Below are 72,089 nucleotides of genomic sequence, written 5' to 3'. Positions count from 1 at the left end.
AGAATGTAAAACCTTGTTCTGTGCCCTTTTTTGCCTTCCAAACATCGACTAAACCGAACTCGTGAATCATATTGATCATAGCCCGATGGGTACGGGGGACAGCAGCATATTGGCTATAGTTAGACCTGTGCTGGAGGGGGTTGAGAAGAACATTGAAATCACCTCCGATTATTACCGGGGTGGTGACTTCTATTAATTTGGTCTGTACTCTGTGTAGGTAGGCTTGGTCATCAACATTGGGACCATAAAATGAAACTATAGTGAGATCGACCCCCCCGATAGCCAACTGTGCTATTATCCATCTTCCTGATTGATCAGTTGAGACTGATTTAATAATGCCTCCAATACCTGATCTAATTAAATTCGCTACCCCCTTACTATGCGATGTCTGCTCAGAGGAGCAATAATGCTCAGCCCATCGATATTTCGCAAAGACGGCCTTACACTCCAAGCAGCTCAGGTGAGTCTTTTGCAGGAGACAGACCTGAGCTGAATATTGTTCAAGAAATTTCATGACTAATCCTTCTCTACGTGGACATCGGAGCCCATTGATATTCCACGAGACAAATCTGATCTTGGTACTCATCATGATTTGCAGACCTTTCCAACAACCCGGATCTTAATCAAACACTCTGGAAATAGCTTACATCTTAAGACGCAATTGAGAGTGACGACAACTTTTATATTTTTTCCCACTGCAGCCCCACCAGTGCTCCCCTCTCCCCCTCCTCCCCCTCCCCCCCAAGTGATCCCAACAGCCCCTCTCTACCCTGGGGAACCCTATCTTCTCCTCTGAGCATAAGCCCTTTGGACGAGGACCCCTGGGCATGACCATAACAGACAACACAATATAAAAGGGGCCCAATCCCGCCAGGGCACCAGCGGCTCTTTAACTATACACTTACTAAGAAAAAAAATATATACATATATAAAAAAAAAGAAGAGAAAAAAAAGATTCAGATAAATGCCTTTACCCCCCTATTTTTCAGTTATACTCCACTTCCACTTTTTATTTTGTTAATTAGAACATTTTTCCTCTATTTGGTGCAAATTGTACATGTGATTGTTCCACATAATCTGGAGGGATGCAGGGAACCTCAACAGAGTCTTAGCCCCTAATGAGTTTGAAATAACCATTCTTTTGCCCGGCTCCCATTGTTTTGTTGCCGTAATATGAGAGACATCAGACCAGATGGAAAATGAAAATGGACTGGAAAAGGAATTGCTCTTAACCTGACCGGCTTTCAAGGCCAAGGATAAAATCTTTTCCTTAATGGCATATGTAAGGAAATCTACTAAAATTTTCCTTGGCCGCTGCTGTTCTGGGTTTCTCCTGTATGGATCACGGTGAACCCTTTGAATATCAGAGACCAAGTCTATTTCCGGCAAATCTTTTAGAATGGTTACCTTTAAAAGGGAGATCACAAAGTTTTTATTATCATCCCCCTCCAGATCTTCAGGAACATTTAATATTTTCACGTTGTTTTTTCTTGATTGGCTTTCCAAGCGCTCTATATCATCCTTAAGTTCCCTGTTCTGTTGTACCAGCTTGTCCATCAAGACTGAGGAGGAGTGTAAGGTATCTTTAATCTTAGGGATCTCTAACTCAAGAACGTTTGTTCTCTGCGAGACATCTTTGATTTTCTGTGCCAATACCTCACAAGAGGCCTGTATAGCGGCTTGATTTGTCTCTGAAGTTGAAAATCTTCTCCCGATATCCTCCTTTAGACTTAACAAAATATCAGCCAATGACCCGGGGGGAATCATAGTTGGAGGTAGGGGAGGAGTAGATGGTCCAGCTAACAGGGTCCCAGGTATGGGAAGAAAAGCATCCACTTTCTCCTTAGCTGAGAGAGTACCAGAGACATTTTCATGGTTGTCTAATACAGAGAAACTATTAGATAACTCCACTGATGGGTGGACAACCACCTGCTGGCCCAAGAGTGTATCGATCTCAGCTATTGCGCTGGTAGCGAGGCTAATAGAAGGTTGACGATTTTCTGTAGATGCACAGGGGCTAGGTGGAGTAGTAGTAGGAGATGAAGCCATAGTGGGGTTTTTATTCTGCCCCCTATCGGAGGTGGTGGTAGATAACACCTTATAGTACGTCTTCAATGAATGTGTTATTCTAAGTTTAGAAGACAGACCCCCTTTGGCTTTTCTCCTCCCCCCTTCCCTTACCAGGGGGGGTACTCTGTAGAATAACTCTTCCTTTATCCTGTCTAACGGTAGCCTTTACTTCTGTAATTAGGGGGAAACTGAAGAAGGTTTAGGCATATCCGAGATAAGGTTAGGAGCCCTTTTGCGCAAGGTATAGCGACAGTTGATAGGCTCTTACATTTGTTTTGCAGTCGCACAGTGGGGGGTGCTATAGGGGACACTGCTCCCACACTTCTCCATACAGTTCTTATAACCCTCATGCAAAAATGCTGTCCCAACCAAACCCTCAACCCCATTCGGCGTTGCAAGAGACTCATAGAGGGCTCGCAGGATGGCACCTTCAGCGTCAGCTGTATTCACCTTCTGAATTAATACATCCTCGTTGGGCACATCGAGGGGAGAGGTAGGCAAAACAACTAGGGGATCTAATAAGTCCCCGGGAAAAGATTCCGAGACCTTACCTCTTCCCTTGCTCACAAAAATGCCGGTAGGACTCTCCCAGCTGCTCCCCCGGCCGACTATTCGCGTCAGCCTGCCACACCTCTTACTTGGAGCGTACTGGAGGGCACAGGCTCCGCAAGAAAAGACCCGGAACTGCAGGCCGGGAATCCGCCACCTCCACTCCCTTGCCGTGTCCACGGATCGGAGCCACGAAGGCTCCAGGACCGCTCCTCCCTTATCGTCGCACACCATCAGACCTCAGGAGAGGTGCCGCACAAAGCCGTCGATATATCCGGACTCAAGGTAATAATAATGAAGTGGGGGGTATGGGGGGTACGGTACTCGTTTATTCTGAAAAAATAATCTCAAAAATGCACGCCAGAAGAGCTCGGCCGTGGCCGTTAGCTTCCGGCCGCCATTCAATACCAGATTGAGCACCAAAGGGCACTGAACAACTATATAAAGCAAAAGAAAGGTGATTCACTTGCCAAAGTTATGTCATGTCATTACAGGTCACTCATGGGGGCTAATAGAGATTACCCAGACATCATTATGTAAGGGGTTTGCCAAAATCATCCTCCACTTTCTGGGCTATAAACAGGTTCAAAAGACAATATGATGTGGAGGAACAGATATCCAAAATAATTACACTCAAGTACATTTAGTTACTTTTATGCATAGGATCTTAATCTCATCGAATTTAATTGTATTTTTTAAAATATAACACATTCATATTTCATTCCAGGTCAAAACCATATTTTATTTCTTATTTCATATCTGGTTGAGACCAATGATCTTTTTGCTTTTTTTCATCAAACAATTATAAATACACTAAACGTCGAGCGTACTCCACCCACCACTCATCGATATTCCACAAGGACTGGAGCACGCACCACCAATTCAGTGCTGGTAAAGTTTCTTTATTTTCCGCTTAACAAACAGCCGCCATTACGTGTTTCAACCTCAAAGGGCCTTGATCACATGACGCGCTCCACAGCCTCAATTTGCTTTTTCTACCATTTCTTTAAATATTTCTTAAAGTGACAAGTGCATCATATTTTTCTAGTCATAGACATAGACAAACTATTTGATGTTTACAAACATTGTATCATTGTATACCCCACATTTAGAAACCAAATTGATTTTCCTAGCACAAATTTAATCATGGGGTACAGTGTTTGCCCATTAGTTTCCATCCAGGTATAAATACCTATAAACACGTTGGGCTCATCAAGCTTCTAATAGCTGTCAACCACTGCTCAGATGCATTGCTATTGCTAATTACAAATAAAATCTAATTCCTCATGGTAACGCAAAACTGTTAAATCCTATCACCTAGTTCATGTATAGTACATCTAGTGCAAAATGTTGTCAGTTGCGTTTACCAGAAATTTTCCTTATTGTAGACTGCCGGCCTACATAAAGTGCTAGTGCAAATGCAATTTTATATTTAGAATTGTAAACATTAGTATTGTAAACTAACTGACTACATATTATATGTATGAATACTTTATTACATTGTTAGCCGGCCGCCGTATTATTGTGTACTGCCTACCCCCATCATCTAACTTATAAACATGTGTAAAGATCTTCCATGGAGTTCAGTCCCCCGGGTTGTTTCGAATCTAAAACTAGAATGTAACGAGTCTCTAGTTTGCAGAGGGCCGCCCTTTTCCCGATTCCCTCCTCTTTTATTGGGTAGAATGGCATCTATTAAATAATATTTAAGATATTTCAGGTCTTCGTTGTGTGTTTCCCCAAAGTGCCGTGCCACGGGGTAAGACTGTTCTTGATTCTTGATGGCCCGTCTGTGCTGGAGTACCCTCTTGTGACCTTGAAGCTTGGTACTTCCCACATATAGTAAGCCACACGGGCACTCCAGCACATAGATGACATGATCTGTCTTATAAAGTTAGGGCTTTGCTAATTGCTCGTTCCTGGTCACCAAATGGTGTCATACACAATGGTTTGTTTACGCCATACTGGCATGCTTTGCATAATTTGCATTTATAGAATCTTTTGCGCTGTGCTAGCCAGGTGACCAAAATCTGACTAACGGGGTTGTTCTTTACCAAGCTGTCTCTCATTGAGGGTGCTCTGCTGTAGGTTATGGCAAGTTTGTTTGGCAGCATGTGGCCTATAATAGGATCATTGATGACTAATGGCCAGTTTCTTCCAATGATTTACTTAATGGCCTTTTCCTGCTTTCTGTAGCCTAAAATCATTCTGACGGAATCCCCTTCCTCTCCTGGTGCCATACCTGTGCTGATGGTTGCATGTGTAAGTTCTGTTGGCTTGGGGCTCCTGAGTAGGTCCTCCCTGGCTACTGCCTTACTCTTATTTATGGCTGCATTCATACATTTATTGGAGTACTCTCTTGCTAGGAACCTAGTTTTACTTGCAAGTTATGCTGCCTTTAGGTCTTCCTCATTGCTACAGATCCTTTTGAGCCAAAGCATTTCCCCATAGGGGATGCTTTGAATTAGATGTTGAGTGTGGGAGCTGGTTGCATGCAACACAGAATTGCCATCAGTCAGCTTCCAATGTATTTTTGTTTCTATCTTGCCCTCGTTGATGTATATCTGGACGTCCAGGAAATTAACTGATTGAGCATTAATGGTTGCCGTGAACTGCAGATTTAAATCATTTGTGTTGAGACCCTCAATAAAGTCCTCTGCCTCTGACAAGGTCCCTTGCCAAATTATAAAAAGGTTGTCAATAAACCGCAGCCACAGTTTGACATTGTTGTAAAAATGTACCTCATGCGATTTTTGTAGAACCAGCTCCTCCCACCATCCCATGTGGAGACAGGCATAACTGGGAGATAAGCTGGCCCCCATTGCTACAACTCATAATTGCTGATAAAGTGCACTCTGAAACATAAAGATGTTATTGTGTAGACAAAACTCAACCATGCTAACTCGCATCTTACTGTGATGTATACACTGGGTCAGTCTTCTTTCTAGATAAAATTGTAAGGCCCTCAAACCATCTTGGTGGTTAATACTCGTATAGAGTGATGTTACATCTAAGGTTATTAGTAGGAAATCCTCCTGCCACCCAAAATCATGTAGTTTAGACAAAAAGTCCCTGGTGTCCCTGATGTAAGATGGGAGCTGTTGCACGTGTTCTTGTAAAAAATAGTCCACATACTGGGATGACTTTTCCAGTAGACTATTGCGGGCAGATATTATGGGTCGTCCTGGGGGCTTCAATGGGTTTTTGTTAATTTTTGGGATGAAGTAAATAATGGGTATTTTTGGGTTATCGTTTCTCAAAAATGTGTATTCTTGCATAGTTATTATACTGCACTTTTCCACATGAATAATTTTGTGTAGTATTCATTATACGTGGCTTTGAGAGAGAGTATGTCACTTTTGCGATAACAGTTCCTGTCAGACAACTTCCCCATTGCTTCATCAACATAGTCCTCTTTCACCCAAATTACTAGGTTACCCCCTTTGTCCAAAATACGTATGACAATCTGGGTGTTGTTCCCTAGTTTAGTCATTAGTAGATTGTAATGAAGTTCTTGTTTGTTGATTTTGTCTCTTTTGGTTCTTTATACTCTGTGGTTCAGTTGTTTGATACCTGTCACTGTTTGCTCGTGGAATATATCAATGGCATCCCTAGATGCTATAGAGTTAAAGGTTGACCGGGGTTTGAAGGGTGTGGTGACCATGCCCTGCACAATTCCCCTAGTAGTAGGCTCAGTTTCCTGGTTGTCGTATGTAGATGTTATATTTTCATCCATTAGTTCCTGTAAGTCCCTCAATGTTGGTGGGTCAGATGCTGTGAGACTGAGCGAGGGGGATGTTTGTGAGGATTTACTATGCTGACTGGTCTGGGAGCTGCCCGTTATCTTGTTTCGTAGTAGATGGTATTTATTTAATTTGAGCTTGCCCACACTTTTAAAGATATCCATTCTTGTTGTGGTGTAATTAAAGGTGCTCTCCAGGCAGTATGACAGGCCAAGGGATAAAAGTTGTTCCTCCGCGTTGTTTAAGTCCACATTTTCCAGATTTACTATGGTGGGGTTAGTGGTCTGCTTGGTGGTTACTTTGGTTTCCACTTGCACACTGTTTGTCTCTTGGGTTCTTCTTCGTTGCTCTTTTCACCTCTCCTGGCGCCTCGTGGATCATTTTTTCCCTGTTTGTTTGCCTGAGTTTATGGACGTAATGTCTGTCTCTGCTCTAGGCATAAAAAATCGAATTTTTCAGCAAGCAAAAGTTTTGATGGTATTTGCATTGCTCTTGGATTGCGGGGATCTAGTTCGGTTTCGCTTTCAATCGCTGAGCTCAAGTCCGAGTTCGATGTGTTTACTGGTCTTGCTCTATTGCTCGCTGAGCTGGATTTTGCAGCGTTTGCTCTGCTGTACTTAGAAATTTTGAGCAACTCATATTTCTAGGCAAATGGGAATATCCGGCCACACTCATAGTCCAACTTGTCTCTGTGGAATTTGAAAGTTTTTCTCTCTCTGATTTTTTCCTCCTCCTTGCGGAGTCTCTTAGTAATTTCCTCTTTTAATTTAGTCAGTTCCTCAGTTTGTCCCAACTGGCTCAACTCTTCATTGATTGATTGTGGCGACCGCGGCCAGGGCGACTGACTCCGGAATCTGGGGATCACGGTTTGATCCCCGGCACCGGCGGCAGATTAGCCCAGCACCATGTGACTCTGGGCAATAGCTTGCTTAATCTTCCCGACGGGTCCGAATTTTCATAGCTGACAACTATGAGTATTCTCAGTCCCTGAGGAATTCTTCCCACATCTAGATATCGCTGTAGGGATTTCCCTTCCCACCATTTACTTTTCTCTTGTTTCATAAGCTTCTCCAAATTCTTGAGATTATCTTTCAGGCTGCTGTTTCTGTCGCCTAATGTTGCATTGTGGGTAAGTGAGTTCACTTTCGGCATGCGTGCATCATCGAACATTTCAGCCGCTGCTGATTCCAGGTCTCTCAGCGCCTCAGCTAACATTTTGTTAAGCAATGCAGAAATATTTGCAGATAGTCGTGGAAGTGGAATTGCCGAGGGCAATCACTGCATACGTATCCAAGCACACCTCTCTACCCAGTTATGCGAAAGCAGCCCTCCCTCCACTCGCTGTAGGCGTACCTTGCGTCCTCTGACCCGTGTCTGCCTACCTTGAAATGGATGAGGGTCGCAGATGTCGCTGCTGGGGGGCTTGCTCGTAGATAATTCTCCTGGATTCTTTTTTGAAATCCGTTGCCACACTGTGGCTCCTTTGAAAGCTGCATTGGCTTGTAGCCATGTGTAGCCGAAGGGGTCCAAACTGGCTATATAAATCGAGCGTACTTTACCCACCATTCGTCGATATTCCACAAGGACTGGAGCACGGACCACCAATTCAGTGCTGGTGAGGCTTCTTTATTTTCCGCATAGCAAACAGCCACCATTACACGTTTCAACCCCGAAGGGCCTTGATCACATGGCGTGCTCCACAGCAAAGTGACAGGTGCAACATATTTTTGTAGTCATAGACATAGACAAACTATTTGATGTTTACAAACATTGTATCATTGTATACCCAACATTTTGAAACCAAATTGATTTTCCTAGCACAAATTTGCGTTGCGGTGGAGCTAATACCTCACTTGTGCATTAGGGTTACCTCACAGTGGACGGCAAATACTTTTATGAACGGACACCTGCTGTACATAAAAATTTGGGGTCTAGGAAATTATTATTATTTTTGATTGTTTGTAATTTTGTATGTATTGTATATGTTTAGTGTATATATAATTGTTTGATGAAAAAGCGGAAAGATCATTGGTCTCAACCAGATATGAAATAAGAAATAAAATATGGTTTTAACCTGGAATGAATTATGAATGTGATTTCTTTAAAAAAATACAATTATATTCGATGGGATTAAGATCCAATGCATAAGAGTAATTAAATGTACTCTAGTGTAATTAATTTGGATATCTGTTCCTCCACCTCATATTATCTTTTGAACATAATAGAGATTATCATCAAAATTCTTGTACGCTTTTAAGTTTTTACACTGGTGGTCAGCAGGTACAATGCTACCATGAGCCAAGCTATCTCACTGCTGAACTTGTAACATTCCGCTCATCACTTTTTGTTTCCCTCTACTATGTAAGCACTGCTATACGTTTCTCACAATTCATGACACTAAATATGTTATTGATCACAATCAACAGACTACAATGCGTAACAATGTTAGAGAACCTTACTCGTCCTGCTAACAAGTGCTTGAGAGAGATCACAATGCACAATACAAGTGATACAATACAAAACATAAAAGAGTCAAAAACTGTTTCATAAACTACATTTATTAGAAAAACACACACAAATTTCCAACAGATAACACCCGCAGCACCTGCCGCAAGACACATACCACATGCCTAACCCCAATAAAACCCACCATTTATCCTACACTTAGCAAGCAAACATCAACTACTTTGCCCAGAATAACACCTAACCCCAAACCTAAAACACCCCACCCAGTTGTATATGAGAATATGGTTGAAAGAATATTGCCTGAAATAAATATTATATACGAAATATTAATTACACAAATATTATGTTAATCACTAAGGATTTTCTATTATGAATTATAAGTGTACAATATTTTTCAAAAAAATTTAGGACACAACATTTTTGTCAACAACACACTCAACCACCCCCTAAAAAACAAGTAGTCCTACTCTCTCCCTAAACAAAAGAAATCATAGCAACCCTCTCTCAACAATATCTCCCACAAAAACAACAAAAACACACAAACCCCACATTAAAAATAAAAATAAATGATTGATAAAATGTTATCAGTTTTTGCTCAAATGTCTACTGAGTTTCCCCTGATTAAAAAGGAGTGCTAAACGTGAATAATTTTATCAAGAAATACATGACGGTGATGGGGGCACTGGCTACCGCAGATGCTGCAGCTGTTGCTTTTGTGGCTGCAGCAGTGATCTATTGAAAAGATTATGTGAGTCACTGATTTATGTTGCCATTGTTGCTACCTTATTCTCCTCCTTTTGTTCCTCCACAAGCCAGCTGAAGGCCACAACAATCGCCTTGATTTTTTCCAGTTGATGGTTGTTTCCTTTTGCACATAGTGCCAACCTGCTGCTGCCTCAAATTCCTATGGTTAGCCCTCAACAGCAACAGACTCTCTTGTTTCTAAGTAGTTAAGGATTCTTTTTCAGATTAGTGGAACCTACCACAGTAAAGTCATGTATTTGTAAAGTCACATACATCTACTGGATGAACACAATCTTACTGTCTGTCCCACACTCCTCCCCTATTTACTGTTCTACCAATAATTCCCAAAATACGATTCCTTGTTTGTGGTGAGCTTAACTTTAGATCTTCATTTAATATTAGATAAATAATGGTGTGAGGGAAGGGAAGATGTTACATATTCTTTAGTTTGGTTTGTGTGGGTTAGGTTTAGCTTTGATTTGAAGGAGGAAGTCAATTTTAATAAAATCATGGTGTAAGGGATGTGCTAAAAACTTTAAGAAGAAAATGTGGGAGAAAGGTGACATGGGAAATGGTTTAGGAGTGAGAATCCATAGAACGAGGACTTTTTCTTCCTGGCCTCCTGCAATAGAAGGTTCTAGGTGCCTGAGGAATAAAAGGAGCTAGGATCAACTACAATTTACCAATTACAGTGCAACCCATTTGGTCACAGAGTAAAACTCAGAGTCAATTGACGGGATAAAGTATAGATTCATTAAAAAATCAAAGCCAAGATGATATTAATCAGTCACAGAAAATTGTATGAAAATAGAGGATCACTAAAGGACATCCGAAGTGGCATATAATAATGGTCCTCAATAACAGAAAATAAATAAGGAATTTGGTAGCTGTCATACACAGAATAAGAAATAAAGTCTGTTGTGCAGATTGAAAGTTTCCACCCTCTTGCCAATACATGAGGTTTGTTTAAGGAAACCTACGAGACCCTATTCTAACTAGTAATCAAGGAAACCCCATTAATTCAGGGAAAAAGAGAAAGGTGTCAGCATAGCAGAATGTCTAAGGGGAATCTTAATAAGGCTATAGTACAATGGCCAATTATACCTACAGCAGAATCTTCGAGAACTATGGGTCACATGTCTCACTAATTTTCATCTGCAAGCAACAAAAAGTTAGAAACTCCACTCAAGATGTCTTTCCTTTGGTCCACACGGTAAAATGTCCTTGAACTCCTCCTTTCTCCGTATTCTGCTCAAACAGTAGTCCTTCCTTAGTTCGTTAGATCTTCTTATCCTTGCCAAAAGATAATCCTTTCGAGTCTCACTATCTCTTTCACACTTTGTTTCTTTCTTTGACCATGAGCTCATTTAACTGCACCTGCAGAGGTGACAAAAACATTGCATCCAAAGCAAACAGTAATGTTAAAGTTAAACGTTGCAAAATCCAATAGCTTAAGGCCTCTGGTCAAATTTACTATGGCACACAATTTAGAAACACGTTTTAAATGCATGGTTACAGATACATTTATAGTTACGATATAGATATAAAGCACTGTTAAATGTATGTATTTTCAGTAATAAATGAGTACGCAGATATATAAGAATTGACAATATTAGTCAAACCACATAAATGTAAATATATATGAGAACTGCAACTCATTGTTACTGTAAAGCAAATCGTTAATATACACTCATAAATGTTGAGATTACACAGTAGATGCACTTTCTGTAACTGTTCAAGTGCACTATGTTATATCAATAAGGTTACATCACACGAGTACATAAGGCCATACATAAACATATATGTGGCCTAATTAAACATGAAAGGGTGGAGCCAAAATTAATCTGCTCAAGGAGTAAACCGTTTACTCATGAAAAAAGGCAGATACACAATCTACTGTAACAGAAAAGATTCAGGGCTCAGGCTTAAAGACAAGAAAGAATAACAGGTGACAATATGCCTATTGACAATTCAGTAGTAAAAATAATGTATTTTACCTTTACATTTTTGTATTTCCATGGGCGTGTTTTAATCACATACCATTTACATTTACACTTCGAATTTTTTACATGCAATCCCCCTGTCATTTATATCCTGACTGGGAGCATGTGTAACAAGCATTCACAACTGAATAGGTCTAACATTTGTTAAAGTTAGAGCTCTGCAGGTTAAAGGAATAATAAACAAAATATATCCTGCACGTGTGATCCAAGTGAAATGGCAGTAGACATAAAATTTATTTAGAATAAGTAAGTAGGTAAGTCTTTATTTGGTTGATTCATTAAAACCATTGCAACAACATTCACATTATAAAAGTGGAATAACAATCAAAAGTGCTATATAGACAGTGATACTTAAAACATGCATTCAATTATTCCAGTACTAAAATCACAGCCTTCCATTCATTAGGAACATGTAAAGTGAAACAGTTAAGAGTGATTCAATTGGCGAGAAGACCTGCATTTTTCTGCTGACAATGTCTAGAATGTTCTTTCACTTCTCCACCTATACCAAGTTTAGAATAATGAATCTTGCCAAATATTACGCTCCATGATGGCCAACACAATTATCAAAAATCTTCAACCCGAGCAGGGTTCCAATGTCATCATCAGGACGGGAAGAGTGTCCAGAGCACAAAGTAGATCCCAACCTTCCAACTTGCGCACAACGGAATGTCAAAACTTTAGTCAAAGATGGAATCAATCTGGTCATGTCCAACTTTGGTCTGTATCCACATGAATCAGGAGGAACAGAACAGGTAAGTTGCCCAAGGAGCCTTGAATGCAGGCGCAGCCCATGCAAGTAAGAGCGGTGGGGCGGGGAGGCTGGGTGGAGGGCGAGTTGACGGATGACGACAAGGTAAAATTAAATTCAAAAAACAAAAACCACTTACCTTGCGCATAACGCATCGCCAAGTCAGGAGTGAGGCGAGCGCAAGGTAAGTGCTTCTAGTTTTTTTTATTTAAGTTTACCTTGTTGTCATCTGTTGACTCCCCCCGACAGGCCCCCCCCCCCCCCACCACAGAACTCTTACCTGCACAGGCCACGCCTGCTCAAATGTAGCATCTAAAAATATAGGGTGTAGGTCAAAAGGCCACCATAGGAATTGTGAGGTCATCTAGGTGTCAGTAATTGCACCAAATGCAAATTGTACCCACTTGAAGAGCGCACTAGCTGAGACTCGTAAGTCAGGCAATGTAAAAAGACAGCTCAGTCAAAGAGCACAAGTATTTGGGCATGGAAACACTCGAACAGTGAGCCGACTGGAGTACTGAATCCTGGAGCAACAGCTACCCAGGACAAGTTGGATCCGATTTCACTAAATCGGCTCCAGTAGGAGCCCAAGAATAGAAACAAGGTTTAAATTCTCTTATGTTTCTATTGTCGTATGTTCAATTTCAAGCAAGACCTATTGGCTTTGGTTGTTTTTAAAAAGTGAGAACTATTGATTTTTCCAATGATTCTTTTAAATTGTTTGAGTTTTATGCTAAGCAAAGCTATCAAAATGTTTTAATAAAATATACATGAAGTCACAAGCCATCAGGCGTCGCAATTTCACTCCACCATAGTGAACATCCTCAGCTTATAGGTGTACAAAGCTCAAATAAATTTGAGAAAATTACTCAAGATTACGCATAATTATGCAAAATAAAAATCCATCAGCTCTATATTTTAGTCTGAAATGTGCCCTCACATCAATTATTGATGAGGATGCATTCCTTAAATAAAATAGCGTAAAAGAGACAATTGCTACAAACAACAGCTGCTAACGTTATAGTTGTTCATATTTTTCCCATGTTCCCACACTCTCATTTAACAGCAAACTGCAGCATAATAAATGTGACGTGGCAGAATTTTCGGAATTTTGCATAACATGCATAACGTGAAAATTCCAAAATTGCACCGGTGGAATCTTTATTTCCCCCATTCCTAATATACATCAACAATTTTCAAACTAATTCCTGCTCTAAAAAATACTTGTAAATGCACTTCTGTCAAGAGAAGAACATTAATTTTCAAGACAGAATGAAGAAGGGACACCCCCAAAATGGGGACCTGTGGAAAAAGTTATGCAAGTGTAGACAAAAAAAGTACTCCGTCATTTGGTATTGTCAAAAACCTGCGAAATTTCCAACAAACGCAGTAGTAATTCCACTTCCTTCAACAGTTTTTCAACCGCCTCAAATTAATCCCAATTAGAAAGTTGATAATTCATCAGACACTCCCTGTATTGCATCTTTACAGGAAAATTTGTAATAGTTGAAAATTGTTAGGAAATTGAACTTGAAAGCTAAGGACAATTATCTTTGTTTGTGCAATGCAACACATTTCTGCATACTAAGTTATTCGCGGCTATTAGTAGGGGTGGGCGGAATTTGTGAAATTCACTTTCGCAAATTATCGCGAAATTGTTAAAAATCTCCGCAAACACGCGGAAATATCGCAAAGATGCGGAAGTTTTCTTCCCGCCCGTTCGCGGTATTTTCTGCATGGTCGAGGCTCGCCAACTTACCCATGCGGTTGCTCACGGGCGTGGCCATCTTGTTTTCACTTGTCTCGCGGTGCATGATTGCGAGAAGAAAGACGTGATCGCGCGACGCATGACGTTACTGCGGGCGCGAACTGTCACAAGACAGCGCAAATGGCTACCAACAATCCAACATCTCGTGGAGAACGCGACCGGATCGGGAAAACTTTTCAGCGAACGCGGGGATTCAGGTAAGGCGATCGCACGCACGCAAGAATGTATTATTTTACAGCGCGAGCAAGAAATAAATTATCGCTAAGCTGCGGAATGCGGAAATTTTGACATTTTCGCGCTTTCCGCGGAACGCGAAAATGCCAAATTATCGCAGTTTCCGCGAACGGAACGGAATTTTGGCCTAGCTATTAGTGCTTTGAATCGGAAAAATATTTGTATACAAACTGAGATATAATATCACCCACTTTGCATGTGCCATATCTGTTTACATAAAAACCTTGTAAACATCAAGGCTGATAGAATACCAGTTTTATGATTTAATTTCGATGCTGCTGTCCTCACCTAATGTGAAAAGAATTCTTACTAAATTTGCATTCATAAACATTTACAGGAGCAAATCAGACAAAGAAAGAAAAGACTATTCCTTTCAGTATTTATTATGGCTTCATATTGTAAAGAAATAACACCTCCTTCGTTGCCGAAACCCTGGCTTTGACAAGGCAAGCCCTAAGACATTCCAATGGTATATTGCACACTTTTTCCGTCCCGTATTTTTAAAAGCTGTGTGCCTGGCAACGATGAAAGACACCTCACAGCCAAAGATGAAAGGCTGTTCTTTTTTAATTCTTCCATCAGAGTGCAGAGGTCAGCATGGCGGTTTTTCTACATTATTACATCGCTTTGCAGTTTTTAAGAAGGGTGTAACATGCGCGGCTTTCTTAGTCACATATCTGAAGGCTCTTTGAACTGATTGCACTATTTATAAAGTTCATCCAGGCTGATAGGCGTGCCAATAAAGGGATTTAAGCGTTAAAACAAGGGAACGAAGAAAAGCAAATGGGTGGAACACAATCTTCAAGCAATCTTGAGGCTCCTGAAATAGCGAAAGTAGGAGAAGGGCAGCGAGGAGGCGTGTATGTCTTACATGTTTTTAAAAAGAAACCGTAAACAATCCTTAAGTCATGCTGCTAGAGATGGAACTGAATAATGGCTCGTTACGAGTGTTGCATAAACATCGCCTGTATCAACAAATATCAAAACAAGCATTGGGAAAATCGGTAGGTCTGGGCCTGGCAGGCTGATACAATGCTAGATAATTTTGTTATCTTATTTAAGGATGTGCCACAAAAATAAAATAAAATGGGAAAACACGTGGTATTTATTTGAAAAGTTTTATATGGCACTGGCTAAACCCGGAGGTATCAGAGCGCTTTACATGGAGAGGTACAATTGCATTAAAACATAGTTACATAGTTACAACAGTTTCAGGTGCGTGGTTACTGGAGATACAAGAGTTACAAAGGGATGGCTCAGGTATGGGGAGGGAAAGGCCGGCAGGGGAGAGAGATTCGGTGAAGAGAGGGAGGGAATAGAAGAGGAAGATAAGAAGTGAGGGAGGACAGAGGAGAGGGCGGGGTAGGAAAACACAAGGGAGCGACAAGAGAAGAAACATTGTCTGACGATCGGATGGGTAGGTGATGGCCAAGGGGGAACCAGACCCAACTCCTCAATAGCTGCGTAGGGCAACTCCACCGGTCAGCAGCTCAAGTTTGCTCGGTTGCCGAGGTACATCAGAGGGTTAAAGTATCAGCCTGGAGGAGATTATCAAAATGTTTCAAGGAGAGCACCTTTAACGGTGTGAGGTGCTGTGTTCCCAGTGATAATGGGAACATTCCCAGACCTCCGCTATGTGAAGAATCCCTTAACACTGTGGACTCTCAGAGGGGTGTCTGAAACTCCAGGGCATGAATGCTAGGATCCCTCCCCAACAAGGGGAGAAGGAGTGCTTTGTTAAGGGGCACATTCAAGGAGGCCAATTTAGGCCTTTTATCGCTATGTGTGAATCCCTTAACACTGTGGACTCTCTCACATCATATGCTTGCCTAAAACAATTTACATTTAAAAACATTACTATGGCCCTTTTACAGGTGATTTGTTTTTATGGAAAAGCCTTTTAGTTTGCCAAGCTCTTTAGTTTTATTGTGCAACGGATAAGAATAAATCGTCAGCGTACGAAGCACTCAAATCTCAACTATCTACAATGCTACAATGTCACCTAAACTCTTTAACAGTTTAAAAAGGAGATAGACAGAAATTCACCAACTTAACTGGGCACCTGAAGCACCTGCTAAATAAAAAGCTGCTATTTTAAGCTGATGTAAAACAAGCATTGATTGACAAAGCCAATAGGTCTGACTTGGGCTGCTGATCGATTGGCTTTGCCACTGCTTGCTTCCCTTCAGTGGTTTTCAGAAAATGAAACCAAAAACCATTAAAACAAAGAATCCCAATGCTTCTGCATGTAAGCGCAAGGGCACCCATCCCCAAGACCACCAGTGCTTAAATGTCGTCAGGCCGCCATTTCTAAGTGATTTTGGAAAAAATATAAAACAAAGGCCATTCAAAGATGACCACCGGTGCATTTGTACGCACAGGGTTATAAAGACGCTTACTGGCTGCGCCCACCTGGGAATGCTGCACACTGCAAGGAGCAGGGAGAACTCAGCTGCAGTGATTGTGGAGCTCCCTTACTAATAAATAAATAAACTAATAAAACCCTGCAAAAATGTTTCCTTTAAAAAAACAGCCCTCACTAAGCCAAAATATGTGGCCTTTTTAGATAAAAAACTAATTTCTTATTTTCTCTGTGTTGTTGATCTATTCAGTCACCCAGCGATGTCGCCCCTCATCCATACATTTATATTCATTCCTAATAACTGATTATTAACACATGCTCAAATGTACCCATTCAAAGTCAAGATCTTCCATACATTTAGAAGTAAAATAAAAAAAGCTTGTGGATATTTTCACTGTGCATGCTGCCAAAAACCAGTCCTTCTGTGCCATTGCAAAAGACTGCAGTTCTGCAATATTTAACACAAAGTTCTGGGATTCAGATTGGTCTAGCATTCCTCCAGCAGCCTTTATGTGCTAACAAACAACTGCATGTCTAAAATATGTGCATGGATGACAACTTTATTTTTGTTAAAAAACTAAAAATGAACTTGGGTCATTTTTTGAAAATTGCACTTTGTGAGTTTCTTCTTTTTTGAGTTCAAGGAAATTAAGATCACTGTTGTGACTATTTAATTAATTAATCTCAACTGAATAAATCCTCAAGGTATTTATTGTTATTTGGATGACAACTGGACACTCGCAGGCGCCTAATTTATGTCTACCCTCACCACACATTATTACATATAAGTGATTAATAGTTAATAAACAGAAGGCTTCACCAGCTGGCATTCTGTAAATCACAATGGCATCACTCACACGTTTAGGAGCTCCATCTAGATGCTGTTGTGCAAAGGAAGGACATGTCATTTGGAAGGCTGATCTCCACCACTCCTATCGGGGGTCTGACTTACGTCTCACACCAATATATAATTCGTGTTCCTTTACAACCTAGTGGCTTTTATGCACATTTATGAAAGCCATGCTGTAAGGTGCAGAATTTGGCAATGTTGAACGTTTTGGTAAATACTGTACAACATTAGAATTTCCAGCGATCTAGTTCTTTTTTGTAGGCTGACAGAAAGACCTAGGTATGCTGTTGCCTTCCCATCTCTACTGTCCTGCTACCAATGTATTTTGATTTTGGGAAATCACTGGTATCACTACTTATAGATAAAATATTTCTTTGGGCTTTCAAAAGTTGGACAAATCGCAATAATTTAATTATGTACACGGAACGCCTAATAAACCAATTGTAGAAACAGAACGGAGTTTTAATCATTTTTTGTATTTACTGCACAGCCAAGCAAATCCAGAAATCTGTTAAACAACGGTGGGGGGAGACCTGAAAAAAGGAAGGTTCTGAATGATTCTCAGGTAGAAGGCATTAGAGGAACCTACGCCTATTGATGTACACATAACTGCTTTGTGAATCAGTAGAAAATACTGTATCCAGATACTGCAATATTTTCTGTGCAAAAATCTGACATGCTCATTACATCCCTGTGTTACAGTTCACATAAGTCCCCAAACATTAAAGCACTTGAAAACAGCACCACTGCTGAGCACTTAAAAAAAGAGACATTTCCGTTTCCTGTTAAGTGGGTTATTTCCAAATATAATTTCAGCTCTTATACAGTTTGCACAAAAAATAAATGTGTATTAGCATAAAATGATTGTTAAATGCATGTGCTTTGTGTCATCCAGTAGAATTGCAATTCTCTTTTGCTTTTTCCCATTTCCAGCATTATTGGAAGTTTAACTAATAATAGGATGCTAATCTTGAGAGACACGTTTCCAACTTTAACCCCTGGTAAGATTTTAAGAGAGACAGAAACAACTCACTACTGCCTTTCAAGCTTTTAATTTAATGCTCTTTGCTATGAAGGGCCTGGTTTAATCTATTACATTTAAACATACATGGAAGCAGAGGGAAGGTTCTGACACTCATCTCTGCTGGTCCTCTAGTTTTAAGAACTTATGGAGTTCTTAAACTGACAGAACATTAATGATTCTGAGGTTAAAATTAATAGTGACTTTTTATGACTGTACAAAACCTACCCTTAGGCATTCTTTAACAATGCATTTCTCACGATTTTCACTGAACTTCTGGAAATGCATTTCTGCAATTATAAATCTCAAGGGTATGTAGAAATGGTTATTAGCATTACATGACATATGTTTAACGTCCGGATGTACACAAAAATCTACAGGTAAACTATGCATTTTACGGTAAAACTTTTATTTTCCTCACATATATTTGGCAATATACATTTGATTTAAGCAGCAACCTATTTGTAATGCACATCGGCAACTGGCAATAGTGATCTAACCCTCTGCCTTGTTTTATTAAATTGCTATTTGCATTTAAAATGTAACTTGTAATCAAACTGCGCACCATATAACTTTCACCATAGTTAATCAGTCTTGTCTCCTATACCAGACTATTTGTATTTTGTACAAGCACACATGTACAAATAGTTGATATACAGTGCATGTTTGTGGGCCCTTTACAACCTAAAATGCTTTTTGAAATGATCTACCAGTAATTTGAGAAGCTGTAGCTTGGACGATGTCATCAGTGATGTTGTCAGTGATATCCATAATGTCATTTGAGATGTCAGTGATGTAATTAATGTCCTATTACTTACCGGTAATCTTCATTACTCCGGGTCCTGTAGTCCTCGACACCGTCATGGACAAGTGAGATGTAACTATCTCACTGACAGAAAAAGAACGAAGGAATGCTGGACCTACCCTTCCCCCTCCCACTGGGAGTACATAAGGAGTACCGTCACAGCATTCCTCCTGAAATACCAAGCCCCAATGAAGGCCGGCAGACAGGGAGGGAGGGAGGGAAGTCATGACGGTGTCGAGGACTACGGGACCCGGAGTAATGAAGATTACCGGTAAGTAATAGGACATTACCCCCAGGTCCCTCCGTCCTCGACACTGTCATGGACAAGTGAGAAATACCAAAGCAAACCCCGGCATTCATACCAGAAAACACAACAAACCACCAGGATAGCAAACAAACCCAGAGATTTATTGGAAATAAAGCAGAAAAAAAAAAACATTTAGGAGCGAACAGAGCTCAACACCCCCAATGCAAAACCTCCATCATCCCCCAACAGATTGAGGAGGCGATAATGCCTGATGAAAGTATTGGAAGAGGCCCACGTGGCAGCCCTACAAATCTCAGAGAGAGGAACACCCTGAACCTCCGCCCAAGAAGCAGCCACCCCTCTCGTAGAACGACCCTGAACCCCCAAAGGAGGAGGAGAACCAGACAGAGAGTAGGCCAAGGAAATGACTTGCTTCAGCCAACGGCCGATGGACACAGAAGAAGCCTTACTCCCAAGCGAAGCCGCACCAAAGGAGACAAAAAGGGAGTCCGACTTGCGAAAAACCGCCGTACGGTCCAGATAAATGCGCAAAGCCCTGCACACATCCAACAAAGACCACTGGGGGCCACCAGGAGAATCCAAAACAGAGCCCAGGGCAGGTAAAACCAACTCCTGACACCTGTGAAATTGCGAAGAAACCTTCGGCACAAAAGAAGAATCCAGTCGGAGCACCACACCCCCCTCCGTGAAGGAAAGAAAAGGAGGCCGCGCCATCAAGGCTCCCAACTCCCCAAGACGACGAGCAGAGGTGACAGCCACCAGGAAAACCACCTTGAGAGTGAGAAATTTTAAATCCACCACATCCAAAGGCTCAAAAGGAGGACCGATCAAAACCCGCAGGACCAAAGGTAAATCCCACAGGGGAAAAGAAGGACGAGGAACAGGCCGAGAAACAGTAAAACTGCGTAGAAGACGAGAAACCAAGTCTTCAATATCTGAAAGATTCCCCCACGGGGAACGAAAAGCCCGAACAGCGGCCCACTGGGCCCGCAGAGTAGACACAGCCAAACCCTTCTCGAAACCTTCCCACAAAAATTGAAGGACAACCTGCAAGGAACAGAACAAAGGGGAGACCCCCAACGCCGAACACCAACGATCAAAATTACCCCAATGCCTATCATAAGCCTTAAGGGTAGAAGGCCACCGGGAACGTTGAAGAGCCACCGCTAAATGTTCCGGGAAACCGCGCCGTCTCCAACCCTGCCTCTCAACCTCCACACCGACAACCGCAACCGGAGAAGCGACAGGCACGGGGAAGACCGAAGCGGAGACGGAGACAGGGGAAGAAACCAGGGACCCTGCACCACCAAAAGACGCACCGTTGGAAACCAAGACCTCCGAGGCCAAAACGGCAGGACCGCCACCACCTCCCGATCCTCCTGACACAAACGGGCCAGAAACCTGGGAACCAGAGCCAGGGGGGGGAAGGCATAGAGGAGACGCGACGGCCACGGGAGAGACAGAGCGTCCACCCCCCAGCAACCCTCCTGCAGGAACCGGGAGCAAAACCGAGGGAGCTGAGCATTGTGCCGGGAGGCAAAGAGGTCCAGAAAGGGACGCCCAAACCTCCCGCACACAAGCCGAAACGCAACCGGGGTGAGAGACAACTCCAGAGAATCCGGAAAGCACCGACTCAGGGCATCCGTCACAAAGTTGTCCACTCCCCGAAGATGAACCGCCGTCAGAGACAGCAGATGGCCCTCCGCCCAACAAAACAGGGGCACCACTATCGCATTCAAGGAAGCCGAACGAATCCCCCCTTGATGATTCAGATAAGCCACCGTCGGACCGCACCAACACGTTCTGACCGAGCAATAGATCCCGAAAACCCATCACAGCTCGGGACACCGCCGTGAGCTCTCTCCAGTTGGACGACCGGCGGCTCTCCAGGACGGACCAACGACCCTGAAGGGAACGAGACCCCAAGGTCGCCCCCCAACCCAAGGCGCTGGCATCCGACATCAAGACCAGAGAAGGAGCAGACTGCAGGGGCAGACCCAAAGACAGATGATCCCTCACAGACCACCAAAGAAGAACCGGGAGGACCACCGGAGACACAGGAATAAGAACATCCAAGTCGCGGGACAGGGGATCCCAGAGAGACAGGAGGTACACCCAAAGGGGGTGCAGATGAAAACGTGCCCAGGCCACCGTAAAAACTGTCGCCGCCATCAGACCCATAAGACGCAACCAAAGGCGTACCGGAAAAGCACCTCCCCCCCGGAAACGACGAGCAAGGGACACCAACGTCACAACCCGAGGCTCGGGGAGGAACACACGGTTCAGATCCGAACGGAAGCGGGCCCCAATGAAAACCATGTCCTGTGACGGCGTCAGCTGACATTTGGGCAAGTTGATCAGAAACCCATGGGCCCGCAACGCCGAGCACACCACCTCCCTGGCCTCCAGCAACAGGACCCGAGATGGAGCATGGATCAACCAGTCGTCTAAATAGGGGTACACCATCACCCCTTGGAGATGAAGCCACGCGATTGCTGGAGCAGAGTTTTCTTTTAGAAAATTCTGGGGCTTTTGAGGCTCTGGCATGTCTATGCGTCCTATTAATTTATTAATAATTAACAATTAATTATTTGTCTTGTGCAAGTATGTTTCACTAATCAATCTGTTTGTCCTAACACAAGAGAAGGTTACACGAGGGTTAGCTTATGTGTGCTGTTTCTGTATTTACAATAACGTGCAAGTTTTCATGTTTAAACGTTGCTGTGTGCTATTTATTTTGAGCACAAAACGCTGTCTGAATTAATGCTTTTTATGTCACAAAGCTAGATAAATGCATACACATAAGGGTATTAGTGGGGTTAACACTGTTTAATCATTATGTTGTATTAACGTTGTTTTTATTTCTTTTAAATTGAGATGGTCTATTGTGGCCTATGGAGGCCTAATCCATGATGGCTGATTTGAGAGCCTGGCCTCGAGTGAATATTTCTGTGATGTAGCAAGAGAGACCCCTGCTGGAAGAAGGTCAAAGACAACTGACCGTAGTCCTTCTATGAAATTTTTCCATGAGGACGGCAGCAGCTTTGGGTGTACTCCAAGTAAAGTGAAAGTGTCCTTGGCTTTCTCAAAGGACAAAGGAGCCTTAGAGGGAAACTCTGAACTGTGGCTCGATGGCCGAGGAGGAATCGGATTAAAAGTGTTACATGTTTATTTCCTTGGTTCCTGTTCCGTAGTTTATGCCTTGTGACTTTTCCTGAGCGGAGATTTCCAGATGTAGCAAAGCTACATTTCTTCCTTCTCGTTCTGCTCGGTGATACAATTTATTCAGCCAACTTTATGTGTGTTTCTATTGTATTTTCCATTATAAAAACTGATAGTTTAGGGAGGGCTCTCCCCACTCTTTTGGCCACCTTCACGCGTTGCTGAGGTTCGATGCTGAGGACTCTGTCCTGAGAGAGACTTTACCGAGAGACTGGTCCTGACCCGTTCTGACACTTAGCTAGAATAGGTAACTATGAGAAATGATTTATTTTGATTGATTTTACTTTGACTAATTTTAGATAAAGCAATATAACTTTAAAACATGGTGTTGGATATTCTTTCTTGTCAATTATTGTGTACATTTTTGATTATTGTTGTATAGATTTAGAGTATGTTTAGGGACAACCACTATAATCAGGTCCTATCGCTTAGATATAGATGCAGGGTGGTTTAGGAGTTTTCTTCCCACAGGTTTATTGCTGGTAGAGTATTTGAGCGTATGTTAGTGAAATGGGCCCTAGCGTATGATGAATGTATGTGCGTGTAACTGTGAGATTACTCTATCCGTGGTAGTGGGCATATATTTGATACCCTGATCTCTATCAATTTCTCTGGTAGCAGAGGATGGTTCGTTTCTAGGACATTAGTAAACATCACAGAAAGGAGAGACATTTCCTCCATCCTACTCCTGTTAATAGATTGGTTGGTTTTAGCGCAATATTGCGCCACATCGTTGGCATACCTGTTACCAACAGTGATAAAATCATCCCCTGAACCATGTGCGGCACATTTTACAACCGCTAACTCCTTAGGCAGCTGTATCGCCTCAAGCAATTTTCCAATCAACTCAGCATTCTTTATCGGAGTTCCACCCGATGTCAAGAAACCTCTTTGTAGCCACAGTTGGCCAAAATCATGCACCACTCCAAATCCATACTGACTATCAGTCAACACGGTTGTTCTCAAGTCTTTCCCAATCTCACAAGCTTTTGTCAATGCCACTAGTTCAGCAACTTGCGCAGATTTCACTCCTTTCAATGGTGATGCTTCCATGACCTCTGAAACTTTGCATACTGCATATGCTGCACATAGCACACCATTATCATTTCTCAGGCATGAACCATCCACAAACAACACATGGTCATTCTCAGGTAAGGGAATATCCCTTATGTCCGGTCTCGGTTTTGTACAGTACTCAAGCACATCCAAACAATCATGATCATCTTCCATCTTTATACCCACATTTTCAATATCCGGCAAGAGTGTCGCTGGATTTACATTCACACATCTCTCAAGAGTCACATTTGATGCTCCCAGAATCACTTTTTCATACTTAGTCAGCCGACTATGTGACATATGCTGAGTTCTGCTTCTTGTCAAAAGAATTGCCACATTGTGAGGTACGAATACCCTTACAGGATACCCCATTATGATCCCCTCACTCTGTTCCAGGCTTCTGCATGTCGCAGCTACAGCCTTCAGACAACCTGGTAACCCCACGGCTACAGTGTCAAGTGTCGATGAGAAGTATGCAATAGGCCTTCTCAATTGCCCATGTTTCTGGATTAACACTGAAAGTGCACATCCATTTCTCTCACTGCAGTACAGTTCAAATTCCTTTTCATAGTCAGGCATACCTAAAGCTGGAGCTTCACACATTTTAGTTTTGAGCTCTTCAAATGCTGCCAATTGTTCTGCATCCAGATTTAACGGATCTGTCATTTCACTTTTTGTCAATTTAATCAATGGCTTTGCTATCAGGGAAAAATTAATTATCCACTGACGACAATATCCCACCATACCCAGGAACATTCTCACTTCTCTCTGAGTTTTCGGAGCTTTCATTTCTCTGATTATTCTGATCCTGTCAGTAGTCACTTTTCTCAGACCTTTTTCAATATTATGTCCAAGATAATGAACCTCTTTCTTGCAAAATTGCAATTTGGCTGGAGATACCTTCAACCCTCCATCTGCCAGATGATTCAGTAAAGCTATGGTATCCACTTCACAAGCTTCACGTGTCTTTGATGCCACAAGTAGGTCATCAATATACTGTACTAGCACTGAGCTCTCAGGCATGATCAGACTTTCCAACGATTTCTTCAATAACTGATTGAATATCGAAGGACTCTCCGTATACCCCTGTGGGATACGACACCATGCTAAAATACGCTGGCCAAACCTAAATGCAAAAATCGGCTGGCTATCATGATGCAATGGAATTGAAAAGAACGCATGACACAAATCAATCACTGTATACCACTCAGCATCATGTGGAATTTGATATAGAATCACTGATGGATTTGGCACAATGGGACAACATGCCACCACAATTTGATTAACTTTTCTCAGATCTTGCACGATCCTGAACTTGCCATTAGGCTTTTTCAGTCCCATTATCGGTGAATTACACGGACTACTCAGTAGTTCTCTCAGAACTCCCTGCTGAATCATTTTTTCAATTATAGGAGTTATCCCTTCAATTATTTCTGGTGTCATTTTATACTGAGGAATGTTAGGATATGTAATTCCCTCTTTCACTGCAATTTTCACTGGATCTACATTATTCATCAATCCCACATCCTCTCCTGTAAAATCCCAAACTGCTCTTTTCACTGTGTCTCTCAGCACTTGAGGCAAATCCTCCGGTTTAAACACAGCAAATGCACCAATTAATTCACTTTCTCTATTTTCTAGAGTCATTCGGTAGAAAGCATCATCATCTGGTGTCTCAAAAGCTATTCCATCTGGTGTACAAAAAATTGTACAATTCATTTTACACAATAGGTCCCTACCTAACAGGTTCACTGGACTCGTGTCACAGACAATAAATCTATGCATGTCTGAAAATTTCCCTATTTGTACTCTTACTGGTTCAGTAAGACGTGTTCTGATTTGTGTATTGGCTACACCAACTACTTGGATTGCTTCATCCGAGAGAGGAAGATTTTTAACATCTGTTGACCTGACAGTCGATCTCGTTGCACCTGTGTCTACCAAAAAAGTAACACTCTCCTCATTTATTTTCCCATCCACAAATGGTCCTGCCTGGTCTATTTCTAGAGTTGCACCAAGTATGCACTCTTCTTCCTCTCTTCGGCACCGTCAATAATCACCTTCAGACTCACTCCCTTCACTTTTTAACAAGTACTGCTGTACTTTGTTAGTACGTCTCGGTTTGTTTACCTGCTCATCATTGAAGAATCCTGAATCCTGATTGTACTTTTGTACCCCTCTATTCTGCGGTAAGGGCGGTTTTGGCTCTTGACTCTGCTGTCTCACAACTTTCTGCTGTTGTTGCTGCTGGTTATTCCCATCATTCTGCACCTGTTGATTTAAGGATTTACCCTCATTATTCACTAATGGTGGATTAGGACATTCAGATCTCCAATGTCCCAGCTGGCCACAGTTGTGACAAGGGAACTTTTTCTTTGCTTCCTCAAGACTTCCCCTTCCTTTTCCTGCAAATCTCGGTCTATTTCCTCCATTATTTCCTGGATTATTTGCCTGTTCCACCAACTGTGCTTCCTGTCTTTCTGCAACTTTCACTTGTGCCCACATTGCTTTCTCTTTCAGCTTTCTTTGTTTTGCTTCAATTTCATCACTGAAATATTTTGCATGTCTCAGAATCTCATCTACTTTTTTACTCTGCCAATCCACTGTGTGTTCACGAATTCTCTCACCAATTTCAGGTCTAAGACCATATACAAATCTGTATACAAAATGACTCAAATCCTTGTCACCCAGGTGTTCATCTCCACTGAATTGTTTAAACGCCAGTATCAGCCTTTCGTAAAAAGCATGAACTGATTCTTTTGCTTCCTGTTGTGTTCGATCTCTCTTAACCCAGTCTGTCTCTTTTGGAGGAACTTTACTCTTCAGGTATACCATCACCTGATCATATTTCCTCATCACTTCTGGATCTGGTGCCCCTGTTCTTGAATCTCTTGGATATTCCTCAGTAGGCCAACTCACAACTATTTTACACTCAGTCCACAAGTCTGCTGGAACAATTATATCAAACAGACTATTCAGGTCAACCCACAGCACTATCGACAATTTCACAAACCTATCTACCTGCCTATACCACTCGACGGGTTTTTCTCTCAATCGAGGGAAATCATTTGTAAATGATAAAATATCCTGTCTGGTCCATGGAACATGTACATATCCTCCTCCAGGTATTTCTCTCATAGGATAATTCTCCACTGGTTTCTCTTTTTCTCTCCCTGGAAATGCTGAATAAGTTGTTCTATCCTCAGATTCCTCTCTTTTCTTATACCACCTATCCTTCCATTTTTCAACAGCACCCCATCTACGCAGTAATGCCACCATTTCTTTAATCTGTCCTATTCTACCAGAAGTATTCAAGTTTTCAATGTCTTTCTCAGTGAAATCCATCCTGTACGTTTTCTGTAAAGCTTTTACTCTATCAATGTCAACTCCTTGCTCATTTGCTATTGCTCTTAGTCTATCATGTGTATTTCTTGCTCTCCAGGTTATGCTCTTGCACATAAACATTAGTTCACCATCATGATGACTCTTCAGGATTTCTGTTGGAACTGTTCCTGTCACAAGCTCTTCTAATTCTATACGTAACTTAACCACATCAATAACTTGTGAATCCTTGTCCTTTTTCTGTAGAACCTTCATCCAATCATTTAAATCGTCAACTGTTATTTCAGCAGTTTTTCTTACTGGAACCACTTTTTTCTGCGGTTCTAAAATCGGCATCCCTGAACAACTAGGTTCACTGACATCCAATAGTTCACTACATGTTTCATGTCTGGTTTGTCTCAGGTCACTCGTCTACCCCTCCTTTACAAAACTCTCAGTAGACTTTGTGTGTCAAAACTTCTACAGAATCTATTAGTTACAACATAAAAACATCTCCATTGTCTGCTTCGCTAACCACAGAATAGTAAAAGAGAGTCTATTTCTCAAGAATCAACAACTTTCATACATCGCATAACTGTTTCCTCTAGGACTTATCCAAAGAGTCTTACAGTCAATAAATGTATATGCATTCACGCACATTCACACGAGAAAAATATAGTACATGCACACAGAATCCTGCTTCCCGAGAACAGCACAACCTGTCTCTGTACAGAATTATAACTCAACAACTAAGCAGCTTACCTCTGCCCAGTTCCTCAAACAAGCTCAGAGAATACCTATTACTCCTCCCGTGATAAGCTTTAACGGCAATTTGTCAGCAATTCAACACAGGGAAAAAGACAGTGGTGAGTTTGGGGACAATAGGCAGAGAAGGAGGTCCTTTTACAAGAATGCAGATTGATTTCATTGAAATGCCCCAAGTGAACAGATTGAGATATGTTCTGGTGGTAGTCTGTTTGTTTTCAAGGTGGGTGGAAGCTTACCCGACCAGAAGAAATGATGGATTGACAGTGGCAAAATTACTGTTGAGAGAGTTGATTCCTAGGTACGGGTTTCCAGTTACAGTTGAGTCTGATAGAGGTAGACACTTTCAAAATGAACTCATTGGTTTGATTTGTGAAGCATTGAAAATACAGCAGAAGCTACATTGTGCATACCGACCAGAGGCTTCTGGTGTGGTTGAGCAGATCAATGGCACAATCAAGAATAGAATTGGAAAAATGTGTTTAGCCACTGGCATGAAATGGCCAGATGTGTTACCTCTAGTCCTGATGACAATGAGATCTACTCCAGATAGAACTACTGGTTTGAGCCCGCAAGAAATAATCATGGGACGTGCTATGCGCCATGCATTCGTGCCTGTGAATAAGTTGGTGTCAATAACTGATGACATGATTTTGGATTACTGTAAAGGCCTGGCTGACGCAGTTCATTCTGTGTTTCACCAGATTGGAGAAGAAGCTACCACACTTGAGAAGAAGCAAGCCCATGATCTGAGTCCAGGTGACTGGGTGAGGATTAAGGTGCACAGAAGAAGAAATTGCTTGATTCCAAGGTGGGGAAGGCCGAGACAAGTCATTCTGACTACGACGACTGCAGTAAAGTGTGCTGGAGTGAAGCACTGGGTACATGCAAGTCATACTCTGAGAGTTCCAAGCCCGAGAGAGGGAACTGGTGAAGAGTATTATGAAGAGTCAGATTCCAGTGATGGTGAAGATCCTGAAGATACAGAATCAGTGAGAAAAGAAGCAGAGAGAGCTTCAAGAGATTCACTGCGAGTATCAGAGGGAAAATCGAATTCTGTTACAGAGCCTGAAGTTTCAAGTAGCAGTGGGAGTAAAAGAAAAGAAAAGAGAAAACACATTGAGCCCACTCCTGAATCAGAAGAGGAAGAGATTGAAGAACCACTTGAGATTATTCTTGAAGAAACAGGGTCAGAAGAAGATAGAGAGGGACAGATTGCGGAAGACCCCCGAGGAGGTGTAGGGAACATTGATGAGGAGCTAGGTGAAGGGACAGGTAGACAGCAAGAAGATTGCGTGTCGGAGACCCGAGGAGGGACAGAAGTAGGGAAGTCTCAAACAGTGGTGGAAAAATCTGTGGAGAAAAGAAAAGCTACTGGGAAACGGAAACAAGAGGCACTTGAAACAGATGATGAAGATGAACAAACAGAAGGTCGAGTTCTGAGAAAGAGAACTTCGATTGGAGAAAAGAGTGTTAAACAATTGAGGCCGAAAAAGGTTGTGAGAGGAGATCGTTGGCCTAACAACAGAGTGAAAAGGGTGAGATACAGAGTAATAAGAGCAAATTCATCAAAAGCTGAACAAGTGAATGAAGTATCAAGTCAAACTTCAAGAGCTGAAGAAAAAGAATCAAAGAAGTCAAAAGAACCAGTAGAAATAAGAAGAGTTAAAAGACACAACCAAAAGTACAGATCACCGGAATGGTCTTATGTGACACTGTCTGAAGAAGGAAAAGAAGAAACAGTGACTCGAGATAATCCGGAAGTGGTCTTGAGAAAAGTGGTTGAGGAGGATACTGGTGAAATTCTGAAAGTACTTTTGACTGACATTGGAGAAGAGTCGAGTACCGAGGATTCCGACGTTGGAGATCTGATACAGTTTGATGTTGAAGAAATTGAAGTGAAAAATGACAAGTATCCAAACTGAGTGAAAGAAGGATTCACTTGGATCAAGTGAACAAGGAGATCATTTGGATAAACTGAAGGCTGAAGAGTTGCTAAAGAATTGAAGAAGTTCAAACAGTAGTGGAGTAGTAGAAGCTAAACTAAAATGGCTAACACAGAGGAGAATAGAAATAGATGTGCCTTTTTAAAGAGGTGGTGCAAAATGTGCTGCTGTTGTACTGGATTATTAATGCTTCTATGGGGTATTTTAATTTTATTAGTTACTTTTAGAGTAGAATTTGGAATGGACACAGAAAACATGACTAATATAGAGAAGAATTCACAAAAAGTAGTTCCAATTAGAAGTAGTAGTTACATACACAAAGACAGGTCAATTAATAATTTTTCTAGTAATGTTTTTTCTAAACTGTTATATGAATATGTGAAGACAATGGAAGTGAGGGATTGTTATGTCTGCATGCAGTTACCTGCATCCGTTTCTGAGGGTGTTACTTATCACCATTTGCCAGCTACATATGGTATTTCTTGTAGTATTCTAAGTAGTGTTTTTTATTTGTTAGGGAAAATAGATTATAAAATGTCTAACAGAGATAGTATTTTTGGGCACTTGCCAATGAATAAGGAGCTGAATCCAGCTAAAGAAGCTAACACTTTTGGTGAGATTTTTATTGAAGAAAAAGGACTAACATTAGATTATATTTTTAAGAATAACTTAACTTGCAATTTGAGAGAAGAGGAGAAAGCTTTCCTGGATATGGTTGAAGAAAGGAGAATGAACATGCATGAGAAAGGGGGAAAATATGAAGTGAGTGAGACAATTTGGGACATTGAAATGGGAAAAGAGTTGAGGAATGGGGCTAGTCCAACTTTGGCTCTAGATGCACCGCAGAAGGGTAAATTATGCATTACCAGAAGGAAATCCCAATATGATACATATTTTGTGGGAACTAGTGAGTGCCATGATACATACTTCATTGCGACAGGTTGGGGTTTCAGAGGTGGAGAAGATACGATTTTTCCAGGAGTGTACTATGTGTGTGGGAACAAGGTTTATTACAAGTTGCCTGATCATTGGTATGGCACATGTTATGTGGGTTTGGTTTTTCCTAAGATTTTTCATACAGATAAAATAAGAGATGTAGAAGATATTAATTTACTAACACGTTTTAAGAGAGAAACCTGGTCTGAAATTGTGGGTGACATTTTTGGGGTTTTAATTCCAGCAGTGGGAATTTCTTTAAATGCTTATGGAATTCGGAAACTGTCCACAGTGGTTGATCGCTTATCGACAAATACCGCAGGAGGGTTTCTTTTGGTGAATACGGAATTAAGTGCCGTACGTGCCATGTCTATGCAAAATCGACTTGCCCTTGATATTCTTTTGGCTAAAGAGGGTGGAGTTTGTGGAATTTTGAAAGTTCAACATTGTTGCACTTACATTCCTGACGAAAGTAAAGACTTGAAGGTCTATATCAAAAATATTACTGATTTGCATGAGGAATTAGTACCACTTGAAACTGGGAGTTTATGGACTAAACTAGCTAATAAAATGATAGCTGTTAAGGATTTTATTGCAAAAATAGGTAGTACTATTATAGGTAGGATATTGTTTTCTTTGTCTTGTATAATTGTTGCTTTACTGATACTAAGATTGGTGTGTGTATGTTGTAAAAACAGGAGAGGGAAAGAGAAATTGAAAAATTAAAAGAAAAACAAGAATTCGAAAATTTCGAAAAGAGAACCAGAAGAGATTGAACTAGAAGAATTGAGGGAGAGTGTTTATTTAGAGACAAAGAGAGATGATGAAAGAGTGACTGGTGTTTAATGTTGTCTAAAGGGAAGAGACATTTCTGATTTCCTAAAATGGGACTAAATTTTCACTAATTTTTTTTTGGGTTTATTTGGTGATAAAATCACCAAAGGGGGGATTGCTGGAGCAGAGTTTTCTTTTAGAAAATTCTGGCGCTTTTGAGGCTCTGGCATGTCTATGCGTCCTATTAATTTATTAATAATTAACAATTAATTATTTGTCTTGTGCAAGTATGTTTCACTAATCAATCTGTTTGTCCTAACACAAGAGAAGGTTACACGAGGGTTAGCTTATGTGTGCTGTTTCTGTATTTACAATAACGTGCAAGTTTTCATGTTTAAACGTTGCTGTGTGCTATTTATTTTGAGCACAAAACGCTGTCTGAATTAATGCTTTTTATGTCACAAAGCTAGATAAATGCATACACATAAGGGTATTAGTGGGGTTAACACTGTTTAATCATTATGTTGTATAAACGTTGTTTTTATTTCTTTTAAATTGAGATGGTCTATTGTGGCCTATGGAGGCCTAATCCATGATGGCTGATTTGAGAGCCTGGCCTCGAGTGAATATTTCTGTGATGTAGCAAGAGAGACCCCTGCTGGAAGAAGGTCAAAGACAACTGACCGTAGTCCTTCTATGAAATTTTTCCATGAGGACGGTAGCAGCTTTGGGTGTACTCCAAGTAAAGTGAAAGTGTCCTTGGCTTTCTCAAAGGACAAAGGAGCCTTAGAGGGAAACTCTGAACTGTGGCTCGATGGCCGAGGAGGAATCGGATTAAAAGTGTTACATGTTTATTTCCTTGGTTCCTGTTCCGTAGTTTATGCCTTGTGACTTTTCCTGAGCGGAGATTTCCAGATGTAGCAAAGCTACATTTCTTCCTTCTCGTTCTGCTCGGTGATACAATTTATTCAGCCAACTTTATGTGTGTTTCTATTGTATTTTCCATTATAAAAACTGTTAGTTTAGGGAGGGCTCTCCCCACTCTTTTGGCCACCTTCACGCGTTGCTGAGGTTCGATGCTGAGGACTCTGTCCTGAGAGAGACTTTACCGAGAGACTGGTCCTGACCCGTTCTGACACTTAGCTAGAATAGGTAACTATGAGAAATGATTTATTCTGATTGATTTTACTTTGACTAATTTTAGATAAAGCAATATAACTTTAAAACATGGTGTTGGATATTCTTTCTTGTCAATTATTGTGTACATTTTTGATTATTGTTGTATAGATTTAGAGTATGTTTAGGGACAACCACTATAATCAGGTCCTATCGCTTAGATATAGATGCAGGGTGGTTTAGGAGTTTTCTTCCCACAGGTTTATTGCTGGTAGAGTATTTGAGCGTATGTTAGTGAAATGGGCCCTAGCGTATGATGAATGTATGTGCGTGTAACTGTGAGATTACTCTATCCGTGGTAGTGGGCATATATTTGATACCCTGATCTCTATCACGACCAAAGGCGCCACCACCTTCGTAAACACCCTTGGCGCCGAACGGAGACCGAATGGCAACACCATGAACTGGTAATGACGCCCCTGAACACAAAACCGCAGAAACCTGCGGGATCGAGGATGGACCGAGACATGATAATACGCATCCTGAAGATCGAGGGTACACATGAAGTGACCTGGCAGCACCAATGGAATCACCCTCTGCAAGGTCTCCATGCGGAAAGGAATCTTGGCCACCCATTTGTTCATAACCCGCAGATCCAAAATCAAGCGGAAACCCCCCGTGTTCTTTGGAACCAGAAAGACCAGGGAATAGAAACCTAACCCCGTCTCCAACGGAGGAACCTCCTGAATGGCACCCTTCCGAAGAAGGTCCAGAATCCCGAGAGAAAGATGAGACCGCTTCACACGACTTGAAGGCCAAGGAGTCGGCCGAACACCCGAGTCTGGAGGAGGAGCCGTAAACTCCAGAACATAACCCAGGCGAATGATGTCCAACACCCAGACGTCGGAACAAGACTGAACCCAGGCATCCAGGAAGAAGCGCAGCCGCCCTCCAACCAACAACCCGGGAACCACCGCCAAAGAGTCAGGAACGTGGCTTGGCAGGAGGAGGGGACTTAGCCTTACGGTCCCGACCACGGCCAGAAGCAAACCTACCCTGGCCTCTCACAAACTGCCTACGAGATTCAGGGCGAAAGAAAGATTTGGGTTTAGAAGTGACAGGAGCAGTAGTGGAGACTTTAAAAGAAGAAGAATGCTTCTTTTCCTTAAATAATTTGTGCAATTTCGCCTCCAACTCCCCCCCAAACAACATAGTACCCTGAAAGGGCAACCTCAAAGCACATGCTTTCTGCGCAGAGTCCGTCTTCCAGTCCTTAAGGACAAGACTGTGACGGGCAGCCACACAAGCCCCCCCGGACAGAGCAGAAGCACGCACAACGTCAAAGGAGACATCAGACAGCAGCTCCACCTGACGCTCAATCTGCTCAAGCAAACTAGAACAGTCCGTGGCATTATCCATAGACTGATAGAGAGACTTCAGGTCAGACAACAGGGACTGCGACACATAAGTCCCGTAGATGTCCGCCCTCAAGGCCAGGTGGGAACCAGAATACACCTTACGGAGCGCCACATCCGCCTTCTTGTCAACCGGATCCTTCAGCACAGCATCTTCAGCAAGGGAAGTACGCCCCACCAAACTAGCCACAAATGAGTCAATAGGAATTGTATCAGGCAGTTCAGTAGCCATATCCTGCAGAGGATAGAGTTTAGCCATGAATCGCGGAATCAGGATGCGATCAGGATCAGCCCGCTCGCGCTTCAAAACATCCTTGATGAAGGGATGGACAGGCACATCGACAGTGGCAGCACTCTGAAATTGTCGCAACAAAGGGCCCCTAGAGGTACTAGGCGCGTCCTCGTCAGGGAACCCCATGTTTTCCTTAACATGCTGCACAATAATGGTCATAGCATCCTTGTCCACATATTTGCCTTTCAACTCTTCATCCCCCAAACCAGCAGACTCATCGCCACTAGAGGCCGAAGAAACAGGAGCAGGACACCTGCGACGGGATCCAACATCACCCATCTCAGTCAAGGTTTCCCTGATCAAGCGCTTAATATGCGCATCAGCACCAGCATCACAGCGCCTGGACCTGGCAGGAGAGGGAGACCTGGAAGCACTAGAAGAAGAGGAAGACCTCTCCCGGTGATGTCGTTTCCTGGAATGCTTTCCCATCGTAAAGAACACACCAACAACAGCAAAATCGCCAGAGATAACAACCGCTATGCGGTACTCACCCCAAACGCTCGTTATAACGAGTTTCCCAAAGCCGGTAACCTCGAGGCGCCTGACTTCCGTCCACACGATCAAAAACCGGAAGTCAGGCATGACGACTTCCGGCCGGGGAAGGAGCTCCAACCAATCCAAAGGAGCAGCTCGGCCGCGCCCCCCAGCAAGCCCAACAGGCCAGGGGAGGCGGCCATCGGGCCAAGAAGAAACCAACGTGGTATTACACCACCGCGAGGTTTACGAAAATGGAGAGGCCCGCGCCACTCCCCCCAAGCCCAGCAGGGAGGGAGAGGCCAACAACGAAGGGCCGCCGGCACCAGGTAAGAACCAGCAGCCACAACGCGATATCCAGAAAGAAGGCAGGAGCGCCCCCGCTCCTGCCGCGTCCTCACACCGTCAGGAAGACAGAAAAAGAACAGGAGGAATGCTGGTACGGTACTCCTTATGTACTCCCAGTGGGAGGGGGAAGGGTAGGTCCAGCATTCCTTCGTTCTTTTTCTGTCAGTGAGATAGTTACATCTCACTTGTCCATGACGGTGTCGAGGACGGAGGGACCTGGGGGTAATGATGTTATTTAACATATCAAGAGTGATGTAATATGTGAGGTCATAAGCAGTGGGGGCGAAATTTATAGTTATCTCACTAAACTATAATTGGCAAATTTCAATATTGTTTTGTTTTGTAAACATTACATTGTGTGCAACGTTCTCACCTAACAATAAAGTGACTTTAACTTTAGTTTTTTTTGTGAATTTCTGAGGCTTTTTTTATGTAAGCAGGGCCCCTGGAATAATGTGTTTCTTCGTCTGCTGTGTTTTCTCCACAATAATGGATATGTGGCATTTGCCACATAAACTATCATCTGCTGCAGGTTTTAAAAAACATGTATTTGTTTATTGCTCAAATGGATCAAAAGTTACTATAATTGCAGCTTCAATGTTGCTGCATAGTGAATAAACATTGACCGGGTAACTTTCAGTTGGTTAGCACTGCATTTTGGATTTTAGACCGGTACTAATGAGGTGAAACCTTTGCTCAGACAGTTTTAACATGTAAAAATGATAAAATTCTGAAGTATTACTGTCACAAAATGTGCACATTACATTGCATAATTCGCCTTTTCTTGCAGCATAATTTACTCAACCCTGCTGCATATTTTGTTCGTCCCCTGCCAGAGGCACTGACGAGGAGGTGTTTTTACCTTACCTGACTATAACAGCACTTTAACCTTAGTTTTTCTCTGTGAATTTCTGGGGGTTGTTTTGATGGAAACAAAGATTTTATTTCTATAGGTAACTATAATGTCACTTTATCTTTTGGTATTTTCAGAAAGTTCATGTTTTTTTAACATAAGGATTTTTTTCTCCAAAATCTAGTTAAGATCACTTTAAGCTTGATTTTTGTGAATTTCTGGGATTTTGTAACATAAGCTACTTCTTTACTTCATATATATCATCAAGTTTACTTGTTTTCAGAATAAGCATGTTTTTTCCATAAGTAAAAGGCTTTTTTGCAAAACCTAACTATCTTTTCTGATGTTTTTGATCCTTTTCAGTCAATTGCCCTACTTGTACAGCCTTTGAGCATGCTCAGCAGGGGGTTAGTCACAGGGCCTCTTCTGTGGTCAAGTCCTGTGTCTAAACTCCCTGGGGGTTGGCAAAACAATGCTCTCCCTGACCTTCCAATTCAAACTAACCATGTCAGTTGTGTGCAATATGGATTGGATGCTTATTTTTCTTTTTGTGTTTTGTACCCTACTTTGGTTTTATTCTTTTTTTTTAAGTACAGAACAATTTTATTTTAAATTAGATATTGTTTTAAACTTCATTTAAACATGTTTAATTGTTTCCTTAGTTTCTTTCAGTACTTACTATGTTTTCTGTTAAGATGGTCCTCCACACCCTTCCAATGAATTCTTTTATTAGTTTACTCATAGGCCACTACTTTGTGACAGTGTCTCCTGTATATTCCAAAATGTGGCATATTCTCATCATTTTTATCCTGCTTGTAAGACCTGACATCTTTGGTGTGTTTTTCCCGTTTTTTTTTGCTTCTGACCTCCTGTTTTTGACTGTGTGCTGCATTGCGTTTTTGCTGGGTTTTTAACTGTGGGCACTTTAAAAACTGGTGATCAGTGCTAAAGTGCAAGTGCTCCCTGTGTAGATGGTAATTGTAATTGGTTCATCCATGATCGGCATATTTGGTTTACCAGAAAGTCTCTGGTAAAGTGCACCAGATGTGCCCAGGGCCTATAAATCAAACGCTAATAGTGGGCCTGCAACACTGATTTTGCCACCCACGTGAGTAGCCATGCAAACATGTCTCAGGCCTGCCACTGTGTTGTCTTTGTGTGCAGTTTTAAACTGCCATGCCAAACTGGCAAGTGTACCAACTTGCCAGGCCAAACTTTCCCTTCTACCACAATTAAGGTACCCCTAAGGTAGGCCCATGGGCAAGGTGTAGTGTATTGGAAAGGTAGGACATGTGTTGGTGTGATTTACATGTCCTAATAGCGAGATATTACTAACTTAATTTTTCACTATTGCAAGGACTATCTCTCCCATAGGTTATCATTGGAGCTGCATTGTAACCTCTTACAAATGTAACTTCCAATTGGGAAGATATAGAGGTTTGGAGTCCCTAATCTGACAATTTAAAAGTACATCTTTCAGTGAAGTTGTTTTTTAAATTGCTTGTTTGGAAATGCCACTAGTAGAAAGTGGGTATTTTCTTGCTTAACCTTTCTGTGCCTGCCTGTAGAATTCACGTCTGGATATGGTTGACAAGTGGTCTCTTGGGCATTCACTCTAGACAGTCACACAAAGGGAGCTGAGGTGTGCCTTTCATATCCTGATTGGCCATCACCACACTGATGGGCCTTCCTGAGTAAAAGTGGTGGGAGGGGTTGTCATTAACATGTGACTAGGGCTGTGCCTGTCCTCACAGAAAGCTGTCTCCACCATCCTGTAGTGTGTCTGGAGTCAGGTCAGGGAGAGGCAGGGTCTTTTGCACTACAAAGACTCCCCTTTGAAGTTTGCCTATTTCAAAGGCACAAAGGCGTACAAGTATTTGACCCCTGACCCCACATTTTTAGAATACTTCTCGACAAGAGGGCACTCTGCTAAGAAGAAGAGCTGAATAACCTGCCAGGAGGGACTGCCACTTTGCTGTTTTGCTTTGCTGTGTTGGCCTGCTGCTTGCTGCTTCTGTCTTGAGCAGTGAAAGGACCGGACTTTGCTTTACACATCCTGCTTCCAAGGTTCTCTAAGTGCTTGTGTGTGCTTGACTTCTGTTAAGAAGTATAAGGGCCATGAAGTACTTCATCTGAAGCCCTTGAACTCCTCTGCTGGGAGTTCTGACCTGCCAGGTTGTGCTAATTCGAGTTCTGGGCCATATGAGGTGGTTTTGCTACTAAGAACCAAGAATATTCTGAGCATCGGCTCCCTGTGCCTGTTTTTATTGATGCATCGCCGACGACGATCGGCACATCACTGCTGCCTGCACCAAAGTCGGGGTCACTGCTCATTGAAAATTGACACAAGACCTTCATAACATCACAGCATCGCCATTGCATGTCAGAAGAATCGCTGCAGCATGAGTTTTGTCTCAAGTACCACATCCCGAGGTCTGGGATTCATCGCTCAGACATACGTAGCGCCCCCTCCGCGGCTGAGGAATCGATGTAGCGTCAGTTTTGCTGCTGCCACATCAATGAAGCATGTCTGTATTTTCAATGCATCATCGACGCATCATTCTTGGGTGCCGATTCTTCATCTGCACCGCAGCAAGTAACTGAGGCGCTATGTCCAGAAACTGACACATCACCTCCCCTTGCAGTAAGGAACCAACCCATTATCCTCCCCGACAGTAAGGAATAGACGCATCACCTCCCCTGCCTGGTAGTAAGAAATCAACGCCATCACCTTCCCTGGCAGTAAGGAATCAATGCATCACTTTCCTTGGGAGTAAGGAACCGATGCATAGCTTTGCCTTTCCACCGCCTCACCTCCCCTGCCCCTCGCATCGTATTTGTTTTTGACACATCCCAGGTACTTTGTGCTATGCCTATGAACTGAACTGTTTTTAGCCTCTTAAAAGTGATATCTTTACTTTATTGTCCTACTGGGGTGAATTTGTACTAGGATAATCCTGGCGCTCATAAACGTATGTCTTGATTCTATAGCAAAGGCCCCAATTTCTTGTGGTGCTCAAGGGGAGGGGAATCACACAGAACCCTCCAAATCTTGACCCTGAGGTCGTTCACAAAATGAAAGCAATCCTCAGCACATGCATGCATATACAAATCATTTCATTGTTAACAATTGCACACAAAAGAATGGTGTGTTATTTTCTGTTCTTTGTCTTTAATTCTCTACGGCCAGCCAACACGTGTTTCATCGATAGGAGATTACCCCGCAACTTCTTCAGGGCTAAAAAACATGATAATACCAATTTCAAAATCCAATCATATACAGAATATTGTGCACTGCATTTCAAACATGGCGACAAAACATTTCACCACTGTGCAGTTTCTTATTAGGCTGGTGCAAACATACAGCTGTGAAAGCACAGCCTACTGCATGCAGTGGAAACCCATGCATCAAGTATAATACGTCTGACAATGTCAAGATCTCATATTAGTACCCCCATTTGTGTTGTGTTGAATGTGCCTCTATTAGACCAGTAATTCGTTCTGTGGTGCCCAATTCTTCAATCTTCCCAAATCCATCATGAATATTACCGTGACTGTCGAGGACCAATCCGAGACATGTGACATATTGTAGATCCACACACCTCGCTGTCAATTACACAGTGCCTACCTGTCAGGCTTGCCACTTCAATCTTTTACTCACACGTATAATGGAGAGTGAAACATAACCAATACTCTTGATTTATTCTGTAGATCACACTAACTTTTCCAGTGTTACAACCCTTCAGTTATAATCCCACAACTTATGCCTCACATCCTTTACCTCTCCGCAGGTTCTACTTCTGACCCGGCTGGTCATGTATTTATGTATGTTGCTCTGAGTGAAATTTGTGCTCCAGTATTGATTCCCCCTGTTAATTAAAATCCAATGCTACTTAATATTTGAGTCCATAATTATCCCAATGATGCAAATCCGTATCGTGAGGAACAATTGTCATCTTACCCAAAATATGAATTAGGTTCCAAATTACTTTTGTTCAGTCCAATACAAAGCACTACGGATTCCCAATACTCACTGTGATTTCCTGCAAATGAAAGTATCCAAATAACAATGTTTTAGTTTTACCGCGGTACTCCCATCGATACCCTAACTTCAATCATGGCTTAAAAACCCGCTTATAGCACATACTGCAAGCGAGTACACTCCTGTGTTGTTTTCTCCCGCGATAGTGTCGTCCTCTGTTAACCGGAATTGGAAGTGTGACCTTATTCCCCTACCTTTTAGCTCTTTTCCTCTTCATTATCTAGACCGCTCACCTCAATAGCTGTGCATAACAGCCTGTTTCATGGATCTCTCTCCCAATCTCTTCTATGTATATTTTTGCATACCCTCCCGTGCATCAGGCAGCACATGTATCTCCTTTATTCATGTGACTGTTAAAACTTGATCCACTCACAGTCCATCATGTAGTATCTCGTCATAATATTCAATATGTTGTGAAATGTGACTCACCGCTTGGTGCGTACTAAAGTGGCTATGTGTTTCCCAGTCACGCATTTAACTCCATATTAATGTATCCAACAACATGAATGAGTTTATGTTTAGTGTAACCTCTAGTGTGCAGTAATCCATTCCTGACACCAGTGAGACCAACATTGTAAAAATATTTGCTATATATCACATTTCTCCACATTTCAGTGTTTTACAAGAAGCCCCAATTCCCGGCCAGCCAGGTTTATTATAATGGGTGTATTGAGTCAATGTGGTCATTGCGATACATTTCAGATACATTGATTTTCAGATTCATTTACAGTCTCATGCCCCTCCTGTCACCTTCCGAAAGCCTAGCCCCGAGTTTCCTAAAGAGAGCCCATCCCCTAGTCTCCCAAGAAAATTTGTAGTTCGTGGTCGTATTGAGACCCTGTTCAACAGATTTAAGAAGAAGTACCCACAATGCCTCTGTACGTTTAAATTTAGTACTCTATTGCCACCTCTAAGGTTTTGCGTTAGTGTGTCGATCCAGTAGAAGGCAAATTGCCCTACATATATTACTATATAAATACTTCTTTCAAAGCATTTTCAAACTTATATTTTTCTACTAAGTTTCTTTAAAAAACATCTTTCAGACCAATTTTTGTTTTTGCGGTTATTCGGGACGTCGTGATGGCGTCATTAACCAAGCCTTTTCCATAAAGTTAAAACACATATATGCAAACATATTACAGTATTTTGCACACTAGGGGTTTATTACTGTCCACTTAAACTCATGTTTTTCAAGTGTATTTCAAGAACAACCATATTTAAAAACTATTTTCCATTTTTTGCGGTGAGGCCGGAGTTCGCGATGACGTCGGTAATCATGATCCCTGTGGTTATGTTGCAAAAGCAGAAAGCAAAAACAGCAATTCAGTAGCAAAAACCGCATAAAAAAATGATGACTATATATTTAATTCTAACTATCACAGTAGATAATTTACTATATGAATAACTCTATAAAAGCATTAATTAAAATCTCAATATCTCTATAACAATGCATAATAATGATTGACTGATATATTTCTTTATATTTCCTCCAATCGTCACAAAGACGTTAACAGTCCCGATGTCCCTGCTATAGTACAAGGGGGGCCGTGTTGGTGGGCTCAGCATCATCACAAATATTGTGCACAATTAAAAAAATCAATTTTGGAAACATAACTTGTGCCACTAACACCCCCATCTCTCAACCATAGGGTCAGAGTATCTCCACCTAGACCCCTTATGTGGGCTTTCACACACATTTTTTGCCCCGGGAACCATAAAATGGTGGGGGCAGCTATCTGTTCCGGTTCCGTCCTGCCAATCAGAGCATTCCAGTTGGCGCGTGCATTTGCGATTAATCGCGAAACCATAGCAAAATATCCGTGGCCGGAGATATCACTATAATTTTCAGCTTAAATTTCTCAAAAACCACTGAACAGATGCACACCAAATAGGCAAAAGGCACTTCTTTGAACTGAACCGACATCTACCTCCCTGCCAAATTTGGTGTAAGTCTGTTCAGTGGTTCGGGCTGTAGGTGTGACACTTGAAAGTCAATTAGCAAGAGCACAGAGTTTAATCCTCAAACGTTACGTGTTTCGACAAACAAATATCTTGATCACACACTGAGTTGAAAGGGTTACGTGCATAAATGAGCATTGGAAAGAGTCAAAGGACTATGGTTACATGTGAGTAGATGGCCCAGGAAAACCTGTTGGCCATTTTTGACTAGGTATTGTATGCATCAAACACTTGTCCTATTACATATGACATAGTAAAATGCAATGAAAAGTGCACCCTCTCACTTGAAAACACGCTCATTATTAATGTGCTTCAATTGTCCATCAAAGCACGTGTCTGTACATAATTTACAATGCCCATTCAGTAATTTTGTGTGCTAATTGTAAATTACCGACCCTTAATCAGCAAAATGCAAAGCAAAGTAAAAGTTGCAGTCATGTCCCCAAGCCAGTGAGAGGTGGTAAAAGGAGAGAATCTCACTGCGTTCGTTAAGTGGCAAAATGACCAAAATCCTCATCTACCCATGGTGTCTACGGGCTAAAGGTGGAATGCTGAGGCAAAGAGCATGGAGTGATACTCGTATTGAAGTACAGACTGTGTGCGTGTCAATGCCTTATTGACATTGGATCTATATGTCAAGCATGCACTAAGCCTGTTTGGACGTGTGTTAGTATCAGAAGACCTGATGACTATGCATTTGCCAAGTGGCTAATGTTGAATGAGTCCTAAGAGGTCCAATGTATGTTTAAGAGACAGTGCTAACACCAATCCATAACATAAGGGTGAACATAAAAATTACAAAATAGTGACTCCTATCTTGTTGTAAGTGCAAGCCCGGACCCGGGTAAAGAAAAGGGTAGGGAACCCATGAAGTGACCGACTCTCCACTGGTGGGTCCCTTCCTTTCCTCCTGTGAAAAAACATGAATAATGTATTTCAGTTGGAAAGGGTTGAAATGTTTAACCAATAGAAATGTGTGTTTGCTTTTGAGTTTATGTGCGAAGGATTGTGATTTGATGTTTACATGTATATGTGTGGAAGATGAAAGGGAAACTTTTTCATTCTTTGCTTTTGCTGAGAGATGCACAGTGCAGAGATTCTGTAAAAGAAAATATGGTGAGTGATTGATATACTCCTTAATCTACAAAAGAACTTGAAAGACGAGTTATTTAATTGTGAGGGGATGTATGTAGACTGTTTTGATTTTAATCAGACTAATGTATTTTTCCTGCTAAAGTGTAGGGAGTACTTTTTTTCTCTACAATGTGTGTGCATGTAGAAACCATTCTGTGATAAGCATTTGTGTTTTTCATGTGTTTGTAAACAGATAACTGTGCAGTTTTTATATTTTGGTAGAATTAGAAACCAGTCATTGTTTATGAATTTGTGAAATGAGTTATGTTATGTTTCTATACTAAAATGTAGTACTACTTCTAGATGAAGAAATGTGTTTTGATATAGTGCAAGGGATAGTGTTGTTTGTCTAGAATCACAGTGAGTCTGTGTGCATTTGGGAACCACTGTGAGAGAAGTATTGGGTAACATTGTGTATTTGATGACAGATAACTGTTTTAACTTGTCATGTTGTGAAGTTTTAGTAGCATTATAAGACAATTATGGCTTATGATTTGATTAAATGAGTCAGGCTTTGACAGAAAAGTGCAGTCCTGAAATATGTAGATTGTGTGCATTTCCCTTACCAGTTGCACTGTAGTGAATGAGTTTTGGTAAACTCCTAGGTATAGTGGTGCATGTCTAGAATCACAGTGTGAGTTAGTGTGTATTTGGGATCAGTGTGAGAGAAGCATTTGGTGATATCATGCATTTGCTTACAGATAACTGTTTTAAAACCTGTCACGTTGTGAAGTTTTAGTAGCATTAGAATCCAGTCTTTGCCTATGCGTTGATTAAATGAGTCATGCTTTGACACTGATGTGCTGTTCAGTACCATTAACTCTTCCAGACTAGTGAATGAGTTTTGGTAATCTCCTAGGATAGTGTTGATTGTCTAAAATCACACTGTGAGTCTGTGTGCATTTGGGTAAGGATTGTGAGAGAAGCATTTGGTAACATCGTGTATTTGCTGACAGATAACTGTTTTAAGACCTGTCATGTTGTCAAGTTTTAGTAGCATTAGAAGCCAGTCTTTGCTTATGCGTTGATTAAATTAGTCAGGCATTGACATTAACGTGTAGTCGTGAAATATGTAGATTGTGTGCAGTTCCCTTACCACTTGCACTGTAGTGAATGAGTTTTGGTGAACTCATAGGGATAGTGTTGTTTGTCTAGAATCACACTGTGAGTCTGTGTGCATTTGGGAACCACTGTGAGTGAAGTGTTTGGTAACATCATGTATTTGCAGACAGATAAGTGTTGTAAAACATGTCATGTTGTCAAGTTTTAGTAGCATTAGAAGACAGTTATGGCTTATGCTTTCAATATATATATATATATATATCAGAACTTACAGGTTAACGACATGAACCTAATATTGGAACTATGACAAATGGGCAATGAAGAGGAGTTTGAACAGGCAGACACTGCAGAAGTACCATTCGAACACGCGGAATTAACTGCATCAGAACAGGGTTTGGTGATCGGAGAAAGTGTGTCGACAGGTTTTAGACCTCGGTCTAAATTTATTCCTACTACTGCAAAGGATTCAGTGGACATTTTTCACGAATTGGTGACTAATGATTTAAAGAATTTGGAGAAATGTACAGGTTCCGTGCATAAAAAATGGTCACAGCAACAAAAAAATTGCATGGATCTTATTAAGAAACTATCTTTAAATAACGATTGTATTGTTCAGAATGCTGATAAGGGCGGCAATGTAGTCTTGTGGGGTAGGCAGAAATACCTTGATGAAGCGTATAAACAACTAAACAATAGAAATAACTATGCAAGAATTTCACCGAATATGATGCAGAATAGCAATTCAGTGTTTAATACCAAATTACAGCAATGGTATGATCAAGGTCTGTTGTCACATGACGAATTCCGATATTTAGAGATTAAAAATCCAGTGACCCCAGTCTTTTATCTCATACCAAAAGTACATAAAGATCTCAATAATCCCCCAGGAAGACCGATTATTTCGGCCATTGGCAGTAGTTTGGAGAACACGTCTAGATTTGTTGATTCATTTTTATGTCCCATGGTGAAACTACTCCCGTCATTTATTCAAGACACAGGTGATTTCCTAAAAAGCATTTATGATGTACCATGGGAAAATGACATGTTGTTAATGACGATTGATGTCACCACACTCTATACGAGTATAAAACATCAAGATGGCTTAAATGCCATAAAATACTATCTAGGAACAAGACCTATTTCACTATGGGCTCATAGTCAAATGTTATGCTCTATGGTAGAATATTGCCTGAAGAACAATTTCTTCCTCTTCAATGGGGATTTGTTCCATCAACTCTGTGGCACTGCGATGGGCACCTGCTTCGCCCCCAGTTATGCCAATCTACACATGGGCTGGTGGGAGGAGCAGGTGGTCCGTCAGCAGTATCATGTTGAATGGGACAATAATATTCTCCATTGGAGTCGTTTTATTGATGATTTGTTTATTATTTGGAGGGGAACAGAAACATCAGCCAATGATTTTGTTAAGAAACTTCAGACGAACAATCTTAATCTAAAGTTTACCAGCACCATAAGTAAAAATGAAGTGAATTTTTTAGACCTCACAGTCTATGTGAAGAATGGCCATTTACAGACACGAATATTTCGGAAACCAACGGCAGGAAACACGTTGCTACATGCAACAAGTTTCCATCCCAGGAATCTTATTAAGAGTATCCCCTACGGGGAGTGTCTAAGAACAATGCGTAATTGTAGTGAAGTGGACACGAGGGAAAAAGAACTTCAGACCTTACGTTCCCGTTTTAAATCTAGAGGGTATGGAACTGAATGCATTCAGAGTGCAATCCATAAGGTCAAATGCAAAACAAGAGAAGAAGTTTTATTTGAGCCCTCTGAAACAAATAAACGCAAACAGAAACAATCACTAGATTCTAATGAATGTAGATTGGTGACTTCATATAACAAGCAACATGGGCAAGTACGTAACATTCTGTCGAAACATTGGCATCTGATACGCAATGACCCCATTTTAGGAAAAATTGTGTCAAACAAACCCCTAATAACGTTTAGAAGAGCCAAATCATTTAAACAATTGCTGGTCAGCAATATGGCACCAAAATCTTGCAAACAACCCCTCAAAACTTCATGGTTAAAACGACAAGATGGTTTCCTGAGATGCGTGAAGTGCAAGGCATGCCAGCATGGTGTGAACACCAAGAAGTTCACAACAGGCTGCTCACAAATTGAAAAAAACATCAGAGGGCAGTTCGATTGTAAAACGGAGTTTGCTGTCTACGTACTGAGTTGCCCATGCCATCTTTGGTACGTGGGCAGCACAATTCTCCCTGTTCACAAAAGAATATTGCAGCATCTAAGGGCCATCAAAAACGTGGATAAAACATATCCGGTAGCACGCCACTTCGCGATTTACCATGAGAGCAATGTGACAGGCTTATCGTACTTTGTCATTGATGCGATCCCACCCAATGTGAGAGGTGGTGACAGACAGAGAGCTTTAAGAAAATTAGAATCACGTTATATTGTGGAACTGAATAGTAAAGCACCAATGGGCCTGAACATTGAAGAAGATTTGTATACACATTTATAGGGCCTTTGTAGAGCTTGCTATACCCTTTCTGGATTTTCCGTTTTTATTTATTTATGAATAGCACATTGGAGTATTTATAAATGTATGAATTATTAGTTTTGTTAAGTAGGAATTAATGAATTGTGTTACATCACTTTAATTTTGATTCATGTGAGGTTTCTAGGAACCAGATAAGCCAGAAAAATCAGGTATGCCCACTGGGGCTGAATTAGACAAGATAAGCCAGAAAAATCAGGTATGCCCACTGGGGCTGAATTGTAGTAAAGCGTCAAAACAATGTGGCAAACCCACATGGGTGAATGGTCTCTTTACGGCAATTGCCACTGATTGCAGGGCGCTTTTTTAGAAAATGGACCGTGGTTTATAAAAAAGTGTATAAATATGTTATAATATATTTGTAAATTAAGATCTACTAATGTGGACCAATCGTGAATGCGTTATACTTTACTTAAAGTTGCATCCTGTTATCGCTTTATCAATTGTAATAGGTAAAAACTACGAGTCTTTTTTCTGTTACACTCAATTTGTAGTCCTCACATGATCGTATCACGTGCACAGCATAAATGGTGGAAGTTGTTTGGCAAAACTTTGTTGGTGAACAAGCCTGCTGGTTCAGGCGAAACGCGTCCGACAGAGCCACTGAATAAACCCTGGTTGGAATTGTCAAAGACACAGCGTCGTGTCCTTTTGTTACGAGAGGAGTGCGGTTTATATTTAGCGGACCGAGCTTGGAGGTCCGCCTGACGACGCACCCGCTGATTTGGAGTTTGCGGCGGCTGTTCTAAGCAGCGTGGCAAAGGATATATATATATATATATATATGTTGTGAAGTTTTAGTAGGATTAGAATCCAGTCTTTGCTTATGCGTTGATTAAATGAGTCATGCTTTGACACTGATGTGGTGTACTTAAATATGTAGATTGTGTGCAGTACCATTAACTCTTCCAGAGTAGTGAATGAGTTTTGGTAAACTCCTAGGATAGTGTTGCTTGTCTAAAATCACACTGTGAGTCTTTGAAGTGTGGCCAAGCGGAGCAAACCCACTGATGGGTTACAACAACTACAGCAGCACTACCAATCCCATAGTGCACGGCGTTAAATGTTACTCACCTGTGCGGTCCCATCAGAGGGATATAATCTCCGTGATTTGCTGCTTGCCCCGTGATGCCGCTGATAGCCTGTGATCAAGAGTCAGGAGACTCGAAACGCGTTAGGCACCTATCTCTGTACAACCTCAAGCAGTGTCTTGCTCCTGCATACGAATAAAGCTTGTCAAGAAGCGGTCTGCTGTGGAGTGCTCTTTCGTTTTTGGACAAACACATGGAACATTATTACGGCTGTCCCGCCGTGAAAGTAGCACCGCCGTTGAAATGTAAAATGGAGCCGCCGAGGCACAGAACTGTTCGCAGCCTCATCGCGGTCACAGCGGATGTTTTATTGAACTGCCTGGTTGTCAGAAGCCCACTGGAGGGTTGTGTTAAAATTTGAAGTGTGGCCAAGCGGAGCAAACCCACTGATTGGTTACAACAACTACAGCAGCACTACCAATCCCATAGTGCACGGCGTTAAATGTTACTCACCTGTGCGGTCCCATCAGAGGGATATAATCTCCGTGATTTGCTGCTTGCCCCGTGATGCCGCTGATAGCCTGTGATCAAGAGTCAGGAGACTCGAAACGCGTTAGGCACCTATCTCTGTACAACCTCAAGCAGTGTCTTGCTCCTGCATACGAATAAAGCTTGTCAAGAAGCGGTCTGCTGTGGAGTGCTCTTTCGTTTTTGGACAAACACATGGAACATTATTACGGCTGTCCCGCCGTGAAAGTAGCACCGCCTTTGAAATGTAAAATGGAGCCGCCGAGGCACAGAACTGTTCGCAGCCTCATCGCGGTCACAGCGGATGTTTTATTGAACTGCCTGGTTGTCAGAAGCCCACTGGAGGGTTGTGTTAAAATTTGAAGTGTGGCCAAGCGGAGCAAACCCACTGATGGGTTACAACAACTACAGCAGCACTACCAATCCCATAGTGCACGGCGTTAAATGTTACTCACCTGTGCGGTCCCATCAGAGGGATATAATCTCCGTGATTTGCTGCTTGCCCCGTGATGCCGCTGATAGCCTGTGATCAAGAGTCAGGAGACTCGAAACGCGTTAGGCACCTATCTCTGTACAACCTCAAGCAGTGTCTTGCTCCTGCATACGAATAAAGCTTGTCAAGAAGCGGTCTGCTGTGGAGTGCTCATTCGTTTTTGGACAAACACATGGAACATATATATATATATATATATATATATATATATATATATATATATATATATATATATATATATATATATATATATATATATATATATATGTTGTGAAGTTTTAGTAGGATTAGAATCCAGTCTTTGCTTATGCGTTGATTAAATGAGTCATGCTTTGACACTGATGTGGTGTACTTAAATATGTAGATTGTGTGCAGTACCATTAACTCTTCCAGAGTAGTGAATGAGTTTTGGTAAACTCCTAGGATAGTGTTGCTTGTCTAAAATCACACTGTGAGTCTGTGTGCATTTGGGTAAGGATTGTGAGAGAAGCATTTGGTAACATCGTGTATTTGCTGACATATACCTGTTTTAAAACCGGTCATGTTGTGAAGTTTTAGTAGCATTAGAAGCCAGTCTTTGCTTATGCTTTGATTATATGAGTCAGGCTTTGACATAAAAGTGTAGTCCTGAAATATAAAGATTGTGTGCAGTTCGCTTACCACTTCCACAGTAGTGAATGATTTTTGGTAAACTCCTAGGTATAGTGGTTGTTGTCTAGAATTACACTGTGAGTCTGTGTGGATTTGAGAACCACTGTGAGAGAAGCATTTGGTAACATCGTGTATTTGCTGACAGATAACTAATTTAAAACCTCTCATGTTGTCAAGTTTTAGTAGCATTAGAAGCTAGTCTTTACTTATGCATTGATAAAATGAGTCAGGGTTTGACACTAAGGTGCAGTGCCATGTACTATTCTGTTCACTGTGGCAGAACTGAAAATGTAAAAGTTTTACCTAAGCACTGTCCTAGAAGTAGTCTGATTATTTATTCAGTTTCTAAGTACCAAATAGACTGCTTCAAATGTCTATGCAGTATGCATGTAGTGTTCTAACATACTATACACTTGTCTTTTACACCTTCAATTCCCTAGTCAGTATCCATACACTTCCAGGAAACATCCTGTCACTTCCTTTGCAGCCCTCTAGAGACCCATTCAACAGCATGTACTAATCCATTCACTGTGCCTAAACTCAAACACTTATAAATTCACCATGACACTCTCTATCCAGTACTCTAATGATTCAGTCACTGCCTAAGTATTCATGCACTGAGCCAGGTCTTAGCACATGGACTTCTTCAAACCCCTATCCACTATGCATGCAGTCCTCTAAGCACCTACAGACTTGTCTTTCACACCTTCAATTCCCCAGTTAGTATCCGTTCACTTCCAGCAAACACACTGTCACTCCATTTGCACTCCTCTAGTGACCCATTCAGCATCATGTACTAATCCATTCACTGCGCCAAACCCTAATAAATTCACCCAGGCACTCTCCTTGCAGTACTCTAATCATTCAGTCAGTACCCAAGTACTCATCCAGTGACCCAGGCCTTGGAATATGGACTGCTTCAAACCCTTATCCACTATGCATGCAGTCCTCTAACCACCTACACAATTGTCTTTCTCACCTTCAATTCCCTAGTCAGTATCCATACACTTCCAGGAAATACCCTGTCACTCCCTTTGCAGTCCTCTAGTGACCCATTCAGCACCATGTACTAATCCATTCACTGTGCTAAAACCCAAACACTTATAAATTCACCAAGATACTATCTTTGCAGTACTCTAATCATTCAGTCAGTGCCTAAGTATTCATACACTGAGCCAGGCCTTAGCACATGGACTGCTTCAAACCCCTATGCACTATGCATGCAGTCTTCAAACCACCTAGACACTTGTCTTTCACACTCTCAATTTCCTAGTCAGTATCCATACAGTCCAGCACTTGGGACTGCTTTTGCGCTCCTCTAGTGACCCATTCAGTACCAAGTACTAATCCATTCCCTGTGCGAAAAGCCTAGCACTTATAAATTCACCTAGGCACTCTCCTTGTTGTACTCTAATCATTCAGTCAGTACCCAAGTAGTCATGCAGTGAGCCAGGCCTTAGCACATGGACTGCTTTAAATGCCTATGCAGTATGGATGCAGTCCTCTAATCACCTACAAAGTTGTGTTTCACACCTTCAATTCCCTAGTTAGTATTCATACTCTTCTAGCAAACACCCTGCCACTCACCCAGTGTGTCTCCTTATAGTACTGTAATCATTTAGTCAGTTAGCATGTAGTCTTTTAGTGAGGTAGGTTTTAGGGCATGAACTGCTTCAAAGTAGTATGCACTATGCATGTAGGGGCAGATTTATGAGCCCCTTGCGCCAATTTTGCGTCACTTTTCCCATGTTAAAAGTGACGCAAAAGTGGCGCAAGGGGCTCATAAATCTGCCCCGTAGTGTTTTAACCATCGCCACACTTGTGGTTCAGGGCTATAGTTTCTTAGTCAGTATTTATATAAAATGTGTTTGTACAGTAATGGAATAATATAAATTTGAAAGTTATTAATATACATGTGTTTGTGATTCTTTTTTACAGATACAGAACAGGAGTGTTTCTCATCTGTTTGCACTCTTCTCGTGCAAGATTGTTTGGATGAAGGGTCCTTAGGTGTTTCATCATACTTGCTGTGCCGCACGAGTATTTTTTGTTAGGATCCCCTCGTAACATAACTCTTTGGCAAATCTTGTGAATGAAGGTGGCATTGGTCTTTGTTTGCCCCTTGGAAAAAGTAAAACATTTCTTCACCACTGAAGAAAAACGTTGTGGGCGTGGTGCCTTCTGCAAAAACATTTCCTCAGATTCGGTAAATATTTAAATATTTTAAAGCGGCAACATTTACTGTTTTTGTAAGTTAAACTTATAAAATTTTGTTAGCTGTATACATTTTATATATCTGTGATTTGTTTCTTGTGGTATTTTGTTGAGAATACCATGTTGTTGTTTTTTTAACAATCTTTCTGATTTTCCAGGTCTGTCGTCGACATCCGTGGTTCCCACAGGAGTGTTCCGCCTTGTTGTTGTGTATTATTGTTGTTACATTTTGTTTATTAGTTTATTGTTTATATTTATGTTAATAAAAAAATAAAGTTTGAAAATAGTTTATCGTTTATATATTTATTATTATAAAAAATAAAGTTTGAAAAAAAAACTTAATAATGTTTTTGGTTGTTCTCTTAACTGCTGTGTGACTCTTTCTTGTTCTTATTACTGTTATTTGATGGAGTCCACCATGGTGTTAAATTTTGGGGCACTTATCGCTGGAATACTGGTGATATCTGCAGTTTGCACCAACTTCTGAATAGTGTGTTAGATTTATCTCAACTTTACTTCCGTTAAAGTGCTGATAATGAAATGGAGAGTAGCCGTTCCCGTGCAAAAAGACACGAGGTGCACCTTTGCGATTTATTCTAAATACTAAAATCCTGTATTGTATTGCACTGAGGTATTGGCTGCACTTACAGTGTACACACAAAATCTATTAAGAAATCTCATTGTATTTATATTGATTGGGAATAGTGCATCAGGTGCTGGATCTTGACGAGATACACTGCTCAGTTCGTATATTGTTTTGCACACGAAAAAAATCACATCACAACTTTCACACTAATTGCAATGCGAAACAAATTCCGGCGATAAGATACGTTAGCACCAGGGATTTTACACCTGCTTTCTGCTGGTGTTAAGCAGGGCAACTACCTGCACCATGAAAGGGAACACAGCCAAGAGCCACACCAGAACACCCACAGGTGCCATAGAGTCAATGAGCATGATACAGGGATACCAATGAGGGCCAGAAGACTCATCTCAACAACTCCAGGACCGCCAATGCCCCCCAAACCCACAGCTTAGTAAGTGTGTCCCTGTGGTCATTGTCTTAGCATGATAGGCACGAGCCCTGCAACATCACAGTGTGCTGTCACCTCAGCGTTGGCAGTGAGCCTGGATGTGTAGCTCCGTACGCATCCTCCTGCATGCACAACTGGCATGTGCTGGTCTGTCGTTCACAGGTCAGTGCGGTAAGTGTGTCTCTGTGTTCTGGTGTGGCCTGTTACAAGAGCCGCAGCAGTCGATGTTGTAAAGTGGCATGCACCACCTCCAAACGGCACTGTGATGTTGTAGTTGGAATGTAGCAGGACATGCACAAATAGGCATTACAATGGCGTGCCGTACGAGTGCATGAGATACAACAGCTCACCGTACAAAAGTGTGGGGGCTCGTGGGAGGGAGGAGCAGCCGTTTGGCAACATAACACACAGTGAACTCGACCATGTGCCACATGCTGGGCATCTCATCCATGATGACCACGGTCGCAGACATCCCACAACACCAACGACTGGCCTTTGTACACATCCTGTATGAATGCACTTCTATGCTCGTTCAGTGGTGTGATGTTGGCAGGTTGTGTGACTTGTGCTCCTTGTTGGTGTGTTCCATTTTGGCCATTGTTAGTCTATATGTGTGTTGTACTTAATTGTGCATGTGTCCCATTCTGCCCATCTCCCCCCCTCCCCCCACTCCCTGCTTCTTCCTCTTCCTAGTGCTGTTGTGTCTATAATTTTGTTGCTGCACACATAAATACATGTAAAGAATACATTAGAATAGTTCCTTGATTCTTTTAGGTTTCAAAACTTCTCTATTGGTTTCTTTTTAATTTTCCATATGAACCGTTTTTTTAAATATTCAACAACACAAAGAAGTCAGAAGTGCAACGTATTCAACACACTTTCTAGAACATTCTACAATACGTGCAGGTTAAAAGTTCATCAATTTTTTAAAACGTTACGATATTTTTTTGTAACATTTTCTTGAACATTTTCCGACACGTGCAGGTTAAAAGTTGACGATTGTTTTAAGTTCGAACAGTGCCTTTCAAATCCAAGTAGCAGGTGTGGTTGAGCTGAGCAAATTTTATCCTATGATATGTACTCCACGTTGAAACTGCTTTTTCTTAACCAATCACAAAGATGCTTTTCCACAAAACTAATGTGCACCCTACTTTTAAAAAAGAATGCTTTTAATAGATATCTTCAGAGATAAGTTATAGTTAGGAATTGGCATTTAAAAAACCTTTGAAATTCACTGAAAAAAACAAAGGTTTCAGGGGCGTTATAGTTAGGAATTGGCATTTAAAAAACCTTAGAAATTCACAGAAAAAAACATAGGTTTCAGGGGTGTTATAGTTAGCTGGACATTTCCCTCGTACAAAACCCTAGAAATTCCCCTGTTATAGTTAGTTCAGCTAACTATAACTCGCGCCCCCGCAATGCAATGATGATGACGTCACATATTACATCACTCATGACATGGTCAGTGACATCACTGATGACATCACTGATGACATCTCAAATGACATCACTGATGACATCACTGATGATGTGTATATATACTTGAAGATGAAGCATCGCAGGAAAACAACAGCCAGCCAGGGCAAAAATCTGGATATAAAAGGATACAATGAGTCACAAAGAAATAAAATATCCAAGAAAGAAGTGACTCTAACAGATAGACTCACCAAAGAACAAAAATATATTTCCACTACGTTTCAGATTCCGCCTTCCTCAGGTAGTACAAGAGGGTTTGCTCAGTGGCTGCACAGATGACACAGCTGAATTTTCAAAAAGCATCATGAGTGAAGATTCCATTTGGAATGTGGAATCAATGCAGTCCATCAAGCTCTAGAGATATGCAGTAATCAGGTTGTGTTGTCAGTAATGTTCAGCCCATCTGGATGCAGTGATTTTAAACGGTACATCCAGATGTTTTCCCTGGAGTCTAGTAGTTCTTCCTCTGAAACATGTTCCACGGGGAAAATCTTCAAATCTGATAGTAAATGATCCACAAGGTTAAAATGATTGGCTACAGGCTGGTCAAATTGCTTATCAATTATTGCCGATCTGTGATTCCTGAATCGTGTATGGATGTCATTCACTGTTTGGCCTACATATTGTTTTTTACAGCTTTGCCGTTGGCACTGAATCACATAAATAATGCATGTTGAGCGACATGTAAGATGCTGCCTTATTGCATAGGTCCTTCTCATAACAGAACTAGTTACTGATGATGTTTGTAAAAGATATTCACACGTGATGCACCTTTTAGAGTCACAATAATGAACCCCTGCATTTGTTACAACTTGCCTGAGTTCATTAAAATAAAATAATGAAATATATATATATTAATAAAATATATTAATATAATATAATATAATATAATATTATATTATATTATATTATATTATATATTTAATTAAATATATATATTCCTATATTCTTCCCATTTCTGCTCCAGTTGTAAAGGAACAGGACCGATGAAGCGAGGAATTAAATGGCACTTTATTAATCAAGCAGCATGGTTTGCAAAATAACATATAACAACAGTAGCCCATGGAGCTGACCTTTTTCAAACTTGGCAAATGCCATTTACAACATCTAATTTATACAGTGTAGCAATGTATGTGGTATATAGACATTAAAGAAAAATGACGGTGTCTCTTCCCTCCACATAAAGTACTAAAAATGGCTAATGGGTCTGTGAATGGGAACACAAGCCTCGGAAAGGATCTGTTTTCATCTGTTTCCCTGCATGCATATCTGTGGGCAGGGAAATGATGAAAACTCTGCTTTCTGCAAGCAGGAGCTCTTTGACAACTCCTTCTTGCAGAAAGCAGAGTTATGTTTGCTTTTGCTTGGTGGGAGGTGTCAGCTTACACCAAGCAAAAGCAAACAGCTACCTCTCAGGGGTGGACACCTCAAGAGGTAGCAGGAGCCAACCCTGGGGGGTAGAGGTCCCCAGGGCCATCTATGGCTCCATGAGGGGGGCCGCATGGCCCCCTCCATTGTAGAAGCTAGCACCAGGGAGATAGTGATCCCCAGGGATCTGCTACAGGTCCCTGGTGCTTTGAGGGGCCACACACAAGCTTAAAACTGAATGTATTGCCCTTGTGGTGGTCTCCGCGGCTGCAGGAGGGCCTTGTGGGCCCCCTCGCCTTAATTTTATATGTTTAGCCACTGAGGAAGTGGTGGTCCCCAGGGTTGGGGGTCCACTACAGTCCCCTACATTAATTGTTTTCAGCCCCGGGGAGGTGGCAGTCCCTGGGGAAGCAGGGGGGCTGTGCACCCACCCTTGAATTGAATGTATAGCCCCAGGGAGGTGGTGGTTCCCTGGGCTCCAAGAGGCCAAGTGGACTCCTGCATTACTTTTATATGTACAACTCACATTCATATTTGTAAGTGCCCCCGGAAGGTGGTAGTCCCCGGGGCTACAGGGGGGGCACAGGTCCCCCACATTAATATTATATGTTTAGCCCCACGGAGGTGACAGTCCCCAGGGCTTGACAGACCCAGCAGGCCTACCCACATACATATTTTTAAGTGCCCCGGAGAGGTGGCAGTCCCTGGAAAAGTGGGGGGCTGTGCGAGCCCCCCACATTTGTTTATAGAGATTTGCCCTGGGGAGCTAGTGGTCCCCAGAGCATGAGGGGTGCTGTGTGGGCACCCCCACATACATTAAAACCAGTGCCCCAGAGAGATGGAGGCCCCCGGGGCAAAAATAGGCCCTTGGAGGGGGCCCCCAGTGCCCCATCAATTTTTTGTTTTTACCCCACATGCCTCTGGGACCTGGTCCACCCGGGGGCTATAATTAAAACAATTACGGGAGCCCGCACTTGTTTTTTTGGCCACAAAATTGTTATTTTGCAAATTTGCTGCAATGTTTTTTAAAACTGCTTTTATGACGTGGCAGGGTCCTGGAGGACCCCAAGCCAAAGGCTTGAGGGTCCTACAATGCCCTTTTTCATTTTTTTTAAAGATTTGCTTTGGGATTCGGCTGAAGCGAGTTCCAAGATGGTTACCAACACTTCCTGGTTGAAGTGTTGGCAGCCAATCGGAGCTCTTCATTTCCCTGCATGAACTTGTCATTAATTGCGATGTTGTCATAGCCACAGATATCACTATCTTTATTTTCTTACATTTCTCAACAACTACTGAAAGAAATAACACCAAATAGTCTGTGGAACAAAATCTTGCTTTCTGCCAAATTTGCTGTAATTCCATCCAGTGGTTGGCTGTAGTCATGTTCAAAACTCCTATGGGAATTAACATTGGAAACACCTTTTTTGACCCCCCTTATTCTTAGACCCCTCTTGACGGATCACCCTGAAACTTTCCATGTACAACAAGAACCACCTGCACACTTTTTTGGGTGAAATGTTGTGAAGATTTGTCAAAAAACGTCAAAGACATAGGCAAGACCAAAACGCTTTTAATATGGAAACATGGTCCTAACTTTAACTACCTACTGGCAACTGCCAGTCGGTCATATATATTATGTAAATAGCTATATAATATATACCAGTGAAATTCACCAGGTACAGCTATTTTCTTCTTATATGTTCAGCCTCATACGTGGCCTTAAAGCAGATACTCGAGCCTTGGTAATTCCTCATTTATGTTAAAGTTCCTTTATTTATTTTGCATTCATACAAATTAGTGTATTTTCAAGGTCAGTTGACAAATTGCCACATTTTATTCGGTATTAAAACCAATTGAGTACCACCTAATAATCCAAAACGAAAGTAATTTGCCTTGGTTATGACTATAGATCACGTGTGGATGAAATTAATGTACTTTTTCATACTCGAGCTGCACCACCCATTTGTTTGAAAAATTAACTTTTCTTTGTGGCAACTTTTGTATGTACCTATTTAAATATAATTATGCTTCACATTTCTCGTTTCATTTTATGCATGAATATCGACACTATAATTCTCACCTTGCAAAAAATTGTGATAAATATATTTTGACATGAACATGCTTGTCAACCATGAACTTTCTTTTACAATGAAACCTACATGAGGCATGCTTATATTTACTTAACGTTTGAAGATCAAACGCTTCAAACTTGGCCCTTCTGTCACCAATATCACGCACATTAAAGAATGTGAGTACTCTTAAGCTGCTCTGACTAATACCGCATTTCCGTAGAGTCAACTTTAAATTACACGAAGTCAAATTCACCTTTAAGCGGTTTAATAATTAAAGAAGGATTGTTGAGCCAGACGGTTTGGTCCCATTGGGAGGAACATTGTAAACATGGCGCATAAATCGTGATGCGTGAAAGTGCGCCAGCTCCCTCCTGCAAAATGAACAGGACATTAAGTAAATATAATACATTACATGTCATTTTATTATCCTCTCTAAAGGTCACTGCATTTTTTACGAGAACCTGCACATCAATCTTCGGTGCTGTGCCGTTCTCTTTTCATGTGCTGAATCTCTGCTCTAGTAGATCATGTTGAGAAAATTGCCCATTAAGAGGATGAGCGTGCTTTCAAAATAGATCTGATCTTTTGTCCTGAGTTTTTTCCACAGAACTGCCTACTAGGAAGAATGTGGCACAATGACTTACATGGTTTCATTTAGGAAATAAGCTATTTTATTATGCATACTGGAGCCCAGTATAATACTTTTCGAAATAAAAACATCAAATTCGCTGCGCTTTTATCGTTTATGGCATCCAAGCCCCTAAGCAGTAAGTAAATCACATTTGGCTTTTCCATTGAGCCCTTCAACATGCAAACAAACAAAGGCTAGCGTTTTACAAGGCTAAAGTTACCATATAACTGGAAACAAGTAGAAAAAAATATGAATTTCCTGTAAAAAAAAAATTCAACAGTAGCTTGGCAAATATGGAAATAGAATTACTACATTCACGAGACAAATACAATATATAGGACTTTTCGTCTGTAAACAGTGCTTACATGAGAACTACGATTTATTAGGATTAGTACGTCAAACCCCTTGATAGCCATCGTTATAACCAAGTTTAGATACGACTGTTGCTTCCTGTACATCAGACCTGGCAGTACACTGCCATTTCTCTTCACTGACCTAAATTGAGTATATAATAAGCTAAGATGACAGCAAGGGGTGCCATCTGCTGCTACTGACTGTGTAGATGCAGGATGCTCAACACTGCGCCCACACCCGTTATCACTTTCAGTTAGAGTCTCTAGATGAGCTGCTGCTCTAGTGGCACACAGGGCAAGGTACAGAAGGAAAAAGAGAATGTTATTTTCACTAGGTTTTGAGGTTTCAAGGTTGACATGGTGGGGCATCTGGATAGATGTACTGATTTAGAACACTGCTGGCCAGATTCACAAATGGAGACATCACACCTGCAAAGATACCACTCATAAATCCCGTTGTGAATATTGATAGACTAGATACGTAATTTTAATATTTCATGTGTGTTTTGCTCTCTAATATGTTAGCATTCATATGGCTAATACATTGTATTTTCGTAGCAAGTTTAAGACTCAATCAGTTGATACAAGTGTCATGTTAGCTAGGTTGACATCTGCTTCACCATTTTAGTTAAAAGGACGCCATGTTCTGATGCAATGGAAACTGTTTCTTGCCTACTCGAAACTGTATTCTGCTCATTTACTAGAAATGGTCCGTGGTAAGTTTTGTTTCTGTTTTTGTTAGCTCATTAGCGCATGGCTTTCCCCTTAGATCAAGGCCTTCTCCCACCTATCTAGAGGTGAGGATAGGACAGACAGCCTTGAACTGTAGATAGTTTGTACCAGGCTGCACAAGGGAAACTTATGTTCTGTATCCCCATTGTATTATGACATCTGCCAGTGTTTTTCCATGGTGGGCGGGTGTTTGTGGACTTTGCAACGTACATAATTTAACTTCATGCTTGTAAAGGTCAGTCCCTCATCAGCCATCATAGGAGGCTTGGCTGATTGGACTCCACTGCAGTGTATTCTGGGAATAAACTAGTTTGCTTGTATTCTCTACTGCATCATCGACTCTTCATTCTTGGAAGGCTAGAGGAGGTTGAAAGTGGCCCGGGTGACCCTAATCGGGTCCCTTCCTTCAGTTGACGCCCAAACAGGGACCCCACAGGTGACCCGTCTTGCCCGGAGTCGGGTAGTAGAAGTCGGGGTTACGTCTGGTCAGATGGGTGGATCGGAGATCCCCACACGATCGAGCCTTGTTCTCACAGCTGCTCCACCTGTCTGATCAGGCAGCTCCTCGTCTAGCTGTCACCTTGGCTGAGAAGGCGAACCCCTTGGATCTGACCGTTTGGTCCGAAGAGTCGCCAGTTGAAAATAGTCTTGTCTGACTTGTGTGCACTGGGTGAGTCCATCTTGAATTCTTGGTAAGTGCCGTACCGTCTTGGTTAATTTGGTAGGTCTGCAGACCCTTGTGATACAGAGCGTTGTTGAACATTTTGCCATGCCACCTGGGAATTTAGTTAACTTTTGAAAAGGTCTGGGGCTAGAGCCTATCTTCTTGTCTTGGTACAGTCTGAGGACTGACTTGTCTTGGCACCGTCTATGGACTGTTTTTGAGAGCTCTTTGTTCATGTGTGTTTCGTTGTGTGTGTGTGTGTGTTGATTAAGCGAATACGTGGATGTGCCTGATGCCAGGATGCCTTGTTGGAGTAAAGTGTGGTGTTTGGGGTGCCGATGCTGCTCTGTGGCACGTCGCTTAGAGAAATGGCAGCCTGCACCCCCGTAAGGCACTACGAGTTTTGATATGTACATGAAGCACGATATTGGACATATTATGTTTTGTGCATTGTGGCACAAGTATACAAAGGACAATGCCGAGCTTCAGTGGCCACGGGATAGTACCTTTGATGAACAAAAATTTAATTATTTACAGGATAAACTATTTGCTAAAAGAAGTCGACAGTCGATCTTTGATACTTTACAGGTATGGCAGAAGGAAGCTAAGCAGAAGGGTATATGGGCTGAGATGGAGGCAATGCAAACGGTCGTGCAGAAAGCGGTAGCTTATGCTAAGGAAAGAACAGAGAACGGTATTGAGTGTGCAGATGGGAAGTTTCGATTACAGTGTGATAGGTCCATGTTGTTAGAGAGGAAGAGGATGCCTTTGTGAAGGATTTGTTGGAAACTCGCCCCCCACCTCCCTAAGCCACACAAAGAATATACCCTGCTGTTCTGACATCTCAGTCTGCAGCTGTTCATCTTCCCCTGATCCCTCCACAGCCTCAACAGCTATGGCTCCGGTCGTATCCATCTTTTCCCCGGTTTTGCAAAATACTAATACAGTAACTGCGGGTACCCCCACAGTGTCAGTTGCTTCTGTTTCCGTTTCTCCTCCTTCTCTTACACCTACCAAGCAGCCTATGTTGACACTGTCACCTGCGTTGGCATCTGTCGTGTTCCCCCTAACCATGTCACCCACGGTATTGAGTAGTGTTGGGATGCCAGTGTGAGGGTCAGATGGAGGAAATTGGGCAGAGGCACAGGAGCGATTAGAGCGGGCAATGATTCGATCTGATGTGGGTGAAGAAGAGAAAAGGATGTTTGCAATTCAGGCAACACAGTGGGTCTTAAATGCAATTTATGGTTTAGAAGATATATGGAGTGTGATGAAGGATTTTGATCCGTTTGTGCAACAACATGCCCTTCAGCACATATATAATACATTGATTGGTCTGTGGGAACTGTGTATTGGAGGCAAGCACCGCACATTGTTTATGATATTCGAGATTATGTATACTCTGCTGGTATTGCTCCAGCAGAAGTTCACAGTAATGTTGGGACATTACTCGGTTATCGGGCAAAATTATATCATAGTACTCTGATTCCAGTATCCCAGTTTCCGATGAGGGAAGTGCATCCCATTTATCATCCTGAGATTCCAATGCAGCGTAATGCAGCAAATGTTGTTACTCAGCAGTGAGTAGAGGCTCGTTTTCAGGAGCAATGTGTTTATACCCTGTGGAAGAGAAGTGAGATGTTTGCCCTGAAGAGAAGTGAGGTGCTTGCCCTTAAGAGTCAGTTGCCAGATCCTAGGAAAAATCCTACTGCATACTATAAAGAATGAACGGAAGCCGCCTCCTCATCAGTTATGACTTTAGCAGACTTTGAGATATTTTCTGGTTGTTAGTGCCGGTAGATATATGGAGGCAGGTGCATACACAGGATCACAGAGAGGAATTGGGCGGTACATGGAATGAGATCAAGGCATGGGATAAGGAACGGAAGCCTGGAGACAAACCTAGGGCGGAGATATTGGCTTTACAAAATCGCATTATTACTTATATGCATTCTCTTATTCCACCCGGGTGAGTAGACTGGGATAAGTTGACGACATGTTGCCAGAAGAAAGAAGAGAGTGTGTCTGATGTTTTTAACTTGGTTTAAAGGGGTGTTTTGGGATTTTAGTGAACAGGATCTGTCTGTGGAAGGAGGGGTTCATTTGTTTGTTAACAGGTTTGTTACAAATTTACTTCCTGAGATTGCAGCTCGGCTACAAACGTCTGAGAGTATATGGACCACTTCTTCCCCTTCAGTGATATTGAGCATGGCCCAATATTATGAACACCAAGAAAATGAGGAGAAGCATAGAGTGGAGAAAAAGAGTAAGGATTTGAAGAAGAAGGTGTTGTTGCAGCAAGTGGCAAGGGGATCAGAAATGGGTAGGGGTTCTGGTCCGGCTCAGAGGTCACGAGGTGCCGGTAGAGATGGTGTGCCCTTGGGGCTGAATCAGTGTGCGTATTGTAAAAAGGAGGGGCATTGGCAAAGTGAGTGCCCAGAATTGTTACAGAAGGTTGCAGCACCGAGAGGAATGGGATGGAATGGAAGGGGTCGTGAGGCAGATGAGGCTCAAGGAGATGCATCCTCAGGGGGTCGGTCTGATCAGAATTATTTTGACCATCCCTGAGGTAGACAGTATTACCATGATGATTATGATATTGATGAAGTTACAGGGATGTCCCATAGCTAGGACAGCAAGGGACAGGGTAGGGGCCAGTTCACATTCCTGTAGATCAGTGTGGTCCTTATGTCACAGTGGACCTGCATGGTTCAACGCACAAAGTTGTGGTGGATACAGGTGCAATGAATAGCTCTGTTTCTCATTCGCTGGTCTCTGGGTCCACCCTGTCTGGCCGCAATAATGTTTTTCAGGCCTACTGATTGAAAGGGGTTTCTATTTCTTGAATAAGGGATGGGGCAGTGGATACAATATCCCAGCTTGCTGGTTGCAGTGTAGAGGTGTTTGAATGTACTGCCCGAAGAAAGTGAGGACTTGAGGGTGGAAAGTGTTTTTATCTGTTTATTTTGTTGGGGGATTTTGTGCTGCTCTTACCTAAAAGTGCACCAAGCGAAATTGATCCAGTTGCTCCTGAAGCTGGCTAACTGGCTGGAGACTGTGAGGGACATGGTGGGGAGGGTATGGGAAGATATGGGAACATGGCGAGTATGATGATGAATTTGAAGACCTGGAACATTAGAGGACTGCATCAACTGTAAAAGTGTTGCAGAGTGTATGCCTACCCTAAGAGATATGAACTCTCCATTGCTTTCCTACAGGAGATGCATGTGTGGGGAGACTGTTTACCAAACTGGCCTAAAGGAATGGCAGGGACAGCTGTATGCCACCTCCTACTCCAGATTTGCGAGGGGAACCATAATATGAGTAGCGCCCGGGGCCCCGTCCTGTGACAAGGGCCATAAACTCGACACAGAGGGCAGATATGTTGTCCTACATGGAATGCTGGATGGTAGAGATTTATGTCTAGTTAACGTGTATGCACCCAATGTTGAGTACCCCACCTTCCATAGCCAGGTCACTGCTGCAGCAGCTGAGTTTCTCGACACAGACGTTATCCTAGCAGGCCACTGTAATTTCATCCTGAGCAGAGTACTAGACCATGAGCCCCTCAAGCCAAATACTAAGCCAGCCATGATAGGGGTACTGTGAGACATTCTACATGGACTGGGATTGGTAGATATCTGGAGGGAGAAAAAGTATACTTGTGTTATACGCCTGCAACTAGTACCTACAGCAGGCTAGACTGTAGTTTAATATCTGCAGCTCAGGCCCAAATTGTACGGGAGGAGTCATACTTAGCCTGCTACTTATATGATCACACCCCACTACTTTGTGATCTATGTGGGGAAAGCTGATGCCCCACAATCCTGCTCTGGAACCTCAGGGCCGAGGTGCTGTCAGAGGTTACATGACAGAGACACTCATGGCTGACCCACACGTGCCTCTAAATGCAATCCCAACCACAAATGCATCTTAACCACGCATGCCTTTACAATGCAATCTTGTTGTAAAGGCATTATTTGTACAGGAAGAAGAGCTATAGACTGGGATGCTATGAAGATGGTGCTCTGACGACCACGTACGGGGTCAAGAGACAGCTGAAGCAGAGCACAGCTAGAGGCAAGAGAGAGTAGAGCAGCCTTGAGGGCAATCTGCCTGGCAGCAGTGTCATAGAGAACTCTTAGATGACTGGGAGTGATTGGAGGGATTTGTGCATACTGCTCACTGCCAGAGACTTCAAGAAGAGGGTGTTAGGCAATGGACGATGCTCACTAGGCTAGTTAAGCAAGAAGCTCAGTACACTCCAATATTGTCGGTGAAAAATGAGAGCGGGGTTCAGATGTGCACTCAACATGCCATCAATGATGTCTTTAAGACCAAATTGTGCAAGATTTACACAACCCCATTTGGTGCTGTGGCGAGGGAGGGGGAGAGATACCTAATGGAGGTGGGAATATCCTGCCTTGCAGCAGAGGACCACAAAGCCCTAGGGGCACCCATTGCTAGAGCAGAGATTGTTCCAGATATACCTAGTATGAAAACAGCAATGACCCTGGGAGGGGGACTCCCCATGGAGTTTTACCAATGATCTTCAGGTATGTTGGCAGTTAAGCTGTTGGCGGTATATAACAAAGCCATGGAGAAATTAATGCTTCCAGGAACCATGAGAGAGGTAGAGGTGGTGATGGTTCCTAAGCTGGATACGTACCTCCAGAAGGGCTCATCATACCATATCCTCTGGATGTTAAATACTGATGTTAAGATTCTTAGCAGAGTATTATCCATCCGCCTACTGGGCCATTTACAGATCCTGATACATACAGATCAATTCGAGTTTATCTCAAAACGGAACATTGTAATTTGCGATGTCTCACCCACATACATTATGCTCCGCAATTGGCGGATGATGCCTATGCTCTCATTATTAGACATAGAGAAGGCTGTTGACTCAATAGACTGGACATATCTCTGGTTAGTGCTGGAAAAGATGGTCCTAGGTGCCAACTTCATACGAAGGGAGAAACTCATGCTGACCCGAGGGCAAGAGTGAGGATGATAGTAATGGTCTTAGCAAGTTTCCAACTATATAAAGGTAGCTGACAGGGGTGCCCACTGTCACCACTGTAGGCCATGGAGCCACTAGTGTTTACCCTCTGCCAAGCTGTAGGCTCTCAGGGTATTACAGTGGTGATGACCAATCGCATGGTTTCTCTCAATGCGGTTTATGCGCTGGTATGCCTGCGACAGCCAGAATATGCAGTGCCTATCTTGCTAAATGTGATGGCTGAAGTTAGGGCCCGGTTGAATGTACATGTCAATTGTTGTAAGTCTAGCCTCATCCTGTTGAGAGCATTGGCTGTGTCCCCAGCCGCCCTGCTGTCAAAGGTGGGATTGCCATGGGGACAACAGAGTGTAAGATATCTGGGCATCAGGATTTCCCATGCCAAACATGATTTTGCAAGCATTATTATAGGCAGGATGGTGGACAGCTTGAGACCAGCGATCAGGTTCCGGAAAACTCTGCCCCTGTCTATGAAGGGCAGAGTTGCACTAGTTAAAATGATACTGCTACCACGATGCTTATACACTCTACAGGACATGACTTATCAAATACCACATTGCTACTTTATCAAGATTGACCAGCTTGTCAGGGAGCTGGTATGGGTGGATAAAAGACACCGGGTCACACTCACATCACTAAAAAGATTCTGGCGATGTGGGGTGTGGAGATATCAGATATGTATTTATAATATATGGTGGCATACGTGCAGCATGTGGTACACTGGTTAGACTCGGAGGACAACTGAGCGAAATGCCTCTTGTGGGGCAGTTTTGGTGCAGAGGAATTGCCCATACTTGTAATGCAGGGGCAAGTGTTCCATCTGATGTGCCAGATGTGACCTGCCAGGTATGCCGGCTTTGGGACATCGCAGTGAAACGGATGATCCAGTGTACCCAGTGTGCAGCTGATATGAGTTTAAGACTCCTACAATCCTTCCTTAAGATAACCCAAACCATGTGGGTAGGCAGGTGGTGTACCAGGGACTGTGATGCATTGGGTGACCTCTCCCCAAATAGCAGCTTTCCCATCAGAGATGAAGCTATTGAAACCTTTGCACAGGGCATGGGGCAATATCTGCAATATGCTTAACTCTTGACCACCGCACATGATGGCTGGTTTGTGATTACCCCAGCCATCACAAAAACTATCCATGCTGTTGGTTACAGCATGAGGGAGCTGTCTGATCTCCATAATATATAAGGCACTGTGAGACGACTGACCAATGCCTCCACTCAAAATTCAAACAAAGTAGGAGGGGGTGACGGAAGACACTATTTCCACTGCAGAGTGGGAAGCGATACACGAAGGGGCACGGATGGTGTCCTCTAATGCCCGCTTCAATCTGACACAGTACAACTACATACATTAGACGTACCTAACACCCAAAATGCTACATGTCGTATGCCCTGCACTCAGGGTGGTGGAGATGGAGCTGACTTTGTACATATGACCTGGTCCTGCACAACGCTGGTGCCTTATTGGTGGAAAGTCCTCGACAGATTCAAGGAGGCCACTGGGTGGAAAATACAGTTAAATCTCAAGCAAGTTTTGCTGGGTGCGAGCCCAACACCAACTGGAAAGAAGTTTAGTATGAAGCTACTTCTCTTGAATTAGTTTTGGCAAATAATTGCATTGCTATCAGATGATTGGTACCAGAATCATCGCGTGTTGATGAATGGCTGAGAGATGTATGATAATGGGCTTTGTCTAAGGAGGTGTGTATGAAGCCCATACGGAAAGATGAGAAATTGGAAGAAAACTTGCAGGCATGGGCAGCCATATTGGAGACAGTAAGGGATCTCCCCAATGCCCGGCCTCTGTGAGGGGCCACACTGCAAAATGAGCAGATGATCACAGATTGTATAGACCGAGCGTTGAAACCATGCAGAACCCACTGGGGACACAGAGACCTTGGGATGGGTATTGGAGTTTGTGGAGTCCATCAGAAGAGGCAATGTGCAACCTGGTATAGCAAATGGCTGCCTTCACTAGTGTTACTGTCTGTTTACCTTGGGTGGACACTAGTAGGAGCAGAGGTGAGGTGGGTGGGGGGTTGTTGGGGAATGTTTGAAAACTGAGAATGTACATGACTTGAAGGATGCTTTTAAAATATTCTGTGTATTACTGCAAAAACCAATAAAGACTATGTGCAAAACCAAACATTTGCTTGAAGCAGAAATCTAGGTATTCCCATCTTCATTGGGTTTTTGGGATTTCCTAAAAAACGTGTGCCTAGAAACAACTAAGCTGGGTGGTAAATCAAATGCGTTGACTAGTTTTTTGACAGCATCTCGATCTCTTCATCTTCCATTCATTCCAATTCTTAAAGTTTGAACTGCCCTCAAAACCTAAAGAATGGAGCAACTAGAATTGTTTCCATTCAGGTCGAAATCTTGATGCATCAATGGACCCAAGTACGTTTTAAAGACATCAAATCACTGCTTCCATGGAATTAGTGGCTCACCGTGTCCAAACATGGTGATAAAGGATTCACCGACTGCATGATGAAACTACTTGGCAATTTATACTAAAGGAAGCAGACAAACGTCTGTGATCTAGTTATTATAGCTACAAGTAACTTGAGTCTGAATATGTGCATAAGGATAGGCACATCACTTGGTCACATGGTTAATAGTAAAAGCTTCTTAAGGGTGTGCACGTCACTGTGTACCTCATAGAATATGATGCATAAGGGTGTGCATATGATGGCATGCAATGACTGGTTGTTTGGTCAATCTTAATACTTAACGGTGTGCACATTACAGTGTGCACCACTTCATGACTAAAATTAATTCCTGGTTGCTTGTTAAATATTTGTGGGTGTGCACATCACTGTGTGTATCACTATAGGAGCAAGATTATTCCTGGAGAAAAGAAGATTTTTTTCTTTAAAACAATTTAGTTTATTGATATAAATTGCTGAATAAATGAGGAAAACAAATATTATATATTATTTTAATATTATTATTAAAATAATACTTAAGAACTTACACTGGCATACAATCCGCTGGATGCATCATATTTTAAATATGTCCAAATCTTTTAGAATGCTGTTTGGACCCCTAAAATGGCTGCCAATATTTCCTTAGCAGCACGTTGGGGTGCAGTCTTCCTTCGTGTTGAAATATGCCTGGACATACTAAATGGCCACCATAGATTCTGGCACTGCACTACCCTTTGTAATACTTGCAAACGCTGTCTTCTCAGTCACTGCCTAGACTGTTACAATGACACCACTGATGCGTGTAAGTATTTATTGACCTGCGTATATGAAGTATGTCTCTACAGAAAATACCTTAAGATGGCTGCCGCTAGTGCGTGTTAGAAACCAACGGCCTGTAGTACCACCACCCCCCAGTTGTCAGCAGATCAATGTTCCCTTTGAACCTCCAAAGAGGACAAGACATCGGGGACCATGGTAGAGAGAAAACCCTTGGGGCCAAATGTGTGGATCGGTGTTTCTTTTTGTTTCTGCAGCTACGGTGTTGTCACGAGCCTTCGACGGGTGTTGTGGGCAGCACTCATGGTGCAGTTGATGAAACAGGTAAGCGTAGGTTCTGCCTTATGGGGTGATGTTCTGACACTGTGTCACCACAAATAAGATGGAATACTACAGAACAGCAAACAATTATAAACTTACACAAAAGTGTAAGTTTACCTTTGTGAATCAGACCCTTTATAAATACTCAGACTTAATACTTGGACTATTTTGGCATCAAATGAAGTACAGAAGAGGAGTGTTTCACTAAATTGTAAAGAAATAACAACATTGGTTTTACTTGCTTTTAGATGGGAGCTTCAAGAGTATAGGCAGCAAATAATACTAGGGTATTTATTTGTGGGATGCGCTGGACATTTTTGCAAGAGATACAAGACTAGCAATGGAGGGGCTTAAAGTAGTGGATAGTGAATGACACTATAGATTTGATATGCTTCATTCTAGAGATTTCAGGGTGGACTATTACATAAGGTATTTAGTCAAAAATGGAGCAAACTGTCCCATAGATTAGCAATAGAAATAAGCCATCAAAGCAATGGGCCTGATTAACAAAGGTAAACTTATTATTTTATGTAAATTTACGATTGTTTGCAATTCACAAAATGATTTATAAGTAGTATATTTATGAGCGCAGAGTCTCCACACATAGAAAGGTCTATCTTTTTATGGACGGACACTACCCACTTCTAAAGATTGTGAATACAAAATGATCATAAACTTACATAAATGTGTATGTGTATCTTTGTGAATCAGGACCAATGTCTTTAGTGGGGTTAACAGCTCATTATATTAAGGTGTATTTAACCATATAAAATGAAAAACCACACACCTGCGGGCATATTTTTATTTGAACTACTTTCATCTGACATACTTCAATTGATATAAACAACCGCAATGGACCGCACTCCGGTAGCTCCTCCTCCGGGTCGCCCCAAGGGAAGCTGGTACATGAAGTTCTTGAGTGGTTCACCCCAGTGGGTGCAAGTAAGTAGTTGTTGAACTGATGATCTCTGATGGAGTTTTTGAGTGGTTCACCCCAGTGGGTGCAAGTAAGTACTTGTTGAACTGATGATCTCTAGACCCGATACATGTCCCGGGTTTTAAAATATCGCCCGAGACATGGCTCGGGTTTCGGGATAACTTCCCTCCTCAGTAGAGAAAATAGTTAGGGGTGGAAGAGAGGGCCGCCAAGCAACCGTCAAGGGCCTCAGTGCCCGCACAGGCACGCAGGTGCGTCGTCCAGGAGCTCGTCAGCTCAAAGCTCGAGGGAGCCATTTTTATAAACAACCGCAATGGACCGCACTCCGCTAGCTCCTCCTCCGGGTCGCTTCAAGGGAAGCTGGTACATGAAGATCTTGAGTGGTTCACCCCAGTGGGTGCAAGTAAGTACTTGTTGAACTGATGATCTCTGATGGAGTTCTTGAGTGGTTCACCCCAGTGGGTGCAAGTAAGTACTTGTTGAACTGATGATCTCTAGACCCGATACATGTCCCGGGTTTTAAAATATCGCTCGAGACATGGCTCGGGTTTCGGGATAACTTCCCTCCTCAGTAGAGAAAATAGTTAGGGGTGGAAGAGAGGGCCGCCAAGCAACCGTCAAGGGCCTCAGTGCCCGCACAGGCACGCAGGTGCGTCGTCCAGGAGCTCGTCAGCTCAAAGCTCGAGGGAGCCATTTTTATAAACAACCGCAATGGACCGCACTCCGCTAGCTCCTCCTCTGGGTCGCCCCAAGGGAAGCTGGTACATGAAGTTCTTGAGTGGTTCACCCCAGTGGGTGCAAGTAAGTACTTGTTGAACTGATGATCTCTGATGGAGTTCTTGAGTGGTTCTCCCCAGTGGGTGCAAGTAAGTACTTGTTGAACTGATGATCTCTAGACCCGATACATGTCCCGGGTTTTAAAATATCGCCCGAGACATGGCTCGGGTTTCGGGATAACTTCCCTCCTCAAAGCTCGAGGGAGCCATTTGAGCTGACGAGCTCCTGGACGACGCACCTGCGTGCCTGTGTGGGCACTGAGGCCCTTGACGGTTGCTTGGCGGCTCTCTCTTCCACCCCTGACTATTTTCTCTACTGAGGAGGGAAGTTATCCCGAAACCCGAGCCATGTCTCGGGCGATATTTTAAAACCCGGGACATGTATCGGGTCTAGAGATCATCAGTTCAACAAGTACTTACTTGCACCCACTGGGGTGAACCACTCAAGAACTTCATGTACCAGCTTCCCTTGGGGCAACCCGGAGGAGGAGCTAGCGGAGTGCGGTCCATTGCGTTTGTTTATACTTCAATTGATGTGGCATATTTGGACTTTCTCAGGTTTATATAATATACATTTAGGGATCCAAGCATAATTGTTACGTCTGTATGGAGATATTCCCAAAGATAAATTTCACTTATGAGTAATTTGCAAGCGCAACTCACTCTTACACTTTTCTATGTTGAGATATTCACAAAAACTGACAATTAGTTATGCAGAAATCTAGACTTACATGTCTCCTCACCATGAAAAAAGAGGTGTAGCAAAAATGTATTAGTGTAAGATACTGCTCTCAAAAAGGAACAGTAGTAAGTCCAGCACCACCTATGGCCAACCACTACGGTCAGCAACATCTTCCATTGAAAACAATGGGTTTAGGGCCTTAAATGAACGCTCCATCCGACATAATGATAAATTAAATTACATTATTTAAAATACATAAATATAAATAAAAAATAATTTACTGTTAAGAAAAAATCTTAAAATAATACATATTTATTATTTCATTATAAAATAGTTTAACAGACTTTTTTTCATTTAAAAATTAATGCAACATTAATATTTAATACAACATAACTAACATTTAATAAAAATCAATATTTCTTTGCCTTATGTGTGAATTTGTTTTAAATTTACAATTTAGCAAAATATTTTTAATTCAATTTAATATATTTAAATGGATTAAAGATGTATTTCAACATTAAATTGATAGTGCTGTAGCATTTTTTCTTTTTTCTACATTTAAATTAATATTTAAAACATAATTTACAATAATATTTAACATAAAATCATTTTTAATAACTTTTTCCTGATTTAATAAACGTTTTTAATTTTCCTTTCACTTTATCATAGGGAGCTCTCCAACCCGTCTTTGTCATTTAACATCAGGAGTGCTAATATGTGAAGTCAGAAGCAGTGCATGGCAGTGTCACAAGTTTTTTATGCAAGGCATTTAACTTAGAGAAATGACAGACCAATCAGAGTATGTGTTTTTCTGACAAATCTGAAAACCTGCCTTGTGTCTGAAAACAAAGGGAAGATCAACCACTTCTACTTGAGCAATAGGCTTGAGCACTTGGCTACACAAAATGCTGACAGAATTACCAAAGATGAGTCAACAAGATGTGGCAGGACAATGTAACACAGTAGAATGTTGCTTTTATTCATTTCAC

This window comes from Triturus cristatus, chromosome 5_2, assembly GCF_964204655.1.
Source record: "Triturus cristatus chromosome 5_2, aTriCri1.1, whole genome shotgun sequence".
Taxonomy (NCBI): Eukaryota; Metazoa; Chordata; class Amphibia; order Caudata; family Salamandridae; genus Triturus; species Triturus cristatus.
This window is presented reverse-complemented; position numbering follows the sequence as displayed.